The following is a 60,948-nucleotide window of genomic DNA, read 5'->3' as shown; positions in this document are numbered from 1 at the left end:
TAGCCCATAAGGTAAGATCTCTGTAACAACTTCCTATAAAGTGGGTTGTCTTCTGTGAATCACAATTATTTGTTCATTAATTTAGAGCATTTTCACCCAGTTCTCCAGCTAAAAAAGGGGACCGGGGGGAGGAAGAGGAAAGCAAGCAAACTCAGATACCAATTCTAGAAGTTACAAGCAAGATTCATACAATGATCAGCTTGAATGGAAACAGTTCTGAGTAAGCAAGGAGTCCCTTAGTAGAGTTGATGGAGAGACTTTGCTTCCCTCTCTGCTATTGCTGGATGACAGTCAAGAATGTAAATAGAGACTGCTGGGTCAGGCCAATGGACCATCTAGTCCAGCATCCTGTTCCCACAGTGGCCAGCTATAGGAAACCCACAAGCAGGGCCTGGGGGCAAGAGCATCCCCACCCACCTTCACCCCCTGGTATCAAGAAGCATTACTGCCTCCAGCTGTGACTTCCATTAGTACAGTTCTGGACTAATTAGTATACGCAGTTCATGATTTATATAAAGCACCTAAAATCCTGGGTACTGGACAAAAGTGAGGAAGAAAGAGATCCTTTACACAGATAAGGTTGCATAGTTGCCTGATTTTTGCTCCAGAAAAATCTAGTCTTCCATCGTCTTTAAATAAAGCAGGGATGGCGAACCTGTGGCCCTCCAGGTGTTATTGGACTACAACTTGATCACCTTCTGTGAACTCCATGGGAAGTGGAGTCCAGCGACTTATGGAGGGTCAGAATTAAAGAATGTATTCCACACACACCCCATGATGCTAATGATATATTAGAAAACACGCTGTGAGTGTCTGTGTATGAATAGATGGTATATCCATGATCCAGAACATCTGTACCATTTAATATCTTGGCTTACTCCCAAAGAGAACAAGCAGCTTTTGCTTGGTAAGGGTATCAAGAATCTTGTGTTGTAGATCCCTAGACCCCTTCACAGAACTGCATTTTCCAAAGTTCCAGTTACAGATAGGTAGCCGTGTTGGTCTGCCATAGTCAAAACAAAACAAATTCCTTCCAGTAGCACCTTAAAGACCAACTAAGTCAGTTCTTGGTATGAGCTTTCGTGTGCATCTGAAGAAGTGTGCATGCACACGAAAGCTCATACCAAGAACTGACTTAGTTGGTCTTTAAGGTGCTACTGGAAGGAATTTGTTTTGCATTTTCCAAAGTTAGCTATTAAGCCTATGGGTGTAGATACGCCAATGATATGGCACTGCTTATTTTATAGTTCTTGTGTTCTCTATCCCCTGCTGATTTCTGCAAGGTGGACAGTATCCCAGGGCATTTTTATCAGAACTCTTGGCACCTTCGTAGTCCATCTAAGTTCCCCCATTACTGTTTATATGTGGGGCTCCAGCATTACATTATAGCCAGTGGGCAGCTGTCACACTGAAATACGTTGATAGGAATAAATGGCAAGCTGTCAAAAATCTTAAAGGGAATCGATACAAGTAACACGTTAAGGGGGGAAAACTGTTGACACTATAACTCTTTTTATTTATTTAAAGTTTGTAGATATAGTGGGAATAGTTTGGTTTCCTGGAGTTCTTCCCTGGTGAGAAAAAAACTATAATTGCAGTGAATACTTTCCTTGATGTGCCTGCTTTAAAATGTGCCTGCAAAAAAGGCATGATATAATGTGTAGTCATATCAGCCAGTACTAATCCTTTGCTAGTCGAAGTCCAAAGTCTGCTTTGAGAATGAGAAAGGTTTTAAGGATCACCATCCAGCTACACTAAATTAAGAGCTTCAACACCAGTGTTTACAGCAAAGAGAACACAGCAATTTTTTTGTTCTTTATAACTTATACATTAATATACAAATTCCTTCATAATCTTTACCTGTTAGATCACACTTTGCAGAACACCAGTGCCTTGTAAGTTTCTCTGCATCATCGTCATCATCAAATTTCATGCTATATAAAATCTATAGGCTCGGGTCCAAAGGCACAAGATGCAGCAACTTTGCTAAAGTTAAGAAGGTCTTGATTTGGTCAGTGTCTGGATGGGAAAGAGAGAGACTGCCTGGGAATCCCATGCAAACCATCCTTAATTCAGCGAAAGGAAGGTGGGACAGATGGTGGGTTAAGGCATTCAACTGCACTATTGTAAAGGGTGAAGAAATTCTCTGTTTGTTTGCCCAATGTTTATTCTGTTTCCCTTACACAAAATGAAGAGTCTTGTCCCATAAGAAACATGCAGCAAGCCCACTATTTGGAAAGGCTTCCCTTAGTCATGCTGTGTTAGTCCAGTTTCTGCATGGGAGAATTGAGGAACCTAAAATGCACATTTAAAAAGCAACACTTAGAAAGCAATCTCTGAGCTATTTGGACTCATAATTCCACCTAACTGGAAACATATGTTACACATAACAACCGTGTCCAGCTTGCATGCTTGGTGACAGAGGCACAGGCATTCCTATGAAAACTAGGATTCCTCCGTTGTAAGACTGTTCTTTAGTGCCCTCTACTGTGAAGAATTCAAATTCTCCTGAGAATAAGGAAAAGTTGTTTTTCAACAAGGCATTAAAAAGGAAGCACACACTTTGGAGCTACCATGAGACAGAGTGAGGCAGCTGCATCAGGAGCTTGTTGGGATATTGTGAAAGGGTAGCAAACTGTTAGTGACTTTATTATCGTTGTACAGTCCTTTTGCCACCGGGGGGGGGGGGAGTGCTTATAGGCTGTTCTGCCTTTTGTGCCAAAATCTCCTTAGGTACTATGCATCTTTACTTGATGTGTTTGCTATTTGCTATTCTGGCTCAGGCAGCCAAATGTCTCAGGCCAGCCCATATTTAATGGTCCTCTCCATTAAGCTTAATTTTGCCTTGGTGCATCTAACCCATTTAGATCTCAAGGCAACCAGGTGATGAACCTTTTTTGCAGTGGCACTCAACCTCTGAAATCTCTCTGTCTCTTTCTCTGTGTCACACACACACACACACACACACACACACACACACACACACGTAAGGCAGTTACCACCTGTGACGTTGTTTCAGCATCTGTTAAAGGCTGCTTTGTTCATTTAAGCATTCTGCTGATTTTATTGCCAGCCTTGTTCTGATAATTTTTACTGAGGTTTATTGTACTTCTTTTATGTCTGCATTTTAATGTATTTGTTTTGTACTTTAGTAGTAGAAGAAGAGGAGTTTGGATTGCTTTATCACTACCCTAAGGAGTCTCAAAGCGGCTACCAATCTCCTTTCCCTTCCTCCCCCACAACAAACACTCTGTGAGGTGAGTGGGGCTGAGAGACTTCAGAGAAGTGTGACTAGCCCAAGGTCACCCAGCAGCTGCACGTGGAGGGGCAGGGAAGCGAATCCGGTTCACCAGATTACAAGTCCACCGCTCTTAACCACTACACCACACTGGCTCTCAGTAAGTAATAAGGGTTGCAATCCTAGATATTACTTACTAGGGTAAACTTGCATAGAATTGCAAGTGTGTCTTGTTGGTTTGATATGTTTTGTACACTACCCTGATGTAGTTTTGATAATGAAGAACAGCATAAGAACTGCTGCTGCTGATTTTATACCTGATAGAAGGTAGCAGACAAACCATTATGTAAGCTCAAACATTAGTATCATTGCTCCACTGATCAGTGGGAAAGTACATTTGTGTCCACAGGAACTGGGCTAGAATGCTAGCAAAACCAAGAAATTGAAGTGACTAGTTTCTGCATGGGCACCATACATTTAAAGCAGGTGGCTTCCCCCCAAAGAATCATGGGAACTGTAGTTTGTTAAGGCTGGTGGGAAATGTACCTCTGCGAGGGGTAAACTACAATTTCCAAGATTCTCTGGGAGAAGTCTAATGCTTTATGATGTGTACTCAGCCTCAGACTATGTCCAACAGTGCACTTCTATGCAAGTTTACCCTATTAAGTAATATTCAGGATTGCAACCCTTATTACTTACTGAGCCACTTAGGCTATAACCTTAAACACATCTACTGTACTAGGATTAGACTCTGTTAGACACAATGTAGGATACTTCTGCATAAACATGAATTGGATTACACTACTTGTAAGGTAAAACCAAGGTACTTTAAACCTTAGAGGGTGTAGCAGTGCCTCTTTGGGATTCCCAGGCTAAACATCAGGAGCACTACAAATTACAGGAGTTATGTAAAGAAATTACATCTTATTTTAAGGTTGTAGGCAGAAATACAGAGACAGAGACTAAGCATAGATCACAAAAGAAAGAAAGCTGTATTAAACATTGGCTTCAAAACAGTAACTTCTATCACCATGTTCCAGGAATGTACATAGTCATTTATAATGTGACTCAGCAGATTGCTCTGTCATAATTCCAAGACGGTTAAGTGGGTAGAGTTTGGCCGGTAACCAGGTATGCCGAAAGAGAAGGTGAGAGAAGAAAGATTTGGATGGGTGATGGCCTGGGAACTGCATTGTAGAAGCTCCTGCAGCCAATCGGAAACCGTGGAAGCCCTGTTGGACGTTCGACTTCCAAAAATAGTTCGCAAACCAGAACAGTCACTTCCGGGTTTGTGGTGTTCGGGAGCCAAAACGTTTGAAAATTAAGCTGTTTGAAAACCAAGGTACAACTGTACATTTTCACCAACTTGGCGTTCCATGACAGAAGAAAGGCAGGATATAAACATTTTTTAAAAAATGAACCAGGTTTCTTGTTTTAAAAAGAAAACGGAAGCCAGGGTGAGGCACATAATTGTAAACAAGTTCTAGACTTTATTTCTCAGGGATGTTCTGGGTCAGTTGTTTAGACTTCTAAAGACTGAACAATGTAAGCTCATATTCTGCAGCTGGAATGGGGAATCTGTGGCTTTTCAAACATTGTTGGATTACAACTCCTATCATTCCTGACCACAGGCCATGTTGGCAGGGGCTGAAGGGGAAATGGAGTCTGACAACATTTGGAGGGAATAGGTTCTCCATCCCTGATAATTCGGGAGCAAAAGACACACATTTAACATGAAAGAACTCGGAGCCCCATAATTTGCTTGGAGGATCAGAACTGAACTGAGTGCACAATCTTTCCACATAACTTTTTTTAAATTTCCGCAATGTATTTTTTATGTAGACGGGGGAGTTATTTTGTCATTGCCATTTCTGAACAAGTGGGAGTCAGGAATCTTTGCTGCTCTACTGCAACTCATACCGAAATTCACCAGGATATCCTGATCTACCATCTTTGCAGGGTAGTACACAATGAAGTGACACCATCCCACACCTTGGGTTAGAACTTGACCCATGGTACAGTCACAAAGAGGTTGATCTTGATGTGAATAGGCTATCCTTCAGTGCAAACGCAGCCAGTAAAAGGTCTCCTGCTGCTTATTGGTCTCTCTGCAATTTTTGCACCACTAATTATGCATTCTTGAAAATAGGTGTACCTGGAAAGCGATTTCTTACTGAGACAACTGCAGATGAGACCCATTATCTTGCTGCTTTGCAAAATGGCTCTTTTCTTTCAGGCATTTATTATGAATGCCTCTATTTTTAAGCCTATCATTGGCTAGTTATTTGCTAGAATAATTCCGTCCTCTCCTTTAGCTACATTGCGATCACTTAACGTGAATGACTCACCAAGCTTTCCCCCTGGAGAATATAAATGGTAGAGTAGATGTTTTCATCAACCTCCCTCCTGTTTGGAGGAAAAAAATATGTTTATGTTCATTGTTATTTTCTTTAATTTCCTGCCACAGGCCCCCAAACAAAACAGAACAAAAACCTTCTAAAAATATCGCTCCCTGTCAAAAGGACGGCTATTATTAACATGGAATTGTCACCAACCCAACCTTATCTTGTGCTGTATTAACTATTAAGGTTTTCACCATGAGCATTATTAAGTTGGACTCTTAAGAATTACATTTCTAAATCTAAGATTTAACTAGAGATTCTTTGCTTTTAATAGATTTGTATCTCAGGCAAATAAAAGGAATGCACTCTAGCTGTGTAGTACTCCTTTTTAAGGTGTTTTTTTTTAAAAAAAGATTTCAAGAGGCACTTAGCCAAGGCAAACTGAAGGTCAACAGCAGTTGAACCAAAAGGCTTGTATACTGCAAGCAGAAGGCAGGAATTTGCTATGCCCACACCAATAAATATGGCAATTAGGAATCTTTCTGTTCTGCTCTCCTGTGGTTTTGAGCTTGGCAGAATCACCTTTATGCTAACTGGCCTCTGGCTGAGACCCAGAACCAAATATTCACAGTTGCCAACCAGATGCCCATGAGAAGCCCACAATCAGGACATGAGCACAACAGGACTCACCTGTTTATAATCCCCAGCAACTGGTATTCAGAGACACATACAGCCATCATTGATATAGTAGTCATTGATAGCCTTATCTTCCATGAATCTTAGACAAGGATGCTGGACTAGTTGGGCCTTTGGCCTGGTCCAGGAGGGTTCTTAAATTCTTAGAAACATAAAAGAAATACTGTCCTGTCTTCTTCAGCAGCAGACTTCTTCTCAAGCTAAAAAGTTAAGATGCTTCAAAAGTGATCAATATCCTGCTGGAGGAAACATCTGAGCAAACGTTAATTACAAAAAGCAAAACTTCCACCTAGAAATGTTTGGTTTGATTTAATTGATGCCCTTAGAGTTATGGATCTGACTGCATCCACAATTAACACTTGGATATTGCTGTGGTGGCGATTTTTACTTTTCAAAGGAATCCTATAATTGCTTAGGGCTCCGCCACGTGCTACAAAATCAGTGGCTACACTGCATGCATCCATAGTGCACTACATGCTAGTCTGTGAGAGTGAAACATCTTCTTTAAAGCACTTGTTGTTATTCTTGTTTTGGTTTATCTCTTCCTGTTGCTGCTCTGTTCATGGTGAATATAGTATTGCAAGTGTCAACAGAGTTAGACCAGAACTTTTGAGGCACTACAATTCAGTGCTTAACACCATAGCCAGACACTGGGAAGACCTGTCAGGTGTGAACATGGACCACTGGTACCCAGCGGCGTAGCGTGGGTGGTCAGCACCCAGGGCAAGGCAAGTAATTTGCGCCCCCTAACCCGGGGCAAGGCAAGTAATTTGCGCCCCTAACCCCTAACCTGCCGCCGCTGCCAGCTTCTTCTTGCTGCTGCCTGGGCTGCTGCCATGGGGCTCTGCTACAGCCTGTGTCCGAGGCTCTTCGGCGACTCCGGAGGCGGTGAGCGCCCCCCCCAGATGTTGCGCCCAGTGCGGCCGGCCCCCCTGCACCCCCCACGCTACGCCACTGCTGGTACCAAATCGTATGGGAAACAGCCTTACTGGAAAAGCTAGCCAACAGACTGAAACTGACCCGGGGACAAATAGAAGAGGACACCTTCACCTCAATATGGCTCCCCTTTATCACATACACAGCTTAACAAGTCAACAACAAGAACCCACTGGCAGCATATGAATCAATCCATCCACCCCCTCACAAATGCAAACAAACCCCACTGCAGCCAACTACAGATAACCAACCACACCTTGCCCCTCCCCAATCCCTCTCACTACCAAGGAAAGGTAATAAGCAAGTAGAAAGAGAACCTGCCCAGTTGATGCTGACAAAAAAAACACCCCACTTGTACACTATATAAAAATGAATATAAGTTTCCCCATTCCTCCCTCTTCTTCCCCCACCCCATACTGAATACAAAACGAATGTCTCATATCAAATGTAACTGATTTACAGAAAAGACTCTACAACCTGAAAAAATGTACTTTTGTAAACTAAGAAAATCTTTAATTATTATTATTTTTTAAATAATACCAATTCAGTGCTTGAATGGGTTGGAAAACAGATTCCAATTTAGCTGAGGTTTTTATTTTTTAATTAATATTTATTTTCTGGGTTTCCATAAATTCAGGGTAGCTAATAAGTATTGAAAGCAGAAGTCTGCATACTCTCCCAGCAGCCACAGCTGAAGGCCCTGGAGATTATTGTTTGCTGACTGGGGCTTTGATTTGGCATAGGATGGGGAAGAGCTGGCTTGGAACCAAGACAGCACATGTAAAAAGAAGCTCAGGATTGTAGTCAATCGCAAGCTGAATGTGAGTCAGTACAGTGATGCAGCTGCGGGGGGAAAAGTGAATACAGTTTGGGGCTGCATTGCTAGCCCAAATCATGAGAAGTTATAGTCCCGCTTTTATCTTGCACTGGTTTGACCTCTTCTGGAATACTTCAAACACTTCAGAGGATATAGACAGTTTTTACATAAAATAGGATACAGTGGTACCCCTGGTTACGAACTTAATTCGTTCCAGAGGTCCATTCTTAACCTGAAACTGTTCTTAATCTGAGGTACCTTTGCTAATGGGGCTTCCCACTGCCGCCACGACACAATTTCTGTTCTCATCCTGAGGTAAAGTTCTTAACTCGAGGTCCAACTTCTGGGTTAGTGGAGTCTGTAACCCAAAGTGTTTGTAACCCAAGGTACCACTGTATAGACAACTTGGAACAGGGTCAGAGGATGGAGACCAAAATGACTAGCAGTATGGAAAACCAGTCCTATGAGGGAAGGGTGAAGGAACAGCAGGGTATAATTAGCAAGCAGAAAAATACACTAAGGTGCCGGTGACCTTGGTGAGAGATGATAGTACTTCACATTTCTGAAGGGCTGTCACACAGAGAGCCAACAACCTTTAGCTGTCAAGTTGTAATGTGATTCAGTATGCTACCTAAAGTTTGGCACCTCCTTTGTTCAGGATCTCCACCCCACATCCCACCCGGTTCCAGTGAATGCTAGAGCTAAAAATGCCCCCATACCTTTAGCTACTCTGTTAAGTGCTATGTTTTTTAAAAACTACTTGCAGTGATTGGTTGAACAATGGATTTCTGTTTATATGCCTGGCACTTCACATGCATGCTTGCACTGGCATCAACACTGCAAGAAATGTGCGTTATGAGGGTCTGCCTTTTGCTGGATTCATACTTGTCTACAGTGCAGAAGCAAGTCACAATTCCAGCAGTCACCATCTTCACAGTGAGAGAAGCAGAGTATACAGGTAGACGCATTGAAGGCGTCTTGCTGAAGGGCCCATCAAAACCTGAACTCAATACCGATCTTTCTCTCCCCCCCCCCCCGCCAAGATAGAACCTGCAGCCCCCTTAGCACCAGCCAGATAGGTGAGTCAGAGGAAGAGCATGAGATGCTAGGGATTGAACCTGGAACCTTCTACATGCAAGGCAGAGGCCCTTCCCATCCTCACAACTCAAGGAAACAGGATGGAGTTTGCTAAATGCCTTTTATTTCAAAGCAGCAATAGTTTCCCCACGTTTCGTCAGTCAGGAGAAAGGTGACCCAGACAAATCCTTGGCTCTAGCTGCCTTTTGCTTTCATGTTAGCTATCAAGTCATGCACCTTCTTATTCAGAGCCCCTCCATGGACTCCCTTTTTGCCCATGAGAAAGATGAGCGCTTTGGCACCTTTCCCAATACAGATGGATCTGCTGTCGCCACCTTTGGTTCTCGTGTCCATCACAGCATCTTTCTCTACTAACAAGTTGTCTCGGATTACGCTGCACTTCTTCCCTGCTATGGTGATCCCAGTCTGCAGGAATGCCTTTCTGTCCTGCCCAATAATTATTCCTACTTCCTGGGGAGAGATGGCGGCCAGCAGGCCTCCTGGCTTTGAAGCCCAGACAGATTTGTTGTCAGAATGTCCCACGATCGCTACATCTTCAATGTTTTTGTCCTTCAAGACTGTATTGATGTAGGCTTTCCAGTCTCCCATCCTGCTTTGGCTCCAACAATTTCTTCTTTGACAAGTGTTCTGCCTTTTCTTTGTCTCAGGACTGGATTGTTTTCCAGCTAATGTTAAAATATTTTTTAAAGTACATATATAAATATATACATTCATCAATTTTTAAATATGTATACACTACTTTAAAAAAAACAACACCTGACTCCAACATTAGTTTACAGAAATATAAAAGATCAGGCAGAAAGTTAGAATGCATCGCCAGTGTTGAAACAATGATTCTTCAACATCAACTTCGTTGGACTGGTCATGTTGTGCGGATGCCCGATTATCGTCTTCCAAAGCAACTACTCTATTCCAAACTTAAAAATGGAAAGCGTAATGCTGGTGGTCAACAAAAGAGGTTTAAAGACTGCCTCAAGGCAAATCTAAAAAAATGTAGTATAAACATTGACAACTGGGAAACACTGGCCTGTGAGCACTCCAGTTGGAGAACAGCCTTTACCAAAGGTGTCATGGGCTTTGAAGACACTTGAACTCAGAATGCAAGGGAGAAACGTGCTAAGAGGAAGGCATGCTTGGCAAATCCACAGCATGATCAACTCCCGCCCGGGGAACCAATGTCCCCACTGTGGAAGGATGTGTGGGTCCAGAATTGGCCTCCACACTCACTTACAGATTCATTGTTAAAACCGTGTTTATGGAAGATAATCTTACTTGGCTGTGAGTGATCGCCAAAGAAAGAAGAAGAAGAAAGCAAACCATACTCCTTTGCCACTGGGTATGGCATTGAATGGGGTGCAGTGTCACTCTATCCAGCTCTGCTAGGCTCCAGGCTAGTGCAGAAATTTGCCTGCTCTCCACCTTCCATGCCCTGGCTGGCATGTGCAGCAGAGCTGCAGATGCACTGCTCCATTAAGTTCTGCTGGGCAGCGGCTGGAGTTAGGGATTGTACTCCTAAACAGCCTTCTGCAATGTGGTGTGCTCCAGATGTTGTTGCACTCCAACCGCCATCAGTCCCAGCCAGGGATGATCAATGGCTAGGAGCAATGGAAGATGTTGTCCAACAAAAATCTGGAGGGTACCTGGTTGGGGGTTACCACACTAAAACAAATTAATAATAAAAACAGCATACCAAAAACAATTTTAAAAATCCAAAAGAGTACTTAAAATGCTTAAGTGGTTAAATGGTTTGTGCCTGACACCTAAAAATGGGAGCCAGGGTAGCTTCTTTAGAAGGGGCACTTTTATAATGGGATGCACAGCCAAAAAAGTTTGCTCTCTGGTTGAGAATTGCCTCTCTGATGGAGGAGGTTTTAGGGAACAGCATCAGCAGATGACCTTAGAATGAAGGCAGGTGAATATGGGAGTACTGTAGGTATACCTTCAAGTATTTGAGTCCCAGGCTGTTTAAGGCTTAGAAAACGGCTAGTGAAGCTTTAAAATAAATGTTTAAAAATTGAGAAATGGGATCTGGACAAACTGTACCAATAATAAAATTATAATAAATAAAATTTATAAGAAGAAGAAGAAGAGGAGTTTGGATTTGATATCCCGCCTTTCACTCCCCTTCAGGAGTCTCAAAGCGGCTAACAATCTCCTTTCCCTTCCTCCCCCACAACAAACACTCTGTGAGGTGAGTGGGGCTGAGAGACTTCAAAGAAGTGTGACTGGCCCAAGGTCACCCAGCAGCTGCATGTGGAGGAGCGGAGACTCGAACCCGGTTCCCCAGATTACAAGACTACCGCTCTTAACCACTACACCACACTGGCTCTATAATAAAATTATAGCATCTGTATTCTGAACAGAAGCTCCAAAGGTCTTTGAAGACAGCCCACATATGGCACATTGAAATAATCCATCTGGGAGTTTACTAAAGCATGGGCAAAATGCTCCAGAGGTGGTTGCAGCTGGTGAATCAGTCTTGGCTAGTAAAACTCACTCCATGCCGCAGAGGGTGACATGGGTCTCTAAAGACAGAGCTTGATCCAGGGAAGACCCCACCCCCACCCCAAGCTGTGAAATTGCTCTTTCTGAAGCAGTGTGCAAGCCTTTCCATATCTAGCTGAATACAATATCCCCAAACATGAGAACCATCCACCCTCAGTACCTCTGTAACATCAGCCTGTGGGGTACTGATGAAATGGTGCAAATTGAGATGAAAGCCTGGAAGGAATTGAGGTAAGGACTTGAAACCAAGCCCCTGGAGGTTTTACGCCTGAGGTTCCAGCTCAAGATCCTGGGCTCGTTGGGAGTTCAGGATCAAGGCTCTGGACACCTCAAAGCTCAGGTGTCAGGAAAGTTAATCAAATACCACCCTTGCTTAGCCAGCCAAAGGCAGTTTGAGCTCACAAACCAATTGTTTATGTGTTTATGCTCCAACCGTTGCTAAGGAATCCACTGTGATGTCAGAAGTATCTGTTACTGCAGCTGGTCACCCATTATGACCTCATACCACTCCTAAAGTAGAATTATTCTCTACCCTTGATTATGTGATTGGAAAGAAATAAAAATATGTTTTCCTTCTGCCCTTAAGTTTCCTTAATGAAGCTGATTTGCTGTAGGTTCAGGACAGAGGAAGGGGAAGGATTTCACACCACATACAATTCCACATTGTGTGCTTCTGGATGGGGAATTTATATTGCAAATGGATCATTCAGATCAGATTTTCCTGCGTGTGCATTTGGCACGTTAGAAACTACCCACCCACTAAAAGAAGGCACTAACAAACTTCAACACCAGCATTGACTGCAGAGATTTAACAGGCTCTGTTGCCATATTGGTTCGTCCGCTGAAGGGGCAAAAGCCAGATAAAAGAAAAAGATAGGGCTGCCATTTTGATGATGGTGACATCATGTGGATGCTGGAGGCAGGACTTGCAGACATGAGCAGTGCTGATATCGCACCTAGCTGGAAGGGCCATTCAGAGAATTGGGGTGCCTGCATCAATATTTTGATTGGGAGCTGAGCATACAGATGCATAGGGGAAGATCTGTTGCTCAGCCAAGCACTTTCTTTGCATGCAGAAGAACATTGGTTCAATCCACAGCAACTGCAAGTAGGATTGGGAAAGACTGCTGCCTGAAATCCTAGAGAGCAACTGCCAGTCAGAGTAGGTGACGCTGAGTAAGAGGAACCAATGGTATGACTTGATATAAGGCAGTTTCCAATGTTCTTACCCAGCTGGCACAGTCAGAATGCTACACTTATTGAATCTAGATGGTTCTTGGTCTGACCCACTGTTCTAATATTATTTGAAAAATGAATGAGAAGGTTGCATTTAATATACATGAATTGAACCAAACCTGGCTAAATCTCAGTGCTAAGACAAATTATGTTTTAAGGCCATTTCATCAATGTAAACTGCATTATGCATATTGAAAACTTGGCTAGCTGAGGGAAATAATTCAAATAGTTGATATTTTATTTAAACCTTGCTCCAGTTGCTCAATGTTGCTTGCAGCATTAGGAAATCAATTTTCCTGATTTAGAAGTTAGGACTTTGTCTTGCAGAGTAGTCCAAATAAAGGCGCTGCCAAGCTGGATTTTCAACATTCTTGAGTGAGGAAGCCAAACTGCCTTTAAGGATTATGCGCTATAAGCATAGCATTCAACATGCTGCTCAAAGTTTGGCAATAGAGCTTAGTTTGTGAGTAGACATTATCACACACCAGCAAAATGGTTTGTAAGCAGTCACTGTAATTATTTTCCTTTAACGTAGTTCTGAAATCATACATTCTAATCTTATTGGCCTTATGCATATGTGGGACTCTTTAGGTAGTTATGTGCACACTTCATCCACTTCAAATGCTGAAGTGAATCAGGTGTGGGGAACCTTTGGTCCTCCAGATGTTGCTGGACTACAACTCCTATCCACTCCAGTAAGCACGATCAATGGGTAGAGTGGGAGACCAGGGTTTTTGTTCTACTTGGCCATGAAGCTCACTGGGTAACCTTGGGCCAATCTTTCTCTCTCAGCCTAACCTACCTCACGGGGTTGTTGTAAGGATACAATAGAGATGGGAGGGGAGAATTCTGCCACCTTGAGAGCTTTGGAGGAAGGGTGGGTATAAATAAATGAGCAGGCTGAATCAAGACCTTTTGGCACCTGAGGTGAACCAAAAAATGGTGCTCCCCCTGCCAGGGAACAAGGGGGGAGGGAAAAATCTTCATCAGAAACAGGGAGGGCGATAAAAAGGTGGGATGGGGAAGGGGCCTACTCTGAATCACTCTGGCCGGGAGCAGAACCCAGGAGACCCCAGAGGGGAGACCCCACCACTTTCTCCCTGGAGTGGAAGGAAGCCAGCAGTGCCTCCTATTCGCTGAGAGGCTGTTGTGGAGAGGCTTCTGCCGAGGAGGTGGCAGATCCAGCCTCAAAGGAGTGCAACGCCATGGCGGCGGCAGCAGCAGCAGTGGCTGGAGATACCTTATTTAGAGCCCGTGTGGATCCTGCCGCCTAAGGCAGTTGCCTCACCTTGCTTCATGGGCGGGCCGGCTCTGGACTGTAGTTCATCCTTAGCTGGAGGGTCAGAGATTCGCCACACCTGCACGAAACAGGCTTTTCTATAGCTTCCAGATGTTGGTTGGCCACTGGGGGCCTCCCGGCTCATTTTTTATAACAATACTTTCTTGGGCTCCATGATCACTGCAGATGGTGACAGCAGCCACGAAATTAAAAGACGCCTGCTTCTTGGGAGAAAAGCAATGACAAACCTAGACAGCATCTTAAAAAGTAGAGACATCACCTTGCCAACAAAGGTCCGTATAGTAAAAACTATGGTTTTCCTAGTAGCGATGTATGGAAGTGAGAGCTGGACCATCAAGAAGGCTGATCGCCGAAGAATAGATGTTTTTGAATTCTGGTGCTGGAGGAGACTCTTGAGAGTCCCATGGACTGCAAGAAGATCAAACCTCTCCATTCTGAAGGAAATCAGCCCTGAGTGCTCACTGGAAGGACAGATCCTGAAGCTGAGGCTCCAATACTTTGGCCACCTCATGAGAAGAGAAGACTCCCTGGGAAAGACCCTGACGTTGGGAAAGATGGAGGGCACAAGGAGAAGGGGACAACAGAGGATGAGATGGTTGGATAGTGTTCTCGAAGCTACCAGCATGAGTCTGACCAAACTGCGGGGGGCAGTGGAAGGCAGGAGGGCCTGGCATGCTCTGGTCCAGGCGGTCACGAAGAGTCGGACACGACGAAACGACTAAACAGCAACACTGAAAAGTCACCCCACCACCCTCCTGCTGGGTCTGCAGCGACAAGCGCCTCCAGAGTCCTAAGGTGAACCATTTCCCCTCTGCATGGACGGCTAACAAGGGATCTCACGGCCTGATTTCTGGCCGAGATTCCCGCCCAAACGCCGCGGCCTCCAGTGGGGCTCGAGGGGCGGCGTTTCCTCGGCCTCCGCAGCAGCCGCGAAAGCGTCGAGGGAGCGGCCTCCTTCTCATATAAACTCGCGCTGGCCTCTCCACGGCGCTGCTTCTCTCTGGCGCTACGACAGCCGCCACCGCCATGGCCGGCTCCGCTCTTCAGTCGCTGCCCAAGCCTCGTCCCGGCTGGCTTTTGGCCTCCGCCGGCCTGGCCGTCCTCCTCACGCTGGGGGCTGCCGCAGCCTGGCGCCGGCGGAGGCGCCTCCGTCCAGGGCGGCGGGAGCTCAAGCCGGTGGGAAGGGTCTCGGGCCTTTTCATCTACCCGGTCAAGTCCTGCCGCGGGCTGGCCGTGGAGAGGGCGGAGGTGACCGAGCTGGGCCTCCGCAACGGGGAGCTGGGCGACAGGTGGGTGTGCAAGTCGGGAGGCGTCGCTTTTTCTTGCTTCTGTGGGTTTCCCACCCCACACCCCAGCCTCCCTTCTAACTTGCTTTCCTCCCAAACTTTTGGAGAAGCGTGTGGACAGGTGTTTTAAGAACGCCCGCGTCAAATTTTTCTTTATCGAATTTAGATACAGCCTTTGATCCCAGGATCGTGCGCCTGTTTACTCGGACTAAGTGCATTTTGGGGCTTGCTCCCAGGCAAGTGTGCAAAGGATCGAAGTGTGCATTTTGATGCTGCTTAACCCCCTAGGCGAGCTTGCATAAGATTGTAGCTGTTTGCGCAAATCCTTTGCACACTTTCGTGGGCATAGCCAGGATTTGGGCGGGGGGGGTAAGATTTCCTGTTAGTGGGGGCTGAACCTCAGTTAAGTACAGTGGTATCTCGGGTTAAGTACTTAATTCGTTCCGGAGGTCCGTTCTTAACCTGAAACAGTTCTTAACCTGAAGCACCACTTTAGCTAATGAGGCCTCCTGCTGCTGCCGCGCCGCCAGAGCACAATTTCTGTTCTCATCTTGAAGCAAAGTTCTTAACCTGAAGCACTATTTCTGGGTTAGCGGAGTCTGTAACCTGAAGCGTATGCAACCTGAATAGCATGTAACCCGAGGTACCACTGTACGTATTTTTCTTGATTTTTTTTATTTAGGGGGGCAGCTGCCCCCAGTTGGCTATGCCCATGCACACTTCCACAAAAATCTTCTAGTACAGCATGCTTGTGGGATCTATTCCATTTATTTACTGGAACCCTGAGTGTCACAGTCGGAGCCAGTTGTGAAGAACATACAGTTAACAATTCCTGGATCAGGGATTTGTTTTTGAGGAGTAGAACTGCAATGAGTTTACAGTCCTTCCACACAGAAGTCCAGCCCTATTGTAAAGTTGGAAGGGACCCCGACAGTCATGTAGTCCAATGTAGGAATCTCAACCAAAGCTTCCATGACAGATGGCCATCTAACCTCTGCTTTTAAAAACTTCCAAGGAAGGAGAGATCACAATCTCCTGAGGGAGTCTGTTCCACTGTCAGACAGCTCTTACTATTCAGAAAGTTCTTCCTGATGTTTAGTTGGAATCTCCTTTCTTGTAACTTTGAAGGCGAAGCCATTGCTTCAAGTCCTGCCCTCCAGAGCAGGAGAAAACAAGCTAGTTCTGTCTTCCACATGACAGCCCTTTATATAAATTGCTTGATTCACAGTAAAACGAAACTGCTCCAAGTGAGATAAAGGTTACAGCTGCCCGTGCCTGTTCTGGAAATAGGTTCTTTTAAACAGCACTTTGCTGTGAAAAAGAGAAGCACATACCATAGTCAAAACACCCTGAAAGTGCCAAGTTAAGCTTAATCTCCTTTCACTCTCCCAACACACAGACTCCTGCCCCCATGAGCCTTTTTACATGGAAGAAAACAAGGGTAGTGGCAGAGGGTGGAATATAATGGCATTTTTACCTGGTTATGATGTGCAACTCAGACTGTGAGTAGGGACTTAACCCTTTTCTTCAGAATGTAAGACCTTTTGAATCTTGACACCTTTCACCCTGGCTTTCCTCTTCTCCAGTTGTACAACTCAGTACAGTTCTTGGTGCTGGCATTCCCTGTTGTTGGTGTTTTGCTTTCTGTCAGGCTGTATCCTGTCCCTCCCGAAAGAGAAGTGAGGAGCTTTCTCCACTGTACAGTGGTACCTCGAGTTACATACGCTTCAGGTTACATACGCTTCAGGTTACAGACTCCGCTAACCCAGAAATAGTGCTTCAGGTTAAGAACTTTGCTTCAGGATGAGAACAGAAATCATGCTCTGGTGGCGCAGCAGCAGGAGGCCTCATTAGCTAAAGTGGTGCTTCAGGTTAAGAACAGTTTCAGGTTAAGAACGGACCTCCGGAATGAATTAAGTACTTAACCCGAGGTACCACTGTACTTACCATGCTTCTTTCTCCTTAGGGTTTTTGCTTGGTTTGCTTCTTCCCCTTTTAACAGAGCTTTGGCAAACAGAAAACATCAGAGGAAGCTCTTCAAGACATGGCATTAAACATTATCACCTGCTATTTGCAACAGATGAAAGTGCTGTTGTTAAAGGGGCAGCTACAAGGGCCATTTCAAAAACTGACAAGCGTATTCTTCCTCTTCTTTCACCTGCTTCACCTTTCAATAGAGCAAAAAAGTATTGTGGCACCATGAAGAATGAAATGTATGTCTTAAGCTTTTGTGGGCTACTGTCCATTTCCATCAGATGTATAAAGCCTTATCAGCTTTCAATTTTGGTCTGTTTCTAACTCAGGTGTTGGCTTGTAATAAAAGAAGATGGACATACAGTGACCGCTCGGCAAGAGCCTCAGCTAGTATTGATTTCTGTCTCCAGTGAAAATAGCTGTTTAACTCTGAGAGCTCCAGAAATGAAGGATCTTCGTATTCCCGTCCAACTATCGGTCAAAAACCCAGTGCAGAATTGCAGGTGCTTTAGACTTCCCTGTATGTCACCTCTTAGTTGTTGTACATAATATTCCCCACCCCACCAAGCTACAGTAATAGAGTTGGCTTAAAAGGCAATCTTCCATTCTAAAAAATCTTGACAATAACCACAAGGGGACACCTGTGAATGACATTAATTTTTGTGTGCGCGATGCAACTGATTTTCAAGTATTGAGCCTTATTGTCCATTCTGAAGAGTTACCACAAACTATGCTTCTGTATGTAGAGGTTTTCTATATTTAACCCTAAACTGCTTTAGGAAGTGTAGTTTTTGAACATGTGAGCTCCTCGGCTTTGTATATGTTTTCTCTAGTAGGGCAAATGACCGGTATGGGTGCGGATTTCCATTTGAGAAAATGATTAGCTCCCCCCCTTCTCCAGCATTGTAGTATTAATTATGTTAATTACAGTTGTTAGGAAAGATAGTACTGATGCCTCCCACAAATCTTGCAGGCTGTTCGGCTTTGATGTCCAAGGCAGAGACTGTGGAGAAGAAGCAGCTCAGTGGATCACAACCTTCCTGAAATCAGAACCATACCGTTTAGTTCACTTTGAGCCAAACATGGTTCCTCGGAATTCAAAAGATCTTATGGAACCTTTCCGACCCACTGATAAGGTTAGAAAGCAACTTTGTAGTGATTTGGAGCGTGCCACACTCATGGTTTTGTAGTGTGAGTTTGCTTTTCAAAGGTTATATTCTTTTGTCTCATGAGTTTAACCAACCAACCTACTGTTGGTTTAAGTTGAGTAGTAATGACCAATATAAATGGATTGCAGGCAAATAAGTTATATTTGCAGGTTGGTGCTGGAAGACCCCTAGTACAAGCTTAAAACAACTGGATTTTGGTTCCAATAGAATATTGTTTGAACAATGGAATTTGCTATAAGAAGTTTTTGTTGCTTTAGTTAGATGTTGCCTTTACATTAACAGATCCATTATATCCTTTGCTTATCCTTTCTCACCATTTTATCAAGTCTAAACTTGTTTTCCAAAGACCGGCTTGACCAAACTAGTGACCTCTGCCTTTGAAAAGCAAGTGGGAAATTCCTACATATTTGGGGGCTGTTGCGTTGAGGGATACTAAACAGACAGGTGTTTCTAGTTGTCAAGCTTTCTTCAGAGATAAGCATAATGTTGATCACTTACATTAAACTGCAGTCCATGAGCCTGATAATCTCATTAGCTAAATGCTGCTCTCCTAGTTCTCATTCTCAGTTCATTTTTAATTTGTACGCTGCCTTTCTACATAAGGCATAGAAATGGGGGGGGGGGGAGTATAACAAAGATCATATGTCCTGCAACAATCTGATTCAATACAAATAATTCATAATGAAAAATGTAAATATATAAAAATAAGCAACTAAAGTAGTCCTGTTCCTGGGAAAGTAGTTGTTTATGTATTAAATAAATTTATAGACTGCTTCACAACGGAAAGCTATTGAAGCAGTGTACCTGCTAAAAACAAAATAGAAGATGGAAACATGTTCTGAAAACAATAAAATAAATTCAACTTACTTAAAAACAATAAAACAATTCATACCAGCTCTAGAAGCAGCATGACAATTTCATCAGAGATGAACTTGATTAAATGACATGAGTTACACCCCAGGGAAAGTCTTCCTAAACAAAAATGTACACACCTTAAGTCCCTATTATACCTTTAAGCTGAGTGTCTTCTCAGTGCTGGCAGCCGCTTGTGGTGTTTATTCTCCCAAGCCTTTTATGTATTGTAATCTATTGTGTATTTTATTGTTTCTGTAAATCTCCCTAGAAGCCTTGTTAAAGGGTGGTATACAATTTTTAAATAACTAAAATGTTGGGGATTTTCTTGAAAAAAATTGAAGTGCAAAATTTCCCTATGCAAATTGGAAAAATTGGCATAAGGTAATTTGCATCAGAAAGTTTCGGTTTCTATTGGGAAATTATCCAGTGCCCTAGAGCAGTGAAGGAGAACCTATCCCATGGGTCTAATGAGGCATGGTAGATCCCTCCCCATTTGCCCTATAGCAGGCATAGGCAAACTCGGCCCTCCATATGTTTTGGGACTACAATTCTCATCAACCCTGACCACTGGTCCTGTTAGCTAGGGATCATGGGAGTTGTAGTCCCAAAACATCTGGAGGGCCGAGTTTGCCTAGGCCTGGCCTACAGTATGGTTTGGTCCCAAACCACACACCCCTGATGTCATGATAGGTAAACCCACAGAGCCAAAATAAAAAGGGGAAATCAGGAGTGCACTTAGAGCATACTCCTGATTATTTCTTTGAAGCTGAATTACCTGATGGGCAGCTCTGTCAAAAGCTGCCTGTGGGATGTTTGGGAATTCTGGATCCAGCCCCTTGGCTCCAGTTTCCTACCCTTGCCCTACAGAGTGACCTAATTTAGCATGTTTGTTTACCGGGCTAAAGACTTTGGAACTGCTGCTGTTGCCTAATACTTCTGCAGTTGCCATCAATTAATTGCTGCTATTTGAACTTCGAGAACGTTCTCTGCCACACCACTACTTGTATAGATATGTCTGCTTTGCGGCAGCCAACTCCAGTATTCTTGCGAGCCATGACATTTACTATCCGCCATAAATAGTCTAAAAAAACCACCATCAGACAACATGATTCTTTCACAAGGAGGAAAGGCTTTTTAATCATTTTCCAAGTAGCTACTGGCCCAGAGCATTACATACAAATCCAACAGACCCAATACTAAAACTGAAAATCTTTGAGAACCATTTCCCCTATACCAGTGGTCAAATATTTTATCCACACCTTCTGCTGTAAGGGGCCTTTAATGGTCATTACCAATTCAGGCTGGCCTTTTAAGCAAACATTTAAATAATCGTTGAACTTTCTGATCCTTTTGTTTGTTTTCTTTTAAATCTGAGCTGTTAATAGTTTTATTCCGCCTCTGCTAGGAGGAAAGTTGTTGTTTTTTCCTTTTTGTTCTGTAAGCAGCCCAGAGAATATCTGTTAATGGACAACCATGTACGTTTTAATCAATAAATAAAATGGCAATCAGCCACTGCCAGATTAAATGCTGTCTGTCTTACAACAACCTCTCTCTCTCTAGATTGCCTATCCTGACTGTAGCCCGGTTATGGTGCTTTCTGAAGCGTCTTTAGAAGAATTAAATACCCGATTGGATAAGAAAGTTACAATACGCAACTTCAGACCAAACATTCTGGTCACAGGTTGCAGTTCTCATGAGGAGGTAATACATGGACTATCCCCCTCACCAAACAATACCTTTCCATTTGTATATGTCAGAGAGATAAAGAATTATATGACCTTCCATGAACATTTGAAGCCCTGTACTGGGAAGCTTTTATTGTGTGATGTTCTCTTTGTGTTTTTGTATATTCTGTTGGAAACCGCCCAGAGAGGCCGGGGCAACCTAGTCAGATTGGGGGTGGGGTGTGTGTGTTACAAAAAAAATCAAATCACCGTATTTTTCGCTCTATAAGACGCACCAGACCACAAGACGCACCTAGTTTTTGGAGGAGGAAAACAAGAAAAAAAATATTCTGAATCTCAGAAGCCAGAACAGCAAGAGGGATCGCTGCACAGTGAAAGGAGCAATCCCTTTTGCTGTTCTGGCTTCTGTTGATAGCTGTGCAGCCTGCATTCGCTCCATAAGACGCACACACATTTCCCTTTACTTTTTAGGAGGGAAAAAGTGAGTCTTATAGAGCAAAAAATACGGTATTATTTTTAAACTGTCACTTTTGTATTTATAAGGGTGCAAGTTTCTATATGCAAGTAGAACTCTTTAGTGCAGCCTTGGGCTCCTTCGGGGGGAAGGGCAAGGTATAAATTTAATAAACAAATAAAAAATATGAAATAAAACACATTCTACATGCAAAGGTTACAAATGACCTAATATTGTGAACGCTATATTTCCACAGGATACCTGGGATGAGATAACTATTGGTGGTGCAGAAATGAAAGGTGCAATGGGCTGCCCCAGGTAAGCAATTTCGCATTGCATCTGAAGAAGCAAGGAAGTACTTGAGGTTGCTGTTACCTCATTCTGTTTCTTCATTACAGGTGTATACTTACTACTGTTGATCCAGACACGGGCATCATGGACAGAAAAGAGCCTCTTGAAACCTTGAAAAGGTAACAAAAATTTTCCAAGTTCCTCCTCCGTCATCTGAGTAGGTAGACTAATGATTGTCTGCAGCTCTCAAAATGTGATCATGTCTTGAAATCCTGGTTCTGTGGGAATTCTCTCTGCATTTTAGTGAGGCAGTAAACTTGCAAAACTAGACTAAAAATAATACATTATTTGTTGAACTGACCATTCTGAATGCTTACTAATATGAAATCTGTCAACAAAACAACTTTTAAGAGTGCAATGTGCTCTGCTTTTTCTCTTTAATGTTCCTAATGATCTAATGGTAATAGCTGAACCAGCGAGTATTATTATATAATAGTAAACAACAAATTAATATTTAGAATGAAGCATGCCAGCTGCTTTTCTGGTCAACAAAGCATTCAGTAATGACAATAATATGTTGTTATTGTAGGTGAGTATGATGGCATGCTTGTTTAGGATCAAGATGACTAGTACAAGCCTCTACTCAGAAGTAACCCTCATTTAGTCCAGTGGTACCCATTCCCAGATAAATGTGCAAAGAATTGCTGTGTGGTGGCGCAGCAATAAAACTACTAGCACATTTGGAAAGCTAAGCAGGGTCTGGCATGGTTTCAAAGGGAACATGGTCTGGGTTTCCTGCCTTGCAGGGGGTTGGACTAGATGACCCTCCTGGTACCTCCCAGTTCTACATTTCTATGATTTGAGCTGAAATGCCCTAACACTTTGGCTCCAGCCTTATTTTTTAAAACTAGAAAACGTCTTGTGGCACCTTACAGACTAACATTTACAGTATTAGGCACAGACTTTCATGGACTATAGGCTACTTCATCAGATGCAGATTGGACATGGACAGTAAACCTCAAAAACATATCCCATAAGAAATGTGTTAGTATTTAACGTGCCACAGACCTCTTGGGTGTTTTTGCTGCAAAAGACTAACACCGTAATCCTCTGCAAAAAATTTAAGCAGTAGCTCAATTGGTTAGAGCACGGTGTTGATAACTCCAAGTTTACAGGTTTGATCCCTGTATGGGACAGCTGCATATACAAGCATTTCAGGGGGTTGGACTAGATGATCCTCAGGGTCCCTTCCACCTCTAGTTCTGTGATTCTAAATATTAAAGAGCCTCTTAATTAAGTGTGCTTCATTTGCTATAATGTTTTTCACAACAGCTCTGATTAATCAACAAATTTGGCCCTCTGATGTGTAAGTAAAACACTCAAAACGAAGTCCTGTTGACCTGAATGCAACCAGTTTCCATGCAACTAGCATGCAATGGAATTCTGAGCAGGTTTACTCAAAAGTTAAGACCTATTGATTTCATCAGTGCTTGCTCTCTAGTAAGTACATTAATTTGGCAGTGGTTTTCTCTCTGTGAGATGTCCTTTCCATCTACTCCCCAAAGTAATTGTTACTAATTTGCCAATCATGAATGTAACAAAGTGAAACTTTTTATATGCTTGGAAATCCTGTATTTCTATCAGCTTCTTACCAAAATGTTTTCTTAGTCACTTAACTTGAAAACAAGCATATTTAGCTATTTTGTGGATGGCTTATTGTCCTCTAATCTTCTTTACAGTTACCGCCTGTGTGATACATCTGAACGGCACATATACAGAACACACCCTCTCTTTGGATGGTATTTCGGAATTGATAAAACAGGAACAATTCAAGTTGGAGATATGGTGTACAAGGCAATCTGATGGTGTAAAATACATCATAAAAGGAACTATTTTGTACGTTTTTTATGAAAACTGTGCCAAAAATAATTGTTTGGGGGCCTTTTTAAATGAATCTTTTCTACCTTATATTCAACAATAATAAATGTGGTGTTTTAAGACAAACCATGGGTTTATTTTATTTATTTTTATTAATTTTCCAGATTATTAAAAATCATACCAAATTAAGTTAATGTAATAAAATATCTTAAAATCAAGTTTCCCGCTTTTGTTCTGAACATACTATCATCATCATTTCTTCACATTGCTGAATCATTTCTTATGTAGAGTCGAGTTGACATCCTTCACTTGCCATTAAACATTCCTACAGCTACCCTCTTTTTTCACCTAACAGCACCTCCATTACATCTTATAAATAAGTAATCTGTTTTACGTATGCAGTCCTTCAAGCTGCTCTTCTGGTCGACATAGCATTCAGTAATGACAGTAATATGCTATTATTGTAGGTGAGTATGATGGCATGCTTGTTCAGGATCAAGATGACTAGTGCTTGATTTATGAGAGTATCACTTGATGCTCTTGCGTTCATTTTGAAAAGATATCTATCTATCCATATTTTGCAAATTAAAAAGATACTTTTATACTATGGTATGTTCTTCTTGTTGTTGTTGTTGTTGTTTAGTCGTTCAGTCGTGTCCGACTCTTCATAACCCCATGGACCAGAGCACGCCAGGCACTCCTGTCTTCCACCGCCTCTCGCAGTTTGGTCAAACTCATGCTGGTAGCTTCGAGAACACTGTCCAACCATCTCGTCCTCTGTTGTCCCCTTCTCCTTGTGCCCTCCATCTTTCCCAACATCAGGGTCTTTCCCAGGGAGTCTTCTCTTCTCATGAGGTGGCCAAAGTATTGGAGCCTCAGCTTCAGGATCTGTCCTTCCAGTGAGCACTCAGGGCTGATTTCCTTCAGAATGGATAGGTTTGATCTTCTTGCAGCCCTTGGGACTCTCAAGAGTCTCCTCCAGCACCAGAATTCAAAAACATCTATTCTTCGGCGATCAGCCTTCTTGATGGTCCAGCTCTCACTTCCATACATCACTTACTGGGAAAACCATAGCTTTAACTATACTGACCTATACTGAAATGTTTAAATGTTTATTTGATTGTCCTTGAATCTTCCTGCCACACCCTTTGAGAACCACTGTGATAAGCCAATGGTTTGGCTTTGCATTACATGCAAACTGACTTCAGGTTTAGAGGATCAAGACTGAGAAAACAGAAAAGGACAAGAGTTTGTGTTCAGTATCTTTTTCATTGCAACACAGCTTGCATTATCTTCTGTTGTGCGTAGTAGTGCTAAGTTTGTTTGGAACGATGCTCACTTATTCCAAAGTCCCCCCCAAAATTGGCGGAATTTCAAGTTCTCCAGAACTATTCGTTAGGCAAGACCATGCAAAAGTTGAGATAGAGGGTGACTGGACAAGGAATAATAAACAAAAATTAGGCCAGGTGTTAAAGCCACAAGATCTGCTTACAGACTGAGTTGGAAGTGGAGATAGCAGGCTCAGTTTTCTTCTGGGTTGAAGAAATAAAAGATAACTATTGTTCCATTGGTTTGAAAAGAATATTGCTGGACTTTGTTTTGTTTTTCATCTTGTTCAACCACCCCATAACTTGTATAAACCCTGATACAGGGTTGAAAAGTTTGCCACGTTTTGGTACTTTTGGGTTCATCCTACCCTGTGAATGTTAGAGGTTGTTTCCTAAGCACCCCGACTCCCCTTGTTCTTTCATGTGCTTAGAAGAATTGTACCGATTGCAATTGTTGCAAGTGATCTGATATGGGAAACATTTAAATGTATAAAAAGTGTCCTACTTGCATAAAATCATTGGACTGAAGTAGCAGAGATAAATTATTTGCAAACATTGTCCAAAGTTTTTATAGTAGCTAGTAAACTGAACTAAATGTATACATGTGTATCTAATGTGGAGTCTTTATAGCTTTTTCACATGGTAAAAGTGCCTCGTTTTCCAACTGCCCTGCTGCCTCATATCCCAGTGCAAATGTCCCAGCAAAATGTACAGTGAAGCTTGAAGAAACTGGAACTTAGGTTACAATCCTATACACTTCTGAGATTAAGCCCCATTGAATTAAATTGTGAACTTACACCTCAGTAGACATGTATAGGATTCCACATCAAGACTGTAGTCTTTTGTATGCTCTCCTGAGAGTAAGCTTCATTGACCTAGTAGGACATACTTCTGAATAAGCATACTGTACAGCAGATAGTGCTGTTAACTAGAAACCACCAGTCTGTGTATTCCTTTGTATGTGAAAATGATAGATTTCTGTCTTGGAGAAGAGTAGCAAAGGTTGATAGCTGTTAGAAGAGCAATAATTATTTCAGTATCTCACCAAAAAATAAAAGGACCAAAATAGTGCAGCTATATACTTTTCTTTCTTTTTTTAAGGCCTTTTATGGTGGTGAGAAGCAACTTCGTTCTACAGCCAGTTTTAGTTATGTTAATAAATGTCTCTCTGTGTTAGGGAGTTTAAAAACAGCAAAAAGAATAAGCTTCAAATGACCCTCATAGTCCCTTCCAACTCTACAATTCTATGATGTTGGGAATAATTAACTATAAAACACATTTAAAGGCCTGGGCTATGCCAGTAGGTTCCAAACACCCAAGTAATCTTTCTTTTATATTTTACCAGATAAGACTTCAATAAGCTTAACTTTTATCTCTGAACTTTGTCACCATAGTTTTTTCCTATAAAAACAACAGACTCTTAACAGTATAATTCCCAGCAGATTGTCACTGAGAGAGGGAAATATTAAAGGAGTTGAGTTCTTAGTATAAATGGTTACTTTTTCCAAAGCAGAAGTTTAATGTAGAATGAAACACAACTCAAGCCCAATGTAATTAAATTTGTTTTTTTTTTTTTAAATATACTTGTCTTAACTGCCGTTCACAAGGGAATTGTTCTGATCTAGCTGTGCAGTATCCCAATATATGTCATTGGACAGCTCATAAATAGTTGATTCCTGCTTAAGCTGAATATACTTGTTCTAAAAACAAATCCTGATAGTCTTCTGCGCAATAAGCCCCGTATCAGGAAGTTTTTAATGTTTGATGTTTTAGTATGTTCTGATATATGCTGTGAGCTGCCCAGAATAGCTGGGAAAATCCAGCACCAGATGGGGTATAAATAATAAAATTATTATTATTATTAAGATTCACCTTACGGTCCCTGGGTGGGTTACAACATTGAAGCACAAGATTAAAAGGGTTAAAATTTCTTGCAATCACGAAAATAAGGTGGGTCTGAAAAATAAAACACTTCAAATGTCAAAAGCCAATGCAAAATGGTTCTTGAATTAGCATTGTAATATTTTGTTCTTTGAAGCACCTTCATGTGTTTTCCAGTCAATAAATTATTCCTCTACCTCAATATCTTGGAGCAACAGGCTATAATGTATGCATGTATAGAGGTATTGCTCTAAAAAGGACTACTTCAGATGTGATTGTTTCCTTACATGTGAGTGTACATGACTACCTAAATTCTGTAGGCGGCTTTGGAAATTTCAGCTCCCCATAGGACTCTTTCATTTGATGTAAATACACTATGTTGTTACAAAGTCTGCCAGTATGATTCCCCCCCCCCCAAACCAGGCAACATGCCCAGATTTAACCTGAAGTTAGTTTTGGAAAGGAACAATCAGTTTACTTTTCATATATACACACACAGGAATGATCCCCAAACTGGAAAATATGGCATATTAATCAGTTAATACCCAACTGGAAGAAATGGATGTTTCAAGTGGAAGATGCACTTTTGCACCTATATGGGAGCTGCCTTCAGTGCCTAAGGGGAACTGGGAGAGAGGTGAAAACAAAATAAAAAAATTCCTTCCAGTAGCACCTTAAAGACCAACTAAGTTAGTTCTAGGTATGAGCTTTCGTGTGCATCTGAAGAAGTGTGCATGCACACGAAAGCTCATACCTAGAACTAACTTAGTTGGTCTTTAAGGTGCTACTGGAAGGAATTTTTTTATTTTGTTTTGACTATGGCAGACCAACATGGCTACCTATCTATAACTGGGAGAGAGGTGGACTGTCTTTAGTCTCCCTCTCTGCCATTTGTAGTGAAAGAATGTGTGGATTTGGGAAGGTGACAGAATTAGGGCATCTACAAAGTCCCATCCATCACTGTGGGTACCATGATGTATATAATCTGGTATTCTGGCTGACCTGAAAGGAAAGTGGTAAAGTGTTCCAACACAAAGAGTAAAAACTCATTGATTTGGTTTTTTTTTAGGTTTCTGCCTAATAACTTTTTCATGTTGAGCCCTGAAAGTGGAGTGTTTCTATTCTTTCAGCTGTTTTCTTTGGGAGGTGTGTGTGTGTGTGTTTCCTCCCTCCCCAAAATACAGCTCTCTGGGTTGCCAAGAAACCCAACGGTGAGAGTAAGCACACATGCAGACGCTTGGGTTGCAATCCCGTAGGCACTTACCCAGGAGTAAGTCTCACTGAACTCAACGGGGCTTGCTTTGGAGTAGGTCTGCCCAAGAAGGCAACACCAGCTGCCATAGCGTCTGGATAAAGGCGGGGGCGCCTGCAGCGACGGCGCCTGCCAAGCGAGAAGCTGGCAAAGGAACCGGGCCTCGGGAGGCATGGCCCGGCCTAGGCCCGCCTCGGGTTAAAGTTCTCCCGCCTGCGACACGGTTCCCCCCTCGGCAGCCATGGCCGCGTCGCTAGGCCGCTTCTCGATGCCTGCGCTGCCGTCCTCCCGCCTGGCCTTGTTCTGCGCCTCGGTCGCCGTGGTGGGCCTGGGAGCCGCCGCGGCCTGGCGCTGGGGCCGCCGCCGCCGCGCACGCCGCGAGCTGGTGCGGGTGGGCGCCGTGTCCAGCCTCGCCATCTACCCGGTCAAGTCCTGCCAGGGGCTGCCCCTCGAGAGCGCCGAGCTGACCAAGCTGGGCGTCCGCAGCGGAGACCTGCGCGACAGGCAAGGAGGGCGGGGGCGGGGGGGGGAGGGCGCAAGAGCGGGAGGGAGGGAAATGGAGGGAGGGAGGCGACGAGGCTCCCAGAGTTGAGGGGAAGGGATGTGGGGCCGGCGGCGGAGGAAGGGCCGCGCGCGGGGGGTTAGTCCGTCCTGTGGCGACTTGGAGACTAACGGGCTTCTAATGGCACCATAAAGCTCTCGCGGACCGCGGCCTCCGCTTCCTTCTCCCGCGCGCCTGTGCAGGCCGCTGCAGTTCTTCGCGCGTGGGACAAACTTGGCGCGCAGGCAAATGAGGCCAGTTTAGCGCCTCCCTCCCTTATTGGGGTGAGAACCGTGTTGGTTTCGGGGTGTCTGCGCGTCGTTTTGTGGGGAAGGGGGCGGCCCTATTGCAGCTGCTACCCGCGCGCAACGAAGCTTCTTAGGACCCTTGCGCCTGCAGGCAAGCCCGTTCTGCCCTGAGTGCTGCTGCTCTTGCTACACGTGTCCCAGAGCTTCAGGCAGGCGGTGTCGGTGGGGAATTACAATCTGGAATTCTATGACGTTTGTAATAATAATAATAATAATAATAATAATAATAATTTTTATTTATATCCCGCCCTCCCCAGCCGAAGCCGGGCTCAGGGCCGCTAACAACAATCAAATAATCAAACAATCAAATAATCACACATTCTAAAAATATTGTCGTTTTATTTATTAAATTTCTATACTGCCCTTCATCCGAGGATCACCAGCTGTTTGCAATATAAAAACACAAAAATGCATAACATAGTAAGGTAAGGTAAAGGACCCCTGGACGGCTGAGTCCAGTCAAAGGTGACTATGGGGTGCAGCGCTCATCTCACTTGAGGCCAAGGGGGCTGCCATTTGTCCACAGACAGCTTTCCGGGTCATGTGGCCAGCATGACTAAACTTCTACTGGTGCACAGAGGACCGTGAGGAGTTCCAGAGTGCATGGAAACACCATTTGCCTTCTTACCACATCGGTACCTATTTATCTACTTGCCCTGGTATGCTTTCGAACTGCTAGGTTGGCAGAAACTGGGACAGCAACAAGAGAGCTCACCAATCGGCAAGCCCAAGAGGCTCAGTGGTTTAGACCACAGCGCCACCCGCATCCCTTGCATAACATAGTAACAGCGACAGCAGCACCACCCCCAGTTTAAAAGGCCTTGTTGTTGTTGTTGGCATCCATCTGCCAATGGAGTGTGCCTTTGGGGTTGAAGGAGAATTACACCACCAGTGGGTGTAGAGACCGATAGGGGAGAGACATGTTTTGTTGCAGCTGGGTCAGATGAAGGCATCCAGTTGTGTTCTGCAACAAACCACTTCATTTATCAATAAGGATGCTTGCTTTGATAGTGTGTTAAAATATTGCTATAGGTTTATAGGTGCTAGCATATGGGGCATCAAAGCATTTAAGCCAGTCCCAGTGTGTAATTAAACTGTGTGCTAGACTTAGCTAATCCCTCAATTAAGCTAAGTGTCAAAAGCCAATTAAGCCATGACATGCCTCCTGTGTGAGGTGTTACTTTGGAGTAATGAATCGTTAGCATTTCAAAGGATGAAAGGGTAAATCTCATTTGCAAATGGGTGGGTTTCCTCCCTCCCTCAGCCGAGAGTTTAGTTCATAAATACAAGGCCAGTGTTTTAGGTAGGTGGCAGTTTAGAATGGCAGTAAGGAGCTAAGCAATGGAGTGGCAATGGACTGGAGCGAGAGTCAAAAAGCAGGATGCTGATGTCTGTTTTGGATCCAGTGCTGTGGCTATGGGGGAAGCCAGAACCTCTTGGAATGTAATGCTGGAGATCCCTCCATGGTAAACTCCCCTTATAAACCTGTATAACTAAACCATATATCATAAAGACACCACAGTCTCTGTTGTGCCTCATGATCTAAATGGAATCAAAGAATGCAGATAAGCACTCCTTGTAGTCCTGGAATCTTACACAGCTTGGAGATTGGGGTGGCAGGTAACAATATTTTTCTCATGGCCTGTCAGCAATTTAGGTATAACATTTAAAGGATTAACAATTCTCTCTATGTTTAATCATAGATTTTGGCTCGTGATTAAGGAAGATGGTCATATGGTCACAGCTCGGCAGGAGCCTCGCCTGGTTCTGGTCTCTGTAAATTGTGAAAATGGTCTCTTAATCCTGAATGCTCCAGAAATGAAGGAACTGACCATCCCTATCACTGCTCCTAAGAACAATCCAGTGAAGACTTGCAGGTGATGAATTAATAGGTTTTAGTCTCTCTCTTTTTTAATCGGGCTGAAAACGTTACTTCCACATATTGTTTTCTCTTTGCCTTCTTGGCCTTTGTTGTTAGGTGTCACATATCCCTGACTGTTCATGATGCTACTGAACAAGAGTCCAGTATCAAAGACAAAATAATATGCGCTAGGACCTCTCTCTTAAAACCTGATTCATGATACTCAGATGGTTATATCAAACATATTGTTTTAATTATGCAGACCTGATCACCGTGAGTTCCGCTGTTTTGAGATTTTTCTAGATAATGTTTTATGGATACTCCAGTTTGCAGGAGGTTGGAATAGATTACCCTTGGGGGTCCCTTCCAACACCATGAGTCTATGATTCAAATAAATAAAGAAGTAATAAGGCCCACAGGCTAATGTGCCCCTGCTTGATTCATTTGTGTTCCCTACCTGAATTCCATTTCCCCCTTCTGTGCTTTCCCACTTCAAGGTGGGAATACAGTGGTACCTTGGGTCAGGTTATAGACTCTGCTAACCCAGAAATAGTACCTTGGGTTAAGAACTTTGCTTCAGGATGAGAACAGAAATCGTGCTCTGGCGGCGCAGCAGCAGCAGGAGGCCCCATTAACTAAAGTGGTACCTCATGTTAAGAACAGTTTCAGGTTAAGAATGGACCTCCAGAACGAATTACGTTCTTAACCTGAGGTACCACTGTATCTTAAGGCTCACCCAAGTTCATCAAAAGTAGAAGTTTGAATAGGATAATGCTTGTTTACTAGTTCTGCATTGCCCGTCCTCTTTGAAAGCACATGACGCGGCTGGCACCAACTTTCCCATTCAGCTAGCTAGTAATGTGTGCTTCATCCTGGAGAATAAAAGTCTTTAGTGCTACTACCGCTCATCTCAGCAGGAAAGAGTAGAGATGGGGGTGCAGATAAAAAGAGGGAGCTAATAGTGATGAGGCCTTGTGATGTTGAGAGAAAAGAAGTGTATGTTAAAAGAGTAGAGCACAGGAAGGAGGGCCAATAGAGAGAGGGATTTGTTTTTCTGTAACAAATTTAAATATTCAGACACACCCGAAGTGGTGTGAAGAGAAAATGCACAAAGGTGTGCAACAAGAAAAATAAAGTGAACAGCAAAGGGGTTAAAAATCAAACTGGAATAAAAACACAACAACATGGTTCTCTTGAATTAGTAAAGTGGACCTGAGGAAGATTTGAGTTGTACTCCCTTACAAGAATGTCTTCTTTTCAACTGTGGATAAAACCAACGTCCTTACAATGGTATTACCTTGTGTAGCACCTGTCTCCATTTTGTAATTTCCAACAGGGTGTTTGGGCTTGATATTCAAGGACGGGACTGTGGTGACGAAGTGGCTCATTGGTTCACCACTTTCTTGAAGTCAGAACCATATCGGCTGGTACATTATGAGACCAACATGGCGCCAAGAAAATGTGAAAAGATTCACAAACCTTTTCAACCTAATGATGAGGTTAGATAAATTGTTTTATTGTGAACATTAATCATTTGCCATCCTGCTTAAAAAAAAAACAAATCCTTGCCATATTTTTACATCTGAATTGATAGCTGATTTTAAAAATGTAAGTCAGGACTAGCCTGGGACTAGTCATCATTCAGCCCGGACACTGAGGTCCAGCTCTGAGTGCCTTCTGGTGGTTCCCTTCCAGCGAGAAGTGAGGTTACTGGGAACCAGGCAGAGGGCCTTTTCAGCAGTGGCGCCCACCCTGTGGAACGCCCTCCCATCAGATGTCAAGGAAATAAACATCTACCTGACTCTTAGAAGACATCTGTTTGATTTATTGTACTTTTAATATTTTGTTGGGAGCTGCCCAGAGTGACTGGGAAAGCCCAGCCAGATGGGCAGTGTAAATAATAATAATAATAATAATAATAATAATAATAATAATAATACATAAATAAATAATAATTTACTTGGAGCCCTTGGCCTTTCTGAAAGAGGATGAGCCAGTGTGGTGTAATAGCTAGACTAAGACCTAGGTTTAAATATCTGCTCCGTCATGGACAGTGCTATTTTTGTAGGGGGGAGGGGAGGTGCCTAAACTCACCATGAACACCTCCCTTGTTCTCTTATAATGGCAATGGCACCCATCTGAGAACTGCTGGAACTGAGTTCAGGCTGGGGGGAAAGCCCTAGTCATGGAGTCATTCACTATCAGCCAAACCTCACAGGGCTGTTGTGAGGATAAAATGGAGGATGAGGGGAACTGTGTATTCTACCTTGAGCTCCTTGGAGGAAAGGTGGGATGTAAATGCAATAAATAAACAAGTTAAAGTCTGAGAGACTGTTTTATTGATAGATAAGACTTCACGGGCTATTCATTGCATGGGATGTCACAAATTTTGTAACGTCTTCCTTGCATTCTAAGTACCGAAAGAGGGAAGAGATTAAGAGGTGTAAACTGGTGGGATTTTCCAGAGCTAATAATAAATGGCAAGACAGCTTTTTGCTATTGCTGCTGAGGAATCTGTGGAATGTGCTCATGATGAATGCTTGAGAGGGATGCCAGCAAGATGCTTATTAACCTGCTATTGTAGTGACATTGGTAATATTTATGTATCTTTGCAACACAGGTTCCCTATAGTGACTGTGCCCCCCTCTTAATCATCTCAGACGCTTCAATGGAAGATTTAAATTCCAGAATGGAGAAGAAAATCAACATGCGACATTTTAGACCAAACATTACTGTTTCAGGCTGTGGAGCTTATGAGGAGGTAGAGAAAATGTTGTTTGTCTCCCTTTGGTTTCTAAAACAATTCATCCAAAATGTGTGCATGTTTAAAAAGAAACATTTTATGCGAGCATTTGGAAAAGCACCTGAGCTATAGTGTAGCAACTGCAGTATACAGTATGTATCTTAGAATATAGACAGTTACAAGGATTTTATGTTGGCAGCATTTAAAACATGTGTAACTGAGGAGAAAGCAATCATTTCCATTTCCAGACTATTTACAAGATGCACTGATTTAAATGCAAACAGTAAGATAGGCTTTTCATTGAACCAATTTGTATTAATGAGCACCTAACCTAAATGTTTCACTTGGAGTGACATTATCTCTGGTTTCATTTTCATTTAAAAATAAGCAATCCAGATAGAGGACACAGGGCACAGGGATAGAATTTTAACCCATTCTTTCCTTACCATGATCCTGAAAAAATATATATACAACAGTAGAACTGGTGTCGTTTTTTAATTTAAAGCAATAGGCATTGTGCAGGTATATTTCCAAGCCCTAAAAGTGATGAGCTTTAATGTTTCTTCTGCGTGACATTTCCTTTTGGAAAAGGATCTCCTTCTTAGGGGCTTGCATGCACATTCCACTTTATTCACTGGTTACTGTACTGGTTAATCTTTGCATAGCTAGCAGAAATATTAGCAGACAATTCAGCAGTCAGTACCCAACTCAGATGCACTTCTAGTGTTGTGTGGTGCTGCATGGCAGCTACCCTAAGGGAAACTAGTATTCCCTCCATATAAACTTTCTAAGCATTCCTAGCAGAGCTAAGAGCTGGAATGCATATCCGTTTGTTATGGGTTTGCCTCTAAAAATAACACCTCCCATTTCCGTACACACACAACCTGCTGTTGAGATTTTATGTTCTCATTTTCTTTATGAGAAAATGCTTTTCATTTGGTTCCATATTGCAACCTTCTCAGCCAAGGTTATCTCACTTGGTCTTGAAATTTCCAAAAGTATTTTTCTCTCTGCTGCCGCCGCCTTATTTCTGAAATGTTGCAGGTCAGGATGAATCAGGATTTTCCAGTGTAATATGGTAGAAATCTAGGCAAAAGGCACAGTGTCAAATCTCCCCCGCATTGTGAATGTTTGCACAATACTGCTATTATAATGATGATAGTCTCTGGAAGGCATTGTAACAATGAGGGTGTGTGTACAAAACAGAAACCTTGCTTATTTGATCACTAACCTGGTTGATTGGTTGGTCTGATAGACAATAGTTTTGTCTAGGGACAGATTAATATCCCTTCAGCATTTTGGGGCACTAGCAGCTGAGCACACGGAAGGTAGAAATGCAAGTCCTGGAAAGTTTGGGCTAGAGTCACAATGGGCCCAAAGTGGAAGCTAATAACCAGTTTCACATTAAGGCAGTATAAGAGATCAACAGGGGTGCAAAGGTGAGATGGAAGCAAGGATTTAAAATGAGGAACCCACTTAAATGAGGACAGCAAGAAAAAGTGCTGGGAAGCACCAGATAGGAGGGCAGGGGTGTGGATTCTTCACCCTCAGATCTCTCACCACAAAGGTGAACCAGTGCAGAGATAAGGAGGCTCCTGCTTTGAGGCTGAGCCTGCAAGAGGGGCCTAGATGACCCTCGGGTTTCCTTCTATGATTCTACTGAATCTTTTGGAGGCTGCAGCTTGGTTAGTTAGTTTATAGTGGTAATATTGCCATCTTGTGGTGAAGTGTGGGAGAAGCAGCTTTGGCAGCATGCCAATGTGATCTGAATTTCGAGCTTTTAGCTGGGAGTAAAAGAATGGTGCCTCTTTCCTTCAGATCCTTAAACAGCTCATTCTAACCAAAGTGGACTCCAACTCCTTAACCTCACTTCTTCAGATCCTCCTCCTCCTAGTCCCTCTTCCTAGTCAACCCACGCCAACTCTGCAACTGGCAGAGTGTCCGCCCTGTGCCTAAACATTCAGTGAAGCCCTCATTCAACCCAAAATGACATTCAGCCTTCCCTCAGAAGCAGCTGCACTGATTGTCAAAATCCCACAACTGGCTTTCCTCCCACAAGAATGGGAACTTTTACATAACCTGGCCATAGTGAGGATGAGATTGTGCATGTGCGCACACATTTGTGAAGGTGACTAGCTATTTGGGGAGCCATTGGAGACTGAGGGGAAGAATGGCTCCAGCTTCCCCTTCATTCTTTCCCCTCCCCACGATTCAGTTCTTCTCTTTCATCTGTCTTCCATAACCCTTTTCTTTCTTTGTTGTGTGTTGCAGAATCTTCTCTCATGCTCTCTGCATCTACATGCCAGCTCCCTCCCCTCATTTTCCCTCCTGAAGCATCTACCCAGCTGCCCACATGTACACTATGTGTCCCTCTTTCTTTTCCCCTTTACTTACTAGATATAATGTCAGGACAATGAAGAAGTGGTGATGCAGGGTAGTAGTCAACTAAGATATAGGTAAAGGTAAAGGGACCCCTGACCATTAGGTCCAGTCGTGACCAACTCTGGGGTTGCGGTGCTCATCTCGCTTTACTGGCTGAGGGAGCCAGCGTACAGCTTCCGGGTCATGTGGCCAGCATGACTAAGCTGCTTCTGGCGAACCAGAGCAGTGCACGGAAATGCCGTTTACCTTCCCGCCAGAGTGGTACCTATTTATCTACCTGCACTTTGATGTGCTTTCAAACTGCTAGGTTGGCAGGAGCAGGGACCGAGCAACGGGAGCTCACCCCATTGTGGGGATTCAAACCGCCGACCTTCTGATCGGCAAGTCCTAGGCTCTGTGGTTTAGACCACATAGTTGGGATTAAAATCCACTGTTATTAATGGACCTAACATGGCCATATTCGGCAATATCAGCAGGTCTACTTTGATTTAAACTTAGCTGAATACTACCCACGATTTTCTTCACATAGGGGTCATGTAAAAAGCATGCAAGAATCCAGATGTTGCTGAACTACACTACCCATCATCCCTGACTATTGGCCATGCTGGCTGGAACTGATGGGAGTTGGAGCCCAACCCACCTGGAGAGCCACAGGTTCCCTGTCCCTGTGCTATTGCAAGTTTTTGTCAGCATTTGGCGACTTTCAAGTTTACCATATTAGGTTGCTTCCACAAAACCACTTTATCGCATGAAAACTGGGTTGGAAAGGGCCTTTTTGATGCTTCTTCCACTTAAAAACCAGTCATGGGAATTTGGTTTTGAAGAATGTAATAACTAGCCTTTCTGGCTCAGAACAGTCCGTGTAAGTAACTAGCCCATCTGCTAGGCTAAATAATTCCAGATGATGCAAAATAAAAGTACTAATATAATCCTTCTTTCAGTCTTGTGGTTTAGCAACATCTGACCCTTTCATTAGAAAAAAACGCATCATTTCCATTTTAGTTTTAAGCAGCTGCACATCAGCAAATAAGGGGTGAAATCTGTTGAACTTGAGTATGAGAAGTTTAGTATGAAAGTAAACACAAATTGTTGCTTGATTTTCCCTTAGGACACCTGGGGCAAAGTTATAATTGGTGATGTGGAACTGAGAGAGGTGATGGCATGTGGCAGGTAAGCTTGGGGTTGGCAAAGGGAATAATCAGCTGTTTGATCCTGTTTACTACAAAATGTCGTTTGCCATTGCAGGTGTCTTCTTACAACTGTTGACCCAGAAAACGGCATCATAGACAGAAAGGAGCCACTGGAAACACTAAAAAGGTAAAGTATGACAGCAATCACGAACAGTTACACGTCTGGCATAGTGTTGGGGTGCTCCTCATTTATTGCTGGCAGCAAAATGCTGGTCTGTATCTTCGCCAGTTTAACCCAGGTTTACCTTTATGGGGGGTGGGTGGGATTGATTTGGGAAGGGAAAACACTGTTGCCAATGACCTGCTTGTGATATCTCAATAACCCATTTGGAAGTTAGGCCCCTATCTGGAAACACCATTGCTCAGTAGATGAGTGGCACTGCTTCTGAAGCTAATCCTACGTACTGTGTTCCTTGAGACTTACACCCAAGTACCTTGTGTAGGACTGACGTGTATGCCACTTTTTAAAATTTAAAAATATGGCCTGTATTTGGGTAGTACAGTGGTGCCCCGCAAGACGAATGCCTCGCTAGACGAAAGGGTTTTCCGTTTTGGAGGTGCTTCGCAAGACGAATTTCCCTATGGGCTTGCTTCGCAAGACGAAAATGTCTTGCGAGTTTTTCCGACTTTCCCCCCCTTTCCCCCCCTTTTTCTAAGCCGCTTATCCGCTAAGCCGCTAAGCCGCTAAAAGCCGCTAAGCCGCTAATAGTGCTAATCCGCTAAGCCGCTAATGGGCTTGCTTCGCAAGACGAAAAAACCGCTAGACGAAGAGACTCACGGAATGGATTCTTTTCGTCTTGCGAGGCACCACTGTATACGTTTATGTCCATCAACTTTACCTTCCTGCATTACTGCATATATTTCTAGGCCTTCATAGATTATGTTCAGCACTGAAGGTAAATGAGTTCATTTGACTAGAGAGAACCAAGAGTAACTTCTAAGTTAAACATACAAAGGATTGTGCTCTGAGTCAAATATCTTTTTTAACTTTTCGGTTTTGGATCAGGGTATTAAGAGGCAGCCAGTGATCTAGACTACCATTAGAAAGTAATTTCATGACTGAACTCCTTCAGCTTCAAACTGATGCTCAGAAAACAGGTATAGCTGCATCTAATGCAATAGCAAGCAATTTGCATACAACTCCCCTGTTGCATGATATGGTGAAGATCCCATTTGGGGGATAAAAAGCAAAGCAACAATCCTTGCCTATTGAGATCAATAAGGTGCCTTCACTGTACTCTTTTTGGCACCAGCTAAAAACATTCCTCTTTAGACAAGCCTACACAGAAGCTTAGAAAGTTGAGGAAATTCTAATCTGTTTTAGTACAGTGGTACCTTGGGTTAAGTACTTAATTCGTTCTGGAGGTCCGTTCTTAACCTGAAGCTGTTCTTAACCTGAAGCACCACTTTAGCTAATGGGGCCTCCTGCTGCTGCCGTGCCGCCGGCACATGATTTCTGTTCTCATCCTGAAGCAAAGTTCTTAACCTGAGGTACTATTTCTGGGTTAGCGGAGTCTGTAACCTGAAGTGTATGAACCCGAGGTACTACTGTATTTTAACTTTTGTTTAATTTAAAGTAGGGTTGTAATTTTTCTTGATTTTACTGTTTTATCTTTTGCAAACTGCTTTGGGTCCTACCCCCCCCCAATTGAACAGTGTATCATTTTTATGAAATATGCAAACAAACAGGGTTCAAATTTGGATCTGCTATGGGTCAGGGCTAAGCCATGTGGAGACTGTTTTTGCTTGAAACCTCTCCATGCTTATCTCAAATGTCTAGTAGTGTAATTTGCCAAATCTCTGTACAGAGCAGGGGTGGTAAACCTGTGGTCCTCCAGATGTTACTGGACTCCCAACTCCCCTCATCCCTGACCATAGGCCATGTGTGCTGGTGCTGATGAGAGTTGGGATCCAACAGCATCTGGAAAGGTTCTCCACCCCTGATACAGAATGTCTAAGACAGCACTGGTAATCTCTACATTCAGTTGAAGATGATGGGAAACTTGATGCAAACACGAGGCTCCATGTGGCAAGCCATGCTAGATGCAACAAACAGGGAGAGGTAGCCTTTCACTTACATAACCTAACATGTAAACTAGCCTGAGTGTTGCCCACTGAAACACCACGGACTACTGTTGCTATTACTTCTCCTAATATTGTTGTAAACATTTATTTAGCATCAGTAATGCTGCTTAGTTCTGTGACCGCCTCTCCTGGTATGTCCCACGGAGGACCTTACGGTCTTCAAACAAAAACACTTCGGAGGTCCCGGGCCACAGAGAGGTTTCAGCTGTGGTTCCGATCTGGTGGAATGCTCTGTCACAAGACACTAGGGCCCTGCAGGACTTGACATCTTTCCGTAGGGCCTGCAACACAAAGCTGTTCCATCAGGCCTTTGGTAATTCTTCACAGAACTCTAGCCCAATGGTTGCCATCAATTTGATTTGAACTGATTTTATAATGAATTGATTTTAGAATGCTGTATTATTTTACTGTTGCTAGCCGCTCCGAGCCCAGCTTCGGCTGGGGAGGGTGGGATATAAATAAAATTTTATTATTATTATTATTATTAAGTATAGTACCCTTAGAAGAGCAGAATATGAAGGGCATTTTCTTAGTTAATTGTAGTACAGTTGTGCAACACTAATTAAATTGCACTGCAACAATTATTAATTCATTCACTCATTGCATTACATTTCTATACTGCTCCCCAGTAATTTTGTGTGAGCTTGTTGATTAATTAATCAACAGTGCAACTCGAACAAGAAGTAAGTTTTAATTGAATTCAGCAAGACTTGCTCCCACATAAGTGGAGCTAGGATTGCAGTCCTAAGCATTATTTGATTAACCATTTCAGGCCAGGTCTGAAAATTAAGGGGAAACTTGGATTTTTTAAAAAGTCAGTTTTGGTTCCAGCAGGTTACTATAATAGGAAATGTAAAAGAGTACCTTAAAAACAACAGTTACTTTCTTGCAATGAACGTTAATTGAAAGTTATCTCATGCTTCCCTCAATATCTCAAAAAGGCACCACTATTGATATTTTGGTAATATACAAATGTATTTAATTGTATTGTTTAATTAATCATCTTCCTCTAAAACTATTAATCAACCAATAAGTCTTGCTTGGCTGACTGCTCTAATGATAACACAGAGGATCTCACAGGTTTCTGTCCCATAATCTGGTCTATCATATAACATTATCCGTCTAAATTTGCAGTAATAAAGCTTGAAGGTCTTATGCAGCACAGTCAGCGTCCAGGATTTTGCTAAGCCTTTAAGCCATTATAAATACAACTAAGTGTAAACTTTCAAGGGGGGCACCATAAATTGGGGCGAGAGAAGGTCTTCCGCAATCATCCCAAGAGCTCATCTGGCAAATGCAAAGTGCCTTCCTTGTCTGCGTGGGGAGAGTTTAGCATGACAGGACACTAAATCTCAGCCAAGTAAATGGTGAAAAGAAAATAATTCTCCTACCACTCTATCTCCACAATGTCCAAACAGCAAAAGTGATTCCTACCCCTCCATGCCCCCCATCAGTTACTTGACAAGCCCACAGCAGCCAGGGAAATAAATTTCAAAGTACCCAAGAGGTTTTAAAAGCCATTTTAACCCTTTCAGCTCCCTTCACAATTCACTTTTGTAAGACACCTTAGGAAAGCAAATGAGACACTATTCTCAAAAGATGGAAGACTCTGCACGTCATTTAAAGTACCACTGTTACAGCTACAGACTTGGAACGTCGCCATGCGAAATACTTTTCTTGAGTGTTGTTGCCAGGATTAAACCTCCTGTGTGAAAAGCAGGTGCCCTGACAACTGGGCTATGGTCCTTCCTTAGAAGAAGTGCAGGATAAAAATAAATAAATGTAAAACTGGACCCTATGAGCCCCCTCAAAAGTTTTAAAATGTGGGGCAGCTGTGTAAAGAAACAGTCACATTGTGTGGGTAAATTTAAAGGTAACAGTGTTTTTCTCACAATGTAACCCGTTTCTTCACACGCTAACAGTCCTTTGCCACAATTTCACTAATAAAGGTCCTATTTTTTTCTTTGCAGCTACCGCATGTGTGATCCCGCGGACAAGCATCTCTACAAATCTGCCCCCTTGTTTGGGAGCTTTTTCACAGTATCTAAACTTGGAACCATTAAAGTTGGAGACCCTGTGTATAAGATAATCGAATGTTAGGAAGGGGTCAGAGGACTCTTTGCCTTAAAGTGCTTGTCTGTTCAGCAGTTTTGCAATGTTGCTATCATAGGGCACAAACCAGCCAAATCTCAGCATTTAAAAATTCCTACTGATATCAGTGAAAGAAATTTAAGCACCTATGTGTCTTGTTCATTCATTTGCCAAGTGTTTAGTTTTGGCTAATTTGTGCCCATACTTCCTGTCGGTTATAATTTTCCTTGGCTTCTTAGAGAAAAAGACCTGCATTGTAATTTGTAACTCAGATAAGTATAATGTTACCAGATAATTGTTTATTACCAACATTTTTGAACTGAACTCTCGAAAGATGCCGAAACTTTATGGGAGTGGAAACAGGAGTCCTGTGGTATACTGTGAAGACTAACAGATATTTCTTTGTAGGCAAGATCACTTTGTTATACCCATGGTGTTATCCTTAGTGTCTCTCTCTTGTTTTTTTGGTCACTGTTTTGGAAAGGCAGCATTTAAAATAGATAAATAAATAAATATATATCTGTTAATTGATTGTATCTGCACATGGCATCATAATGAACTATGTTAAATGTGTCCAGGACTAATCATTTAGACACGCCACAGCTCATAATTCTTACTGCAGGGAAGGCCATGGTCCTTGGAGGGCGATCTGAGTTAATCTGTGATAAATGGTAGACTGATGGATCAATTATGTGCTTGATAAGACTGTGTTTGTTCATGGGAACAGATGGCACCCACCTGCAAGTTCATTTGATTTGAATGAATAGTCACAATTAGAGAGACTGCAGTTAAAGACATGCGATCCTTGTGTTGTATATACATTTGAAGGCGCTTTGTAAAAGGCATTCTTGTAGTGCAATCCTAAACATGTTTATTCAGAAGTAATTCTCATTGAATTCATTGGGGCTTGCTCCCTAGTAAGTGTGCTTGTGATTGCATTTACTCAGGAGTAAGTTTTGCTGAACTGGGAGGTACTTCTGGGTAGACATGTGTAGGATTACACTGTTAGAGTTGCCTGTGAAAAGACCTAACTTTGAGAGTCCTTCCTGAAAACCTTGAACAGTAGATTCAGCTGATACTTAAAAAGATGTACTGCTAACTTTATCAGCAGCCCAGTGCTGCTCCTCCCAGCACAGAGAGACATTTTTTAAAATTAAGGGCATATCTAAATAAATTGTGGCACAGTGCTTAAACTATTAGATGGACACTCCACTCAGATCAATCTGTAAGGCGTTTGGGGGTGGGGAAGGTGTGAACAGAAATGGCAAAATGCTCATGTGCCAATTCCAATATTAATTTTAGTGATCTGAATTAAAGTGGAAGGCAAGTGGAGTGAAATACAGATACAGTGAAGCCCTATGCATGTCCAAAGTCCTAAATCCTAAAAAAAGCTCAACAACTTTGGGGTAAAATCATAAAAAAGCTCAATCACTCCAATCCTAAAAAACAACTTTGGTTGGCCCTCATGCATGTTCACTTCATCAAATCTGGCCCTCTTTGAAAAAAGTTTGGGCACCCCTGCCCTAGAACAATAAAAGAATGAAGTAAATATGCTCATTCTTACTTCCACCCTGGGATTTGGACTTTGCAGGTGGGACGTCTGTGCATGGCATTGCATTAGCCTCAGGTGTTAGTCCTTGCATAAGTAGACTGAGGCGACAATTCCAATCCTCTTTAACCTGGGAGCAAACTCCATCAAATTCAACACAAGTTACTTATGAGCATATACAGTTAGGGTTACATTGTGAGGCTGCACTCCTACACACTTAACTGGGAGTAAGTCCCTTGAAGGTCAAATGGTGCTTACTTCTGAGTAGATATACATAGGACTCCACTGTTTGGCTGCAATTCCAAAGCACCTATTTAGGAATAAGTCCCACTGAATGCAGCGATTAAAAAGGAATCACTGCAGCAAAGTGATGGTAGCATTCCTCCAAGTTTTGTATGGACACTATATATTAATTTATATGCCCAAGGTATTTAGATCAGGCATAGGCAAACTTGGCCCTCCAGATGTTTTGGGACTACAACTCCCATCATCCCTGACCACTGGTCCTGTTAGCTAGGGATGATGGGAGTTGTAGCCCCAAAACATCTGGAGGGCCGAGTTTGCCTGTGCCTGATTTAGATCTTTGTAAGACAAAAATGCTCCATATTCTGAAGTGCCCCCATTGCAAAATGGAAACCCTGTTAAGTCTCATCAATTGTATTTGTACCTGGTGGCCCCCTCCTTTTGTTCCTTAACTATAGATGCGGCACCCAAGAAATGATGGCGCATGAGGCAGGAGAAACAGATCAAAAAGGGGCCTGGTGCAACCCCCACCATTTTAGCTTCTTGCTTGTTGGTCTGTGTTCAGAAGAGTAGGCTGGCTATAGCAGCCTCACTAGCCTTTGAGCGCATGCTCTGTGGGCTCCCTGTGACAGCTGCCGGGATCTTCTTTCTTTCCTGGAGCTCTGGTTAGCGTCAGTTAGGAAAGCTTTTGGTAAACAATTGACTAATTGATCGCTCAGCTTTCACATAGCTACCGCCGTACTGCGCCCACATCTGTGTACCGTTCCTGTCATCCTCATGCCATAACATTGGAGAAATGATGGCTGTTTCTTGGAGATTCTTCTGTAGGCCTCGTTGCCAAGACCAAAGCTGTAATGGTTTGTTATTATGACCTTTTGTTATTCCATTAGGGCTCAATTGCTCGGAGAAGAAGGGAAAAAAGACGTGTGCATACTTTAGGAAAGTTTTCACCCTTTCCATTGACCTGACATCACAGTTTATACTAGAAAATGTATTAATGACAAAGTAGTGTTTTCATGTCAGGAGGACCAACTTTAACAGCTATAATCTGCCCTTAGTCATCATAAATATAAATGTATTGGTAAAACAGATCTTGTTAATGCAGCCAAGATAAATGCTAGGCTATATTTCAAACCAATTGAAGCGCACAGAAAGAGAGGCTGTGTGTTTGTGTGTGTGTGTGTGTGTGTGTGTGTGTGTGAGAGAGAGAGAGAGAGAGAATGTGTGAGTCAGCTGAAAAACACACTATTGTCAAATGGCTGTTAACATGATTCCGCCTTTGCTTGTTTTTCTTTTTGTAGAGCAGTAATTATCTACTTGAGGCCTTTGGATTTCTGGAAGGAGAACACAAATCTTTAAGCTAAGGAAAAGACAGTGGTGGTCTTTTCCTTAGCTTAAAGATTTGTGTTTCAGACTTGATGGAATAGTGGCTGTTGATAGTCCTGCAAGATGCTTCCATGGGGGTGAAATATTAAGTGCTTCAGCAAAAGCTCCACATTAGATTATTTCCCCTCAGTTAAGGGTTTTCAGTTTGGTGGCCACATTCTAGCTCAGTTGGTTAAGGTGTGGTGCTGATAACACCAAGGTTGCAGGTTTGATCCCCATATGGGACAGCTGAATATTCCTGCCTTGCTGGGGGTTGGACTAGGGCCCCTTCAAGTGGCGCCTGCCCTGTGGAATGCCCTCCCATCAGATGTCAAAGCGATAAATAACTACCTGACATTCAGAAGACATCTTAAGGCAGCCCTGTTCAGGGAAGTTTTTAATCTGTGATATTTTAGTGTATTTTTGGTTTTTATGGAAGCCGCCCAGAGTGGCTGGGGAAAGCCAGCCAGATGGGCGGGGTACAAATAATAAATTATTATTATTATTATTATTACAAGTCTATGATAATTTCCCATGGACAACCTTCCAGGGGTCACATAGCCCTGGTTGGTGTTGCAAAAGTGGGTGTGGCTAGACACAAGCCACTCTCCTTCAAGGCAAGCAAGAGGTATTAGCATAGCTCAAGGACACATTCCATCCAGGTAGAGGCAGGTGCAGTGCAGAGCCAATGAGGGTGTGTCATCTGAGGTGGATAGTCTTGGCAGAGCCCTCTGGGTCAGATAGGGCTGGTGCGCCACATTTGGACCCTGTGCCTGATGTTCTCCATGTGGCCCCTAAGCAGTGTCTCTTTCTTGCTCTGCTCAGTTTAGAGGGGCTCTACCTGTAGTGTTGCCTCAATTTGCCTGCTGAAAGTGAGTAGAGTGATTCCATCCCTATCTAGAACATGAGGTCATTCAATGTCGCTGACTGGCATACAATTCAGGACATGCAAGATAAAGTATTTCAGAGAGTGCATAGTTAAGCAGTGGAATTCCAATCTCCAAATTGTGGTCAGGGCCATCAACTTACACGGCTTTAAAAGGAGATTAGGCAAATTCATTGAGAATAAGGCTATCAGTGGCTATTAGACACGATTGGTATATATTGCTTTTAGGGTTAGGGACTTAAGTAACTGTAGTTACTTAAGTCCCTAACCAGTCTGCATCTGCTGGGCATCACAGGTGGAGAGAAGGCTGTTGTAGTCATGTCCGACTTGTGGTCTTCCTATAAACACCTGGTTGGCCACTATGGTGGACAAGGATGCTAGATTAGATCTACCTTTGGTCTCACATTCAGCTGGACTCTTCTTATTTTTTTAAGTAGGTGCAACTTGAGTGTATATGTCTGATGTCTGGAACACAATTTTTCTTCCTGAAGCTAAATAGTCCTTAATATATATTTACAACCCTACAACAAAAAGCAAGTTGAAAGCCTAAAGAGTTACCTCTCCACTTTGCATAACAGAAAATCAACTACTTTTTAAAAAATGTAAATACATAAAAACATTTACAAAAAAGTATACTTCAGATGCATAAAATTACGTGCTCCTATATACTGAATGGGGTGCGGGTGGCGCTGTGGGTTAAACCACAGAGCCTAGGACTTGCCGATCAGAAGGTCAGTGGTTCGAATCCCCACAACAGGGTGAGCTCCCGTTGCTCGGTCCCTGCTCCTGCCAACCTAGCAGTTCGAAAGCATGTCAAAGTGCAAGTAGATAAATAGGTAAATGATAAATGGTCACTTTCAGCAGCAGGTAAGCAAAAATGCATCCAAAACCAAAAGTCCTGTTGGGATGCATTTCGGTTTGCCTGCTGATGAAACTGTGTGTGTGTGATGATTGATAATATTGTCAAATATCTGTTTTAGACCTCTAAGTAGTAGCAGTTGCCAGGACATTGTCCTGTTCACCTCTGTATAGTTCCATCCTTATTTCAGACGTTGGGGTAGATTGCAATGTTAAGCTGGTGATGTTTTGAGGTTTAGCTGGTGAGTTATTGCGATGTTGAAAACCAGATATCACCTAGCTTTTACACACATTGTGATTCTCAGTATATTGCCAGCTCAAATATTATGAAACAATTATCATGATGCAGATTTCAAACCAGTGTTGGACGATACATTGATATATCGCCCAGCCCTAGTGTCCACTTCCCAGAGAGGTGAATGATTTCGGGGGGTGGGTGTGGGTGAAGCTTCTCTGATTTTGGCTTCCTTTGGGAGGAAAGATCATTGAGAACTTACAACACTTTTCCAGTATTTGCTTTATTAACAAATACACAAGTTGAGCATAGGAGGAGACAGCTAGCATAGCACTCCTAAAACCATCAAATTCATTGCCATACCTCAGATGCCATTTCTTGAGCAGTTCCCAGATCTGCTTGCATTCTGTGTCTTTCGGTCATTTCTCTGTTGCAAAGCACCCCATTTTTCTTATGTTCCTTTTCAACACACATACCATACTTTAACAATGAGTTTCCATAGACAGATATTCCTTGAACATCCTGGGTCATTACCATGCATTTTGCCCGTCAAAAGTTATGGCCAACATGGCTGGCAATGCTTATTCCTGGTCAACATTTATAGCACTTTGTTATATAGCAGACCTGCAGTTTCAGTGGACCTCCCATTGTGGGAGATAGATGGGAAAGTGTGGGTGGCATTCAATGCTAGAACTATTCTGGGCAGACCCATGGAAGTTAAGAGATATGGGTAACTTATGCCCATTAATTTTAGTAGGGTTACTCTGAGCAGGACAGGGTTGAATGCAACACTACATCTTTTATGCACTGATGCTTCATCACATAGCAGGAGAGCAAAGGCCATGGCCCTGTTCAACCCTCTCAAATGCTTTATCAATATGAGGAGTACACATGTGGTTTTTGTGGGGCAGTTCTTCGTCATTACCCTTCCATATCAAATGTAGCCTATTCAGGCCAGCACCAGCAGCCACCAGGAATGCGCTGTTCTGGTGCAAATACCCCCCTCTCTCTGTGTGTGGTAAAATATAAAGTGGGTGACTGGCTCAAGGTTATTGTATAATTGCCAAGGCCAGCCTTCATCTGGTGTCAGTTTCAAGCAGTCTTCATATGGTTAAAGAAAGCGTGTCGATGAGCCCTAAGCAAGCCTTCAGGTCTCTCTGAGATCAGCTCATTTCTGTTTCTGGGGAAGGGGGAAGCATAGTGTAATGTGATGGAGCACATAAGGGAAAAAATTACACATGTGCCCTTTGTTCAATGGGAATGACAAAGGACATATTTAGAGGCTCAGCTTTTAGACCTTAATCCCTTTGGAAAACAATATGCCTCTCAGGAATCCTGGAAGTAGAATAATGGTACTCTGTGTTGTTTAACTGCTCAATTATTTAACTACAGTTACTTAAGTCTCTGGAGGGAAGGATGTAATAAATCTTTAAGTATTTGTTCTGGTTTATGGCTGAAGGGAAACTGTATAGCTCTAAATCAGACGGTGTAAACATTTACAATGGCATATTTTTCCTACATGGGGGCATCTTGGCATAACATTTGGGAAGACGTGCTTCCAGGTTCTTAAACTTTGCATCCATTTCTCACATGACACTTGGAAGGTAATAGGTGTGCATGGATGTCATCTTCAGATTGCTGAACTTTTTGTGGAGCCAGAATAATAGCTACGTCTGCTTCCAAGAGAAGATGCGTAGAGTCAGCCAAAACTCTGGGGCTGCATCTGGAAGTCTGAATTCAGAAGACACGTGCAAGCTGAAATCCATGAAAAATTAAGGCATTGGGTAGAGAACCTTAAATCCAAGGGCCATACATGATCTTCCAAGTCTCTCTATCTGGGATTTGGAGCTCTGGCCAGACCAGGGCCCCCCAGCCCCCCCACCCTCCTCTAGTGATTTTACCTGGCCATAATGTGTCTTTAGTTTTGCCCCCATTATCACCTCAGTTGAGTTCTACAAGGACAACACTAAGACTGAGCAGGAGGAAGCCGACAGGCAGCAGTGCTATCTCTGAATGGGAGGTAAGTAAGAGGCGGGGGGGTGTTGGGGGCTGATCGTCGAGGTCAGATGGAAATTGGGCAGACAGTGTCCCATTTGCTTTAATGGACCTTCCTCCACCAGCTGCAGGCAACCTTAGGGGTACAGGTCACCCACCTGCGCATTAAGGTATCGCTGTGAATTCTGGCTCTTCTCACAACACACCACTTGCCATGACAAGCATATTATTTGCATACATTTATGATTTCAACTGAATTGTCACAGGCTCTCCTTTTCACTGAGCTCCAAGAAAGTTAGCAGGGAGAAAGAGCAGAGAGTTTAGGGTTGCGTTTTTGCGGAAAGGTGGCAGTGTGTAGAAGTCAACAAGCTGGGGAGAGGTTCAGAGCTATGTTTTGGAGTTTGTTTGATTTCTGTTTGAATCCTAGGCTGTGGCTATGGGAGAAACAATAACCCCTTGGGGTTTTGATGCTGTCAGCCCCCTCCATTGTAGGCTCAGTTTGTATATATGTGTAAATAAACCACATATCATAAAGGCACCACGGCCTTCATTGTGCCTCATTTCCTGAGCTTCTGGAATCTTGCTCCACTCAAAGACTGGGGTTGTTTGTAACAGTGGATGAAAGTACTGAAATACAATCTATGTTCTCATCTATCTTGAATAATGCCTGAGCATTAAACTGATGCAACAAACAAGGAATAGATTTATATTAGAGAGCAAACGTGTTTTGACCCCTGAGGGGTCTTCCTCAGAAGTCAAGGAATCTGTTAACACTGTGGTCTCTGTAGTTGATAAAGTGAGCTGACCAGATACGTATACATAAGGTTCCTTTGCACACCTGGTGTTGTGGTGAATGCGAAGATATATCTTGCTGCTATGAAAAGGTGGCACATTTCTGCTTGTGCCCAATCCTGTGTGTTTTAAGGCATCCTTCAGATCTCTGATTATGAATGTCAACTGCACACATAAGCTATCACAGGACGTGTGTTTGTGTGTGTGTGTGTGTCCTTAATTCAAGTTACAGTGTTTTCCTCTTATTGAAATGTAGAGGGCAGTCAAGCTCAGCAGAATTGCACAAAGTAAAGCAAAGAAAGAAAAATAAATAAAATTGCACATTTCAAACAAAGCTTTCTTGGGAGACAAGTTTATAGCAGGTCAGGCCCATCTTCTCACACTAGAGGCTGTTGAAGGGGTTCACCAGGCACGGAAATATTTTCCCCCTCTTGCTCACAGATTTATAGCCCTGGGGTGCTGCTGCATCACCTAGGCTGGTGCCTGGACCTCCAGGTATCAAGGGTTGCTAGGATCCCTTTTCACAAACTCCATTTGGGGAAAGACTTCAGCCCATCTGCTGAATATTGTCCTGTTTCACACCTCTTAATATGAAATTATTCTCTTTGGGAATACAGCTCTTTCCATGCAGACCACTGCATAGATATGGACTTAGAATCATAGAATCATAGAATCATAGAATCATAGAGTTGGAAGAGACCACAAGGGCCATCGAGTCCAACCCCCTGCCAAGCAGGAAACACCATCAGAGCACTCCTGACATATGGTTGTCAAGCCTCTGCTTAAAGACCTCCAAAGAAGGAGACTCCACCACACTCCTTGGCAGCAAATTCCACTGTCGAACAGCTCTTACTGTCAGGAAGTTCTTCCTAATGTTTAGGTGGAATCTTCTTTCTTGTAGTTTGGAACCATTGCTCCGTGTCCGCTTCTCTGGAGCAGCAGAAAACAACCTTTCTCCCTCCTCTATGTGACATCCTTTTATATATTTGAACATGGCTATCATATCACCCCTTAACCTCCTCTTCTCCAGGCTAAACATGCCCAGCTCCCTTAGTCGTTCCTCATAAGGCATCGTTTCCAGGCCTTTGACCATTTTGGTTGCCCTCCTCTGGACACCTTCCAGTTTGTCAGTGTCCTTCTTGAACTGTGGTGCCCAGAACTGGACACAGTAGTCCAGGTGAGGTCTGACCAGAGCAGAATACAGTGGCACTATTACTTCCCTTGATCTAGATGCAATACTCCTATTGATGCAGCCCAGAATTGCATTGGCTTTTTTAGCTGCCGCGTCACACTGTTGGCTCATGTCAAGTTTGTGGTCAACCAAGACTCCTAGATCCTTTTCACATGTACTGCTCTCAAGCCAGGTGTCACCCATCTTGTATTTGTGCCTCTCATTTTTTTTGCCCAAGTGCAATACTTTACATTTCTCCCTATTAAAATTCATCTTGTTTGTTTTGGCCCAGTTCTCTAATCTGTCAAGGTCGTTTTGAAGTGTGATCCTGTCCTCTGATGCAGAACAATAGCAATCTGCCATGGGAATGAAGGAGACAGCATGATTCTGTACCTATTACTTGATCATGCCCCATTGGGTTGCATCCAATGAAGACATTATGCAAACGAAATGAGTTCTACCCATGGACAGCAGTGTAGTGATTACTTCAGAAGGTAAATGGCTTTTCTGTGCGCCCTGGCACTCGTCACGGTGTCCCGTTGTGCCAAAAGTCGTTTAGTCATACTGAATACATGATCCGGAAAGCTGTCTGCAGACCAACGCCAGCTCCCTTGGTCTGAGGTGAGTTGAGCACTGCACCCCATACATAGTTAAGTTTGACTGGACTTAACTGTCCAGGGGCCTTTTACCTTTACCTTTTTACCGATTAATTCAGTAGTGCAGGGTCCCCTCACAATAGCCACAGCCACATTCTTTCCCAACCACAGCACCTCACAGCCATGCCCCTTCTAAGATTATACAACCTCCTAAAGTTATGCAATAACCATCTAATTATACAATATTAATACTTAAATATGCTGTTTAGTGATAAATGAAGATCAGCTAGATCTTCTATTTTCTTTGTACGTACATGGCTATATGATTTGGAGTGCTCCAATATCTTCTTTGGGCATGACTTAAGTTGTGCTTTCCTTGAAGTTCCATTGCATATAACAGAACTTGCACACCTTTCTTTTGAAACGGAAGTGCCTTGTGGTTTCAGTATTCCTAAATGCTTAGCTTTAAAGCAAGCCGAACAACAACTCCTCACGGTTTTTCCTGCATGCCTTCTTCTCCAGAGTGACCCTAGGAGCCAATCCTCAGTGGCTGACGAGCCTCCTTTCACTCTGATTGGCTCCAGTCAGCACAAAAGGTGAGGAGATTTGTTCTCAGTGGCTCAAAAAACTCCTCCCCTTTAATGCTGATTGGGCAACTTTAGGACACCGGGGGGGGGGGGGTAGCAAGACTGGCTGCAGAAAGAGCAACAGGTCTTTAACACATATACACACATCCCAGTGACCCCAGATAACTACACCTCTGCTCATGCAGTGGAACTTTCCCTCCTTCTCCCTGTGGCCTGCACCCCTGCATCTGCTATGGAGATTCAGGGGACCCCTCAGAACAGATATGGAGAGGAGGTGCACAGGAGGAGGAGGGGGAGTTCCATCATAGGAGCAGAATCCGCTGAGTTCAGTGACCCTTACTCCCAGCTCAGTGTGTAAAGGGGATTCACTGCAGCTCAGAGAGCCAGTGTGGTGTAGTGGTTAGGAGCGGTGGACTCGTAATCTGGTGAACCGGGTTCGCTTCCCCACTCCTCCACATGCAGCTGCTGGGTGACCTTGGGCCAGTCACACTTCTCTGAAGTCTCTCAGCCCCACTCACCTCACAGAGTGTTTGTTGTGGGGGAGGAAGGGAAAGGAGAATGTTAGCCGCTTTGAGACTCCTTCGGGTAGTGATAAAGCGGGATATCAAATCCAAACTACCCCTCCTCCTCCTCCTCCTCCTCCTCTTCTTCTTTTTCTTCTTCTCAGTGGTAGAGGACGGACTCTGCCTGCAAAGGGTCCTGGTTCAATCCCTGGTATCTCTAGGCAGGGCTGGGGAAGATGGGTGCTCATTCCAGCCTTACCATTAGGCAGAGAGAAGTGGCTGCCTGAGGCCAGGGCATTTAATTTGGCAGGTCTGGCCTGAGAGAGCCAGAGATGACAAAATGGCGTAGGGACTTCTTGCTTCAGGATACCAAAGGCCTGAACCCTTTATTCAGATAGAATGTTCTGCAGGGAACTTTCCTTACAGGGATGCAGCTTATAAAACTGGACGTTGCGAAAGCTTTTGACAGCTTGGACAGCTATAACTGCTCCCCAGGCATCTTTATAATCTGATTTAGAAATTGCTCCCAGCTGTTGCAAATGTATTAATCGGTGTGATAATTTTGTTTTGTTGCCTGTTCTAATCGTGGGAGATCCCAGTTTGTGAACATCTGGACTGAAGAAATAACCAGGGCAACAAAATTAAAAGGTGGGGGGGGGGAGAGGAGGAGAATGCATTATGGCTGACACGTCAGGGGCACAGCTCTCTGCAAGCCAACAGGCATTGAGCAAAAAGGCATGCAGCAGCCTTTTCCTTTCCAGTTGGGCTGCAGGAGGCCTGCAGTTTGCCCATTCTATTGGAACCCATTTGGCATTATGGTCAGATATTAACATTCTACACCTGTGATCCCTGCTGGTCCTGATTCCTGCCTGGCTGGAGGTAAGGAATCCTTAATCCTGCCTGTGGTATTGGATGACACAGTGATGAAATTCTTAATAAAAGACACATGAGAACTGCAACAAAATGTTGCAGAATGTGGATTGCTCCTGTTCTGTGATCCAGCCAGCCAGCCAGCCAGCCATGACTTATTTAATGATACTCCATTTTCCCTCCCTGTCTGGTTTTCTGTTTCCCTCTCTCTGTCAGCATTCTATGGCCACTGATCATTCAGTTGTTTTTGAGGTCCCCACCCACCAGTTTCTATCAGAGCAACAAATTCTAGCCCCCATGCATTGGTCTTGTTCTACATTTGCTTTTCCAGCTCTTTTAAGGGTATCATTAAGGCTATGAGTCTTCTAAAATCCTATGCAATACAGAATTTTGACATGGGCTGCAGATGTCAACCTTCTGTGAATTTCAGCTTACACTAAAATGTTGATGCTGTTGTTGTTCTCAGACTTATGGCTCCAAAAATATAGTCAATGAACAGTTATGTTTGCATAACAATGGTTGAGGATTACATGAAAAATTGTAGGTACCGCCAGCCTAGTTTAGTGATTAATGAGCTAACTATACATTATGTGCTAATGCATGTTAACAGTGCCTTTTAAAAAAGGCAAAGAAAAGCCAAGCCACTTTGAGAGGGGGATTTTAGACCAGGGAAGTAGAAGGAGCAAGTGGGAGATGGTATATAATCTACTGTTTGTGCCAAATTCACCCCCTTGATTTCACCATGGAATTCAAAACATGTGTTTGCAATTGTGCAGACAGAACATATTGGACTCTTCAAATCTTTTCTCCTGGGGCTGTCCTGAGCAAATTCACATTTTTAATAGTTATAAATATGCCTGTAAACATTCTTAAAAGAAATTGCCACAAATGCCACCTGAGACACGTTCACAGAGAGAACGTGTATTCCCATATATCTGGGGGAATCCACTAATACGACCTATATGCCAGTGCTCAAGAAGATCAGCTGCATATGTCCATTTACTTTGAAGTAAGCCCCATTTTATTCAGTGCGCCTTACTCCCAAGTATATAGGAAGACCCTTGAGATGTTGCTTTACATCAAGTCAAGCTCTTTGTCTATCCCAATATTACCTATTCCAGTAGGCTTTTAACTTTTTCAGACTCTCCTTTTTGCCCAACATGAATTTGGGGATCCATTTATTTTTTTTGGCCACATATTTGCATGGTGGTCTTGCTGCTCTTGCAACCCACCTTGGATCAAGCTGCCACCTGGTTGTGAGTCCTGACCCACCAGCTGAAGGGTCCACTTGTGGTGGCAGCAGCTCTCCAGGGAGTCAGATGAATGTTCTTCCTATAACCTGCTGCACAATCCTTTTAACCAAAGATGTCAGGGACTGAATGGTGGGGTGGCAACTTCTGCAGGCATAGAATGTACCTTACTAGTAAGGGCATTGTGCATTAGCAGTTTAAAACACAGCCAGATTGGTTCCCTTCCACTGCATTTCAAGCCATGTTTTACATTGTTCTGTGCACCATTACCTGGGTTATGGGGAGTGGGGGTGTGTGTGCTGTGGTCTAAACCACTGACCCTCTTGGGTTTGTTGATCAGAAGATCGGTGGTTTGAATCCCCACAATGGGGAGAGCTCCCATTGCTTTGTCCCTGCCTCTGCCAAGCTAGCAGTTCGAAAGCACGCCATTGCAAGTAGATTAACAGGTATCACTGTGGCAGGAAGGTAAACACTGTTTCCATGTGCTCTGGTTTCCATCACGGTGTCCCGTTGTGCCAGAAGCGGTTTAGTCATGCTGGCCACATGACCTGGAAAGTATGTCTGTGAACAAACATCAGCTCCCTCGGCCTGAAAAGTGAGATGAGTGCCGCAACCCCATAAGTCGCCTTTGACTAGACTTAACCGTCCAGAGGTCCTTTACCTTTTTTTTATCTTACCTGGGTTGTTTCCCTGCATCTGCAATTTCCCCAAACTCCTAGTCAACGAAGGCACCATCTGTGCATGTGCAATGGATGGCTTCCATTTTCAAAGGGGATGGAAGCTGCTTGAGGGAAAACATATCAAATGTGAGTATTTATCAGGAAATGAAAAGGTACATATGAATTGTGGCTAAAGGTCACATCCGCCCCTTACATATGAAGCACATGATGTCTCCCAAAGAATCCTGGGAACTGTAGTTTGTTAAGGGTGCTGGGAATCATGGCTCTGAGAGGGGTAAACAACAGTCCCCAGAATTCTTTGTGGGGGTAAGCCATGTGCTTTAAATGGTGACGGTCATGTGAACTTGGCTTCTAACACCGATGGTGGGAGAGCACTGGGGCTGGAGCAAATGGTCATGTGTACACAGTCTAAGTGATTCCCTTCACCAAGTATGCACAGGATCACAGCCCAAGTCACTTCTGAAGGTTCAAAAAGTTATAGCTAGGGGATATATACATGAAAACAAATACTTGTAACACAAAAAATGGGCCTTATCTGTGGTGGCTCCCTGTTTGTAGAATGCTCTCCCCAGGGATCTTGCCTGGTGCCTTCATTATATATCTTTAGGCACCAGGTGAAAATGTTCCTCTTCAACCAGGCCTTTGGTTGATTAACATTCTATGGTGGGTGTCAGAGCTGCCTGAGGTCCCAGCTCACAAAGGACCAACGCCAGTTCTTGTTATATACAAAAGTCTTTATTGAAGTTCAGTTTCCATTTCAAAGCCGCGGCGCACAGCTCTACGTCTTGAACTCTAGACCGCTGAAGCTCCGTCTGAATCTCCTCCCCCCAGACACCAGTTCAAGACTCTAGCCTTGCTCCACCTCTTCCTCTGCTCTTTCCTCCTCTGGGTCCGCTTGTCCGCTGGGGTCTTGCCCTTTCTGGACTCTTCTGACGCTGAGTCCCCTGATTCTTCCCCTGCCTCCGGCGGGCTTTAGGACCTGGTTCCCAATCCTGGCTTTCTGCTGTCCCGCGCGCCTGTACATTTGAACTTGGCGCGCGCGCCCAGCCGGCAACCTTTCTCCTGACCGTTACACTGCTCCTGTCACTGCTTCCCCCTTCGGGAGTGCTAGCTGGACTTGACTTCCCCTCCGTTCCCTCACTCTGCGATAGAGGCGTGGCCAGCCCTGACTCATCCTCTCTCCCTACTGGAGGAGACGCTGGCCCTGACACATGGGACTCTTCCCCCCCACTCCGCTCTGGTGGGGGAACTGGTCCTGATCTCCCGCTGCTGCTTTGGGAGTCCCCGCTGGCCCCTTGCTTCTGGTGTGTCCCCCCTGGGACCCCCCTTGCCCTGGCCATCGGCACCCCCCTCTGGGAATCTTCTGAATCGCTGGAGAAGCTCATGGAATCTCTCGGGCCACTGTCATACTCCCCTACGCTGCCCTCAGATTCCTCCCCTTTGCTCTCCGTTTCCTCTCTCCCCTGTGTCTCTGCTCCTGAGCCCCTGACAGTGGGTTTTTTTTCTTCCAAAAAATGTGTTAGTGGGAGGGGAGCTATTGGTTTGTTTTTATTCTTGTTTTTCTTTCATTATGTATTCTTGTGTTTTGATTTTGTATTTTTGTCTTGTGCATTGCCCTCTGATCTTCTGATGAAGGGCAGTATACAAATTTAATAAATAATAAAATTATAAAAATATACCACTATCCTTTACGGGTGGTTTGAATAGCACTATTTACATGAAGGTAGGTGAGCAAAGCTTTGGCCTTTGAATGCACTGACTTTGTCAACCGATGATGTTGCCACCATCAGCATTAAAAACAACCACCAACTTCGGTTTTACCGTACGACTTTGAAGTCATTACAAAAATATAAATCTCTTTGGATATATTCATGAAAGTTCATGGGACCCTCAAATAAAGCCCCCCCCCCACTTACCAGCTCTATAAAACATATTGCTTTTTTCCTCCTCCTTCAAACTGGTATTTTTATATTAGCTCCCTTTAAGAAGAGACCAGCTCTTGTACCGTAAAATGACTCCAGATGGAGACCTTAGTGTAGTCCATTGACTCCACGCGCAATGTAAACACAAAAGGGAGGCTTATGCTTCTAGTTCTCATCTTTGCGCAGGAAATAAGACGCATGCCGCTGGCTTAAGGAACTGTAGATTTATTCCACTAGAAATGTCTGTTTTACTATGTGCTTTTCCATCGGCTTCCAGAAGGGCCTCAGAAACGAGTTTGGTGAATGGACCTTGTATACTGGTAGATACAAGTTGATAGACAGTCTGTGGAAAGTAGCCCCAAAGGACTCTGGGCTACAGTGAGATTCCATGGCCTACCACATCTGGCAGGTCAACGTTTCACTGGCTTTGAAAATCTCTGCTGTTCTCTTCCAGCTGCCTGCACCACATCCCTGCCAGAAAGGGAAGTTATTTCCCCATCCCTCTTAGCAGATGGGGAACATTTGAAGAGCAAAGAGGGGCTGACTCGGCCAGTGCTGGGGTGAAATATTCAGAACACATCCATGATAATAATGATCATCTGCAGAAAATTCTTGCACACAGTTGTGTACCCTCCAACATTTCTCTGTTGAAAGTAGGGACGTCCGGTTCCATAATAATAATAATCTTACTGTTTATGCCTCATGCATCTGACTGGGTTGCTCCAGCCATTCTGAGCAGATTCCAACATATATAAAAACATAATAACACATTAAACATTTTTTAAAAACCTTCCCTATACTGCCTTCAGATGGCTCGGGCGTCGGATAACTCCATATTCTCCAACTTTTCTCTGATGAAAATAAGGGACATTCTGGGATCAAATCAGAAACTGGGATGGCTTCTGTAAATCTGGAAAATAGGGTCTGCTGCTGCCCGCCACCCCCATCTCCAAGCAGCGAGAGATTCCAGAGCTCCCGGCGCTTATGCAGGGTTCAGTTTCCTTGGAATGAAGGTCAGCAGAGACCTGAGCCTGAGATGGAGGGGCTCGCAGCATTAACACCCCAAAATATCTTGCTCCTCCATTCATCACAACTTTGGATCTGGCCTAGGCTGTTATTCTTCTACCTACTAGCCAGGTGGAAGGAGAGCCCTATGGCACAGAGCAACTTATTGGCTTATGCTAACCATGGTGCTTGACTCGTCCGCCCCAGCCACTGCCTAAACAAGGGACCTGCTTTCATACCTTCCACCTACCCCCACAGATACAGGAACCTAAGAATTGGAAGGGACTGCCCCCCTCTCCAAAACTCACAACAATATGTTTTCCTAGGATTCACATCATGTGGGTGGAGATGGATTTCTTTCTTTCTTTCTTTCTTTCTTTCTTTCTTTCTTTCTTTCTGTGGGAGTGGAAGGTGATGTCCCCCGGTCTCAGAAGATCTTGGGGACTGAGGCAGAGCATAAGGAATCAGATGGCGATTAAGCTATTATGTTGCTCTCTTTCCTCACCAGAACAATTATTTTTAAAGCCCCAATAACTGCACGTTCTCTGGATTTATTACTGTGTTTTCCTCAGTTATTTCCCCCTCAAACACTAACATCCCATAAGAGGTTTTTCTGACTCAATACCTTTGAGAATTGGAGGACATTTGCTCCCTTAAAAATTGGATGATTTATGACAGTCAATCTCTTCCCCACCCCCCAATTTCTAATTTTATCCTCATCATCCTTATTATTTAAGCAGCACAGCATATTGAGACACCAGAGGATGGGGGGGGGGCATGTTTTGGCTGGCTGACCATTCCTAACCAGTTATGGTGATTGTTGATATGGGAAAAAGTCTTTATTCCAATTCCTCATCCTGTGTATCTCTTCTATTTTTACTTCCACCTTTTGCCTCAAACATCGATATGATATTAATGCCAATGGGAATGGAGGAGGCTGCTGTAAAATGAAATGTAGTCCACTTCTCAAACCTATCCCTCTTGGTTGTTGTTTTTAAAGAAAGCTTGTTTGGTTACTGATAGAGGGCCGTTCCAGAGTGGCCTTTTTTTTGGGGGGGGGGAGGTTGTATTTTGCAGCATGTCATTGATCATAGAATCAGAAGGGACCCTGAGGATCATCTAATCCAACCCCCTTGCAATGCAGGAATATGCAGCTGCCCCTTATGGGGATCGAACCTGCAACCTTTGTGTTATCAGCACCGTGCTCTTAACCTTGCTTAATTACACTTTAAGCAAGAAGAATGCATTAATGGTGGATTTATCACGATCCATCCACACATCATTCTGTTTCACTAGTTGTTCCGTGATGCTTTCCCCAAGGTCCCTGCATCACTACGATCTGGAGGAGCATCTTGTGCTATGGTGCTATTGAAGGGGCACAACAACAACAACAACAAAAAGAGTTACGGGATTTCAGAAGAATGTTTGGGTACGTGCACTGATTGGAAATGAAGCAGCGTGACCACCCTGAAACTTCTGCAGGTGTAAACAGTAGTGACAGCCTGATATCTGCTGCAGCTCCAGTTCTGTGGAAATAGCTTCCTGCTGAGATACAACAGGCTCTTGCTATCTGTACTTTCCAGGCACATTTTGAGGACATTTTTTGCTCCAGCAAGTTTTCCCAGCTGGGCAAATGGTTCTTTAGCGCGGGTGACCAGTTCTTAGGGTTTCAGTCTTTTTAAAAAAGTGTTTGTAGTGTTTCTCTTTTTAGTTATCTTATAAATTGCCTTGAGAGGGCGGGTTAGAAGGCAATTAATAAATCAGTGATGATGATAATAAATAAATATAATAATAATAGCATCATGAGCACAAATCATCATGACAGCACAATAAATAAGGCCTCTGGAGGGGCCTACAATGTCTCCTTCAGCCAAACTCTACAAAATGCATAGCAGGGAGAGGAAAAGAGTGGTTCTTGTTCTCTCTCTCCCCTCCCAATCACTGCACTGGCATATCTTTAGATACCTTAAACACTGGAAAAGCCACAAGATCAGAAACTTTCTCTTCCAAATCCCGCTTTCATTAAGAATTGTTATAAGATGACATTTACAGAACAGAACCACGCTATATCGAACAAAGATAGATCTTTGGGGAGTTGTCAAGGCTGAGAACGAGCTCATTCCCACCATCTCTGTGCTCCAAATAATTTTCAGAAACTAGCATCTAGGGAGCCCACCGAGGTACATGCTGAGAGTAGGCTGGGTGGAGGGAAGAGAGAGAAGGGAAATGAAATGGGGTTAATGGGGAATGTTTAGAGGGCTGATACTGAACCCACTGCATTCCTTCCATGGATGTTAATAACCCCTGCAGCAGACCAAGAGCAAGATCTGAATATGCACTTGCATTATAGACCCTTATTTGTATCCAATGATCCTGACTCTCTAACTTGACTATTTGGATCTGTCCTCTCAAGGGACTGGCAATCCTCACTACAGTGGTTGGGTTTGCAACAGGAACCAAGATATGACATGTTTCTCCTGTCCCATGGCATTCCCTGACCTTGGGAAGTCTTGGGAAAGGGCAACAGAGCTGCCGTCCACATAAGTCGGGGCGAAGCAGCGGCCTCAGGCGGCAAAAACAGAAGAGGTGGCGCCCCTGCAGACTCCTTGCCCACCTCACCACCACTGCAGAAGCAACCCAGGTAAGGGAGACTTTGACAGAGAAGCAGAGTGTTTTGCTGACTAGCATTGCTGCTGGTCTCACCCCCTCCTAGAGACCCATGGGAAAGCTTCCCCCTTACTGAGTCAGCGGGAGCCAGAAGTGTTCCATTGCCCAACTTTGCTGCTGGGCGGGAAGGGAACTTTGGGAAATGGCAATGGCAATGGGTGTTTCGCCTCAGGAGCTGCAACATCTTGGTCCACCCCGGAAGTGCAACCCCATTCAGATTCTGCGATTCCACCCTGCCATTTTGAAATCACGTGTTTGTAACCACCTGGCTCTGGGCAAAGAAAGGAATTGAAGGGAGGCCAACCAAGGAAATCCATGTGCACCAATAGGGTGGAGCAGGTCAGATCATAGA

At 43.6% G+C, this 60,948-nt stretch overlaps 3 protein-coding genes and 3 long non-coding RNA genes across 6 annotated transcripts; 2 read left to right on the top strand and 4 right to left on the bottom strand.

Annotated features, from left to right (window-relative positions):
• Nucleotides 1-9,208: 9,208 nt before the first annotated feature.
• PFN3 (profilin 3) lies at nt 9,209-12,044 on the bottom strand. Its single transcript, XM_081856422.1, has 2 exons — nt 11,793-12,044; nt 9,209-9,792 (listed from the first exon to the last, which is right to left on the bottom strand). The coding sequence occupies exon 2, from the start codon at nt 9,713-9,715 to the stop codon at nt 9,302-9,304; it is 414 nt and encodes a 137-aa protein (XP_081712548.1). The 5' UTR covers nt 9,716-9,792; nt 11,793-12,044; the 3' UTR covers nt 9,209-9,301.
• A 3,117-nt stretch (nt 12,045-15,161) lies between these two features.
• On the top strand, nt 15,162-23,886 carry LOC309339634 (mitochondrial amidoxime reducing component 2-like). Its single transcript, XM_081857837.1, has 7 exons — nt 15,162-15,457; nt 17,758-17,931; nt 18,402-18,564; nt 21,013-21,153; nt 21,848-21,909; nt 21,990-22,061; nt 23,622-23,886. Exons 1-7 carry the CDS (start codon nt 15,195-15,197, stop codon nt 23,743-23,745), a joined length of 999 nt encoding a protein of 332 aa, XP_081713963.1. The 5' UTR covers nt 15,162-15,194; the 3' UTR covers nt 23,746-23,886.
• Nucleotides 16,204-17,751, bottom strand: LOC309339648. The gene is made up of 2 exons (XR_014155496.1): nt 17,381-17,751; nt 16,204-17,119 (listed from the first exon to the last, which is right to left on the bottom strand). It is a non-coding gene; the product is annotated as an uncharacterized lncRNA (long non-coding RNA).
• Nucleotides 23,887-23,893: 7 nt separating the features above from the next.
• Nucleotides 23,894-28,346, bottom strand: LOC309339662. The gene is made up of 2 exons (XR_014155513.1): nt 28,234-28,346; nt 23,894-24,984 (listed from the first exon to the last, which is right to left on the bottom strand). It is a non-coding gene; the product is annotated as an uncharacterized lncRNA (long non-coding RNA).
• Nucleotides 28,347-28,447: 101 nt separating this feature from the next.
• MTARC2 (mitochondrial amidoxime reducing component 2) lies at nt 28,448-41,951 on the top strand. Its single transcript, XM_081857836.1, has 7 exons — nt 28,448-28,725; nt 30,774-30,947; nt 32,268-32,430; nt 33,552-33,692; nt 37,165-37,226; nt 37,302-37,373; nt 41,302-41,951. Exons 1-7 carry the CDS (start codon nt 28,463-28,465, stop codon nt 41,429-41,431), a joined length of 1,005 nt encoding a protein of 334 aa, XP_081713962.1. The 5' UTR covers nt 28,448-28,462; the 3' UTR covers nt 41,432-41,951.
• A 2,677-nt stretch (nt 41,952-44,628) lies between these two features.
• On the bottom strand, nt 44,629-46,922 carry LOC309339663. Its single transcript, XR_014155514.1, has 3 exons — nt 45,735-46,922; nt 45,095-45,702; nt 44,629-44,880 (listed from the first exon to the last, which is right to left on the bottom strand). It is a non-coding gene; the product is annotated as an uncharacterized lncRNA (long non-coding RNA).
• Between the last annotated feature and the right edge of the window lie 14,026 nt (nt 46,923-60,948).

Source organism: Podarcis erhardii (genome assembly GCF_964252035.2).
Source record: "Podarcis erhardii genome assembly, chromosome: 3".
In the NCBI taxonomy this organism is placed as follows: domain Eukaryota; kingdom Metazoa; phylum Chordata; class Lepidosauria; order Squamata; family Lacertidae; genus Podarcis; species Podarcis erhardii.
The sequence above is the reverse complement of the archived record's forward strand: the minus strand, read 5'-3'. Positions and strand labels throughout refer to the sequence as shown.

Excerpts from the sequence above, each read along its gene's own strand:
- PFN3 (XM_081856422.1), bottom strand. The coding sequence starts at position 9,715 with ATGGGAGACTGGAAAGCCTACATCAATACAGTCTTGAAGGACAAAAAC.
- MTARC2 (XM_081857836.1), top strand. The coding sequence starts at position 28,463 with ATGGCCGCGTCGCTAGGCCGCTTCTCGATGCCTGCGCTGCCGTCCTCC. Across the intron at positions 30,948-32,267 it reads AATCCAGTGAAGACTTGCAG|GGTGTTTGGGCTTGATATTC; the intron begins GTGATGAATTAA and ends AATTTCCAACAG. Across the intron at positions 37,374-41,301 it reads CCACTGGAAACACTAAAAAG|CTACCGCATGTGTGATCCCG; the intron begins GTAAAGTATGAC and ends TTTTCTTTGCAG.
- LOC309339634 (XM_081857837.1), top strand. The coding sequence starts at position 15,195 with ATGGCCGGCTCCGCTCTTCAGTCGCTGCCCAAGCCTCGTCCCGGCTGG. Across the intron at positions 15,458-17,757 it reads AACGGGGAGCTGGGCGACAG|GTGTTGGCTTGTAATAAAAG; the intron begins GTGGGTGTGCAA and ends TTTCTAACTCAG. Across the intron at positions 21,910-21,989 it reads GGTGCAATGGGCTGCCCCAG|GTGTATACTTACTACTGTTG; the intron begins GTAAGCAATTTC and ends TCTTCATTACAG.